The 72,089-nt window shown below is 35.9% G+C and overlaps 2 protein-coding genes and 1 pseudogene across 2 annotated transcripts; all 3 read right to left on the bottom strand.

The window, feature by feature from the left end:
* Positions 1-4,532: 4,532 nt before the first annotated feature.
* Positions 4,533-4,998, bottom strand: LOC149265031 (uncharacterized; annotated as a pseudogene).
* Positions 4,999-12,159: 7,161 nt separating this feature from the next.
* On the bottom strand, positions 12,160-13,747 carry LOC149265030 (uncharacterized protein At1g76070-like). The gene has a single exon (XM_089391235.1). The coding sequence runs from the start codon at positions 12,734-12,736 to the stop codon at positions 12,233-12,235; it is 504 nt and encodes a 167-aa protein (XP_089247361.1). The 5' UTR covers positions 12,737-13,747; the 3' UTR covers positions 12,160-12,232.
* Positions 13,748-45,480: 31,733 nt separating this feature from the next.
* On the bottom strand, positions 45,481-55,575 carry LOC149265029 (U-box domain-containing protein 1-like). Its single transcript, XM_089401550.1, has 6 exons — positions 54,447-55,575; positions 47,295-47,366; positions 47,005-47,067; positions 46,842-46,898; positions 46,211-46,278; positions 45,481-46,106 (listed from the first exon to the last, which is right to left on the bottom strand). Exons 1-6 carry the CDS (start codon positions 55,573-55,575, stop codon positions 45,954-45,956), a joined length of 1,542 nt encoding a protein of 513 aa, XP_089257676.1. The 3' UTR covers positions 45,481-45,953.
* Positions 55,576-72,089: the final 16,514 nt, after the last annotated feature.

The raw sequence follows: 72,089 nt of genomic DNA, 5'->3' as shown, positions 1-72,089 counted from the left end.
AATGGAGGGTGATGGAGTTTAGATATTGGTTCCTTCTTCCCTTGGGATGACTAGGATTAGGAACCTAGTTAGTGACTTCCTCCAGTATTTCAAAGTTAGAGTAAGTCTGGCAATCAACAATGGAATAGGTTTCAAGTGGACGAATTTTTGTGTGGATTTTGGGAGGAGGTGCAGAATTAAAGATGGAAATGACTTCTTGGGCTTGGGCCTAGGAACACGGTCAAATTTACTGGCCTCTATCCCCTCCACCCTTTTGGTTTCGCATGCATTTCCAAGGCATGTGATTCTAAGATGGAAAATATTGTAACAACCCAAATTTCTTATCCTCATGTACACAATATAAATACTTTTATAAATTAAAATTATGAGAGAGGGACATGGATTCCTTTGCTTGAAGAAGGAAATTTCTTGAGGGAATTGTTGATTTAAATATCAGTCCTTGGTTGGCTGAGGACGTTACTTTCTTGGGATGTTTAATGTTTCCTAACTACTGGAAAACCTAAATAGGTTATGTCAACCATTAAAGGTTGGTTGGTGTGTTTTAAATACTAGATCTTAGAATTAAATTGGTCTGCAAGAGAAGTACGCAGGCCCATGCTGCCTTGGAAAACATTACAAGGTAGGTAGGACAAAAGTTATGAAGATTTGATTGTGTTGGCAAGAAAGACAATGGGAGGAAAATCAATGCGCACGAGAAAAAAGAGAAGGTGGAGGAAAGGAGGGGGAGGGATCTCATTTGATTCTCCTATTTGACTCTCACTAAGCAAGGGAGTAGAGCATAAAAAAGGAGAAGGGATATTTACCTCATTGACTGACTTAGGCATTCACACACTTGATTAACATTCAATAGATAGAAAGAGAGTAGAGAGAGAGAAATCATAACTGGGAGCTACATTGTTGAGCTCTGAGGAGAGTAATAAACCAACTAAATGCCCTATCAAAACTTGTTGCGCATAAACATTACAAAGAGCAATGGCATGACTTGAGGACGAAGGCAGGGTGGCCTAATAATGCTCTAGTTTAGTTGTGTATTTGTTGAAGATTCGCCTCTGAAAGAACTCCACCTCAAGCTTTGGAATCTGGATCGAGAGTGACAACAGTGGTTGTATCGTGTCTATCATTGGGTAGAGAGTTAGAGTCCCACTCTCACTTGGAACATTCCTACATTTCTTAATATAAGTGTTCTTATGCTTGTTGTTCACAATAAAACATGTTTGCATTCCTGGTTTAGATGATGTTATTGGTGCAGGAGGCATGTCTACATTATTATTGTTTGCAAGAATGACAAATGTGTTGTGTTAATGCTTGAAGGTGTTGGAATAACAAGTAAAGGATATTGAATATTACAATAATGTTTAGCATGAGTATTTTATCTTCTTGTAACATGATGACTATAGGGTTTCATGCTTGCATGGATGGTGCTTATGTTGCCACATGGTAAAATTGGGGATTCCTCTTTTCTCCTTGTTCGCTTGTTAACTTGCTTGTTTTATGCACATGTTTCGCTTGTATATTTTTTCTTAGTGTCAACCCTTAGTTTGAGTCATTGTCTTCACTCTTTCCAAATCATAGAGTCAAGAGAGTCTTTGTCCCATACTCAATTGTCCAAAACATTCCAAGATGAGGGTTATCATGAATTTGTAATGTTAATGAATGTGTGTTTATATTTCTGGATTGAAATGGTGCTTATGAATGTGATGAACATGTGTTTGCATTTCTGGATTGAAATGTTGTGTTGTCTTAAATGCTTGATTGTGTTATTAATAACGCATAATAAATAACAGACTATGTAAGGTATAAAAGCATTGAAAGGATCCATGAGGATCTGAACTAAGCATGGAAACACTTGACACAAATATCTCTTTCATTACTTGTAGACTGATTACATTGGGGAGAACTTGTTTGACAAGGTATGTACATATATTTGTTACAAGCCCATGAATCAATTTATGTTGTGTTGTGCTTACGCTGCGGAATTGCTACCTCTTTTAAGTATAATAACTTGTGATCTTACATAAGGGGATCTTTAGCCTGAAAAGATAAATTCCCTGGTGTGGGGCTACATTACTTATTAACCTAAGTTTGGTCCAAAGGACCTGTATGCATTATGAGTAGCATCTTGGATGTGAGAGGATGTGGCTACTTATTGTCTGGATGGCTAATAGTAGTCATGTTGTTCGAGGAGTAGTATCTCATCGAGAAGGGAAGGTTAGTGCGTCACAACTAATAGCCAAATGCCCTTGAAACCCCTCAATGCTGCCATAGAGCTACTTCCAGGGTTGTTTTGAAGTATGGTGCATCTGGCATGTAGCAGGAGAGGTGGAGGCCCTTCAGAAGTTCATGACAAGTCCTTAGAGGTGGGTGGTTGAAAGGTTACTAGCGCAGATATGCCTGGGATTCCCTGTCCCTAAGCGAGGAATGCTCAAGGCCAAGAATTTATTCCTTATATGCCCGTTCATAATGTGTATGCCTATATTTAAATCCTAAAAAATATTTCCCCATCCCTTCGAACAATTCCAATCTTCGTGTGGAATTCATGGTGCCTTATGAATCTCGTTGGCTCAGGAAGAGCAGTTATAGCATAATCTCAAGAGGGGTAGCGTCAGTAAGCGCTTTAATAAGATGTAGCAACCACAAGGGAGCATTGGCGTAGACTAGGCGGTAGCAGGGCCATTGCAACCGAGCCATGAGTAAGTCCATGCTCAATGGCTAAGTTTGTCACAGAGTTGCACAACTGTGAGGTTAAGTGAGGACTTAGTCTTATAGCTTAATTAGATGAGCTCATGTGATATTTCTTGTGGAAGACCTAGCCGTGGCAGGCATGGATTGGTTACCGAGATTCTACCTTATCATGATTTGGCAATGGAAGGGTGACATGTCTTGGAACCTTTCATTGACAACGCTAAGAGCAAGTGGGGTGATTGGGCGTTGGGCTCACAACTTGGAGGCGAGGAGCATTCCCATTCGCTGGGATGGAGCCCACATCACAGCCCATCCCAGAGACAAAAATCCTGTAAGATTTCAAAATGGGATCTTGCAATGGAATGCGAGATGACATGGGGATAGGAAAAGGTGGCTTCCATATAGTCCTGACTGCAATGGGATTGGTGTAGGAAGGACCTACCTGACAAATTCACCAGATGGATCAATCCCAGAGAATTTGCAAGAGCACATGAGGAAGGGAGCGGGGTGAGTGAGCACTGGATGTCGTGGCAGTTCCATGTTGTGCACCAATCAGGAGCAAGGGTCGTGCAGGATGTTGCCCACCGCCGCATGTGTCCCAGAGGGTTTCCCACGGAAGACCAAGAGATGCATGATAAAGGAGTGTCAGGGTTTTGGGGTTGAGATGATGTGTCCTGGTGGTCCCAACTCTGAAGGTGTAAGATGTGTGGGCAATAGGCATTACTGGAAGGCTAGGGCGGGGCTACTTGTCTCGAAGAGTCCCACCAATAGTGGATTAAAAGGGAGAAACAAAGGAGCGCAATGGGATGGTATGCATCAAGATGATGTGGTGCCTCAACCATGTGGGCCAAGTAGAAGAGATGTTATACGGAAGGGAATGACCCACAATCTCGATGTGGCCCGAAGGTCCCATCCTTGAGATGCGCGAAAGAGAAGTGAAGAGAGCATTGAGATATTGGGATTAGGGTGACTTGGAAGACCGATGGACACCAATTGTCATTATGTGCTCGTAAGCGGGTTGGAAACCTAATATTGCCCTTCCTGACACCCCTACAATGGTTTTGGAGAAAGTGATGGAGGGTATCGGAATAGTTTCCAGTTGTCGATATGAAATGGGAAGGTTTGATAAACCACACATTCCACTGCCCCTACCCTCGTTAATAATTGGGCATGTTAACCTGTTGGAATGCATTGATTGGGGCTGAGAGCATTGTGTGACAAAAAAATTGAAAATTAAAATAGATATGAATAAGAACTAGACTATCCAAAAAAAATATTTTTCATTTTCAACCCAAAAAATTTATTTTTATACAAATAAATACCAACCATAAATCATGATCATGCTTTACATATCTTCCACTATCTTAATACATGTCATCCACATACCCAAAAAATTTAACATACAAAATATATTTCATACAAACAAATACCACCATGAATCATGGTCATGCTTTACAAGTACACTGACAAATATCTTAATGCATGCCTTTCACATTTATAATGTCCGGCATATCTTCCACATTTTTAAGGTCCTTCTTAAAATTTGACTACATGGAACCTAAACAAATCTGCTATCACTTGGAAACTAGTGCCTTCAATTCTAACGTATTTGCTTACTTTTTGAGCTTTATCAAAAGAGCTAAATATTTCTATTGAATTGGGTAGAGGGAAAACCAATATGTATTCCAAACCACTAGAGTTACTAACGCTAATACTAGAGTTACTAACCTGAATCTCAATATTTTCATTAAAAAACCACATATAGCTTTAAAAAAAATCAAACATATCCCTTGAAATTAAACGGGGGAACAAAAACTATACTTTTAACGGGAACCCAATATTCTTATTAATCAGAAAGCCATCCCGGACTGTGGACGATCAAAGATGTCACCGTGTCTAACATCATATGACCCTGAGGCGTACCGTTTAAACTGCCCCAGCGTAGGGTAGGCTCCCCTGTAGGACAAACATCACTGCCCTCCTCACAATTTCCTCCCCCAGAGCTGCCAAAGATAAATTTCCGCAAATTCGACAGCTTACCTTTTGTCTCGGGCTTCTTCTCGGTCCTGTGCTTGGACGCCTCCGCCAATTTTTGCTTCAACTTATCCTGCCCCATACAACCTACCTCGGGCGATGTTGGTTCCTGGGATTCGAACCCAGCATCATTGTCCGGGATTACAGAGCTCCAACGCGCTCTTGCAGGGCGATGCCCGGTGAAATAATCTAGTCTCTGCCGGGGCTGAAGGTAGCCACAGTCAAGACTGCAATCGGCTGTCTGATGAGAACCGAAGATTTCGCGGGCAAAATATCTTTCATATAAATAGTTACTAACTATGAATTATGGTTATGTTTTACCACTGCAATTAGGAGTGCTTTAATGTATATTTTCTACATTTATTGATTACAGGTAAGCTAAACAAATTCATTATCACTTGGAAAATGGCACCTTCAATTCTAATATTTTTGTTTACTCTTCCAAAGGGACTAAACATATCTCTTAGAATTGAATTAGGTATATAGAAAAATAGATTGTGCTTTCAACAACTTGAACTACTAACCTAAATCAAAATATTCTCATTAATCAAAAAGCCATTGGGACGATGGAGCCTTATCAAAAGGGGTCAAACATATCCCTTAGAATTGAACCAGGTAAATAGAAAAACAAATTGTCCTTCCAACCACCCAAGTTATTAACTCAAACCATATTATTCTCATTAATAAAAAAGCCACTTGGACTGTGAAGGCTTATAAAAAGGGGCCAAACATATCCTTTGGAATGGAATTGGGTAAATGGACAATCATATTAGAATATGCTCTTTACAAGCGATTTGATTTAATCTCTCACCCTTTAGAGTTGTTGTCTCTATTTTATCAATATATCCATGGCAAAGGACCACTGAGATACTAGTTGAGAGTGTTGTAGTTGGATATGGGCCATAATATCCTAGAGATTAGAGATTTTAGTGGTAAGCAATACATTGTCTTCTTCTTGACCACCTAGCCCCATGTCATCATTCCTAGTTGTATGATTCCTTGTCCCACACACCACATTAATCCAACTAACAAATTTTCTGAAGCTCGTGTTCACATAGAGGTTGTCTAGAGGATCAAGTCGAACAATAGGAGCATCTAACATAAATGGCATGGCTCGCTAAAATTTGAAGAGGGAATTGGGGCAAAGGCATCCATGAAACTTGACAGAGTGGGAAATTTAATTTGCAGAGGGATCATCATAATGGAGTGCTCACTTGAGGTTTTCTAGATACATTGTGGGTGAACCCATATTCTTGAAGTGAGCCAAAGAAGGAATTGGTGAGTCCATGTATTCTTTTGTATGTAAGAGCATCATGTTAATTGTCCATAGAGACCACTATACCATTAGGTGATGTATGCTTGTGAGTTCCAAGTGGTTCTTGTGACTACTGTTAGTCATTTCCGAGTGATGGAATCTTACTAATGTTATATGCACCATGATAAGGGGATGTGGAGCTCCCTCTTATTAATTTGAATTGTGTCTTTTCCTAATGGCTAGGTTTGCTAGAGCATCAACCTTATGGTTGTTTTGCGGTAGGACATGGAAAGCTTGAAATTACAAGATGGATTCAAGAACTAGATGGATCCTTTTAAAAGATCAAACTTAGTCTAGAGTCTAAAGGGAAGGTGCTTGAGTGTAGATGCTTGATGAGGATAAGGGTTGAATCTCCCACAATAATCAATTAGTTGATACTCAGGGCTAATACTTGTTTGATTTGTTGCAGCATTGCATACACCTTATCTTGGTTGTTTGTGGCTTTTCCTAGGCTCTTGGAGAAGGCTAATACTTCAGTTCCTCCTAGGTACACTAACACCACCACAAATCACCCCGCTCCTCCACCCTAACCCCACCAAGGCACCTACCATACATGCTTAAACGTGTTTTTAGCCTTAAATAGTCTGACAAATTGTATACGTATATACAAGATGCAAAACAATGAGAAGAAAAAACAATCATAAAAATTTCAAGACTTTTGTCTTGATTTGAATTTAGTTTTCAAGAGTGCTTTCCAAGATATCAAAAACAATATTTAAGTAGCCATGACACGGAGAAAAAATAGTGGGCATGGTTTTGAACCTCCAAAATCATATTAGGTATTTTCATCATGCTAAAAATACATAGCTAAATAGTCAAGTAAATAATAGTTTTAGTTTCATTTCATTGGTCAATATACTTGTATAACCAAACAACTAATAAGTTCAATTTTGTTCTATTTGCAAACAGGATTTGATAGTTAACTTACAATCAACCGATCTACTTTGCTCTCTTTTATAAGTTGAAGGGTGCATAATGCGACAAATTATTCAAACTATCCTATTCTTCATGTATAAAAATATGTTTATTTTATGTGGAGGTTCTTATACACATTCAATAATTTTATGTTGGCCATCACTATTTGCATTTGTATACCATATTTATATAGCTTACATTTTGAAAGTTGCCATTCATTGTGTATTTTTTTTCATGCTTTTTTTACATATGGTTTAATGATCTGATGCTTACTTGTGTCATCTTTTCAAGTTTTTTGATATGACAATTTATTTTGTAATGATTTTTTTTATTATTAAAATGTGCTCTTGTAGGCTAAGAGACTTTTGCTCCAAAAGTCATTGACAACCAATACAAATTGTTGCAAATTTCTCTTGTCAATGCAAAAATGATTATAATTTTTTGGTAATTGTTTTTCTATTTTAAGATTTAGAAACTTAGAAATACAAAAATTATATATACTTTACAAGATATTATGTTCTTGGGTTTCAATGGGTAGCTATAGGTTTAAGCATTATGCGTTTCAATTTATATTATGCAAATTCATTATTAACATTCAATGTGATGATAGTTTATTCCATGGTTGTCCATAATGCATATGTTATATAGGATATAGAAAGTTATTTTTATCAAAACAATCCAAATTAACCTTTTGTTTCCATGTTAAACTTTTTGGAAACAATTCAATATAGTTTTTAGTCTAACTAGTCTCTCTATTAGACAAGCACGTTTAGGTATTATATGCTTCCTAAATAACTTCTAGCCATCATCAACCTCTTGTAGAACAATTGGTTTCCACAAATTTAAGCAACAGGTGTAGGGACTATTAAGATGGATTGTAATATTACCACTCAGACCATTTTTCTTTAATCTATTTCTCAAGACCTTCAAGCCTATCATGCTTATATAGTCAAAGACAACAAAACTTCAAAAATGAACCTAAAGTTTGTGCCCTATGATATCAATTACAATGATTACACTTGTCCTCAAGATCTAATCTTAACCTAGTAAGTCTGATAGAACTAAATTGAAATACAATGGCAAAAGCCTCTTCCATAGCCCAAGAACATAAATAATGCTTCATTTCCTAATTAATGTCCCAGACAACTCATAATACAGAAGGTCATTTAGTCCTGAATAGAAGTCAAAGATGACAAGTCCCAATTTCTAACTAAGAGAGTCCCATATCATATGCTAGAAGTGTTTATAGTGGTGATATCAATAATTTGATTTCTCTCTAGAATGCATTTATCGAGATTGTCATTCATATAAATTATGTAGTCAATATCACACTAGTTCCCCTCCTTGTATTCACCTTGTCATGTAATCAACATCACACTAGTTCTCCTTTTACCTCAGTGTTATTCACGATCCAGTTTGCATTTTTTTTCTTATTGTTTTGGGATTGTCATGCAACAAATATCACACTAGTTCTCCTTTTGCCTTAATGTTGTCTACATTCCAACTTACAATATTTTTTCCTATTATTTTGCAATTTAGACATTTGCTAGTTGTTTGTTGTCCCAAACAAATTTCTTCAAAATCTACATTATAACTTGTCCAACTATAAACTTTATATATGTGAATCATGGATTAAACAAAGGACCTACATTGCTTAAATCTTTAGGAAAATTTGAATTGAAGTTATACATATTTGTAGCCGGAATCTGACGATTTTTTTTTGGATCAAATATTGATTTTTGTTGTTTAAATTGGTTTTTTGATTACATATATGGATTCAACACCCTTAAAAACACCCGAGGCACTTCGATTGTGAAGAGTTCACCTATCAAACTTGTGATTTCAATGGATCCCTATTAGATTCTAGACAAATTAAATTGGAAAATAAACTGGAAAACTTTTCAAAATGTCTTACTTATAAACAACTCGATTGAGAAATGAGTTGTCTATATGTGAGATTTTTGGAGTTTTTGGTCAAAATCTGACGAAAAAATTTGTGATTAAATATTGATTTCTATTGTTTAAACTAGTTTTTTGACTGCATATATGGATTCAACGCCCTCGAAAACCATTCAGGCACTTTGTTTCTGAAGAGTTCACCCATCAAACTTGTGATTTCAATGAATCCTCGCCAGATTCTAGACACATTAAATCGAAAAATAAACTAGTTTTTTTTTTTTCAAAAACTCTCACTTATAGACAACTCGATTGAGAAAGGAGATGTTATAAGTGAGACTTTTTGGAGTTTTTGGCAGATTTATGGTTGAAGTCCAACGAAAAAAGTTGTGATCAAATATTGATTTCTATTGTTTAAATTGGTTTTTTGATTGCATATATGGATACAACACCCTAAAAAACCCCTAAGGCACTTTGATTGTGAAGCGTTAACCCATCAAACTTGTGATTTCAATGAATCCCTGTCGGATTCTAGACAAATTAAATAAAATATTAAACTGGATTTTTTTTTCAAAAAGTGTCACTTATAAACAACTTGATTGAGAAAGGAGTTGTCTATAAGTGACACTTTTTGGAGTTTTTGGTCTGACGAAACAATTTGTGATCGAATATTGATTTGTTGTTTAAACTGGTCTTTTGACTCCATATATGAATTTAGCACCCTTAAAAACCCCTGAGGCCCTTCGATTGTGAAGAGTTTACCCATCAAACTTGTGATTTCAATGAATCCTTGTCGGATTCTAAACAAATTAAACCGGAAAATAAACTAGATCTTTCTTCAAAAAGTCTCACTTATAGACAATTCAATTGAGAACAGAGTTGTCTATATGTGAGATTTTTTAGAGTTTCTGGCAGATTTCTGGCTGGAATCTGGAGAAAAAACTTGTGATCAAATATTGATTTATCTTGTTTAAATTGGTTTTTTGACTGCATATATGGATTCAACACCCTCAAAAACCCTTAAGGTACTTCGATTCTGAAAAATTCGCCCATCAAACTTGTGATTTCAATGAATCCCTGCCGAATTCTATACAAATTAAATTGGAAAATAAACCGGAAAACTTTTCAAAAGGTCTCACTTATAGACAATTCGATTGAGAAAGGAGTTGCCTATAAGTGAAACTTTTTGGACTATCTAGCGGATTTCTAGGTGGAATCTGGTGAAAAAAATTGTGATCGAATATTGTTTTATGTTGTTTAAACTAGTTTTTTGACTGCATATATGGATTTGGCACCCTTAAAAACCCTTTAGGCACTTCAATTGTTAAGAGTTTACCTATTAAACTTGTGATTTCAATGAATCCCTGTCGAATTCTAGAGAAATTAAATCAAAATATAAACTAGAAAACTTTTCAAAAATCTCACTTATAGACAACTCAATTGATAAATAAGAGTTTTTTTCATAGATTTTTTTCATATTCGAAGTGTCTGAGGTGTTTTTGAGGGTGTTAAATCCATATATTTTGTCAAAAAAACCAGTTTAAATATCAAAAATCAATATTTAATCACAATTTTTTTCACCAAATTTTAACAATTTTTTTTTTTTAAATCTTATAAAAAAGTCTTTTATCAATTAAACAGAAAACATTTCCTATAAATATTGGAATTAGATTTTCAATAATTAATTAAAGAACGTAACAAAAAGGATTTCGAACGTTTTAAAAGTCATCTTTGCTTAACTCGACAATAAGCGTGATAAGATCGCTTCATCCTTAAAAGCATGTGTTAGTGTGTTGCCACGTGATTTATTAAGACATTGCGTACCACATGAACTATATAAGTGTATTGCCACGTGTTTCACTAAATCATTATGTACCACATGAATTACATAATGTTTTGCCACGCTGTTTAGAAAATCGAATTTCATACCAAGTGAATATGTACGGCATGAAATACATCAATGTATTGCCACGTGGCTTATTAAGTCATTGTATATGGACTTTTCGCATGAGGTTTGGCTTCTTTCCATACATGAAAATGATAAGCTTATTTTAATTCAAGGTCTTTAAAATAGGAATATATATATATATATATATTTTAATTATAATAAAATTAAAATTAAAATAATAAGATGATTATGATTTATGTTTGTTATTTTTAATGAGTAATTTTTAAGTGTGATTTTTTAGAATTTATAGAGGATTTCTGATTGGAATTTGGGATAAAATTTGTGATTAAATGTTTTTTTTTAATTGGGGATAAAATTTGTGGTTAATGTTTGTTTGTTTGTTTTTTTTTTTTTTTTTTTATTCGGGGGAAGTGCATCCCGGCTGAAGAAGCATCATACAACACATATCGCCGAAGCGAGCAGATATACATCATCACTGATACAAATATCGGTGAAGCGGTATCGCCGAAGCGAGCAGATATACGTCATTACCGATACAAATATGCTGCAGCATCGCGCAGCTCCCACAGGATTCGAACGCGGCCGGGGGGTGTGCAAACCAACCGCCCCGACCGACACATCATGCACTCACGTGGTTAAATGTTGATTTGTGTTGTTTACACTGGTTTTTTGACTACATGTATGGATTCAACACTCAAAAACCTTTGGGGCACTTTAAACTGGTTTTTTCACTGCATACATGGATTCAACACTCTCAAAAATCTTTGGGGCACTTCAATTGTGAAAAGTTCACCTATCAAACTTGTGATTTCAATGAATCCCCGGAGATTCTACACAAATTAGTTCGGAAAATAAACCATAAAACTTTTTAAAAAGTAACATTTATGGTCCATCAGGCCTTAAGAAAGTAAAGGAAATAAAAGTTCATAAACCACCATAGTTTTGTTGACTTACCCAATCAAAAAAACTGATAATGTAGCAAAAACTAAAATATATGAATAAAAAATAAACAATCCCAAAAAAAATCTTTTCTTCTTCAACCCAAAAAATTTAACATACAAAATATTTTTCATACAAATAAATACCAACCATGAATCATAATCATGCTTTACAAGTACAGTGACAAGTATCTTAATACATGTCTTCCACATTTATAATGTCCAGCATGTCTTCCACATTTATAAGGTCTTGATTAGGTAACCTAAACAAATCTGCTATCACTTTGAAATTGGGTCCTTCAATTCTAACATTTTTTGTTTACTTATTGAGCTTTATCAAAAGAGTTAAATATTTCTCTTAGAATTAGATGGGTAAATGGAAAACCAAACTGTACTCCAAAGTACTACAATTATTAATCCGAATTCACTAGAATTACTAATCCAAATCTTACTTCTTATAAAAAAAAAGATCATACATATCTTTGAAATTAAACCAGCAAAAACAAACTATACTCTCAACTACTCAGAACCTCAATATTCTCATTAGTCAGAAAGCCATCCAGACTGTGGACGACCAAAGATGTCGCCGTATCTAACATCATATGACCCTGAGGCATATCGTTTAAACTGCCCCAGCGTAGGGCAGGCGGCCCTACATCCTTCCCCTGTAGGACAAACATCACTGCCCTCCTCACAATTTCCTCCCCCAGGGCTGCCAAAGATAAATTTCCGCAACTTCGACAGCTTACCCTTCGCCGGGGGCTTCTTCTCGGTCCTGTGCTTGGACACCTCCGCCAATTTTTGCTTCAACTTAACCTGCCCCATACAACCTACCTCGGGCGACGTCGGTTCCTGGGATTCGAACCCAGCGCCATTGTCCGGGATTACAGAGCTCCAACGCGCTCTTGCAGGGCGATGCCTGGTGGAATAATCTAGTCTCTTCAAGTCTCTGCCGGGGCTGAAGGTAGTCACAGTCAAGACTGCAATCGGCGGTCTGATGAGAACCGAAGATTTCGCCGGCATCTGCTGTCCGGGACTCGCGGCCATTTCACCGGATTGATTGATTGTTTGATTTTAATGAAGTTCGCTAGGCTGAACGGCAGGGATCAAGAAAATAAGCCCTAACTTATTTTCATATTCTTTTTGATGCCGAATCTTCTGCTATGGATCTTGAATCTTGATTCTGCTATGGATTTTGGATCTTGATGCCGAATCTTCTGCTATGGATCTTGGATCTTGATTTTGCTAAAGATTTTGGATCTTGACTATAAGGCTAGCAATCTTGTTTATCTTATCCTCGTAAAACAGATCGTGCATATTGTCAATCTTTAAAACTGTTTGATATCTTGTAAGCTGCAGATTCAATAACAAAGTGCCGTGATCACCAAATCCTTATTGCAGGATATGCAAATTCTCTCCTCCATGAGTAGAGTGATAAGCTTCTCAGCGTCAACAATCCAAGATTTTCTGAAGACTGGCTTTCTTGCTTTCTCCCACCTGAGTTTTTCTTATATGGACTTGGAAGGGGTTCACACGCAAAGTATGATTGCAAAAATTATTTCTACAAACGAACTGTTGGAGATAGCGTGATGTGATTTAAAGGTGGAAATTTACCAGTGCACGGTACAGATTAAACAGCCTTACCAGTAAATCCAAGTAACTTTCTTGTCGCTTAATGCAAGTGTCCGCTGACAATATGCATTTTTCCCTTTATCGGCATGCACAGATCTTGAACCATTTGTATGATCCTCCATTTTTAAGGCAGGGCAAATAAGAAGAGCACATGGTTCAGGACCTCAGGTTATTTCACTATTTCTCAAATTTGTCTATATCTGATAGATTCACTTCACGGGCGCCTGTAGGTTTAGTCTTCTCACATGTGCGGAACGAGACGAGAGTTCAAACCAGGACTGGCCACTTTCAACCATCATAATCAAATTTAGAATGAGATTTAACACTTCATCTCACCGCACCTGTGTACAATTTAGGGATCGGGGATTCGGGGATAGTCTGTGGGAAGCGTGTTTGAGCAGTATTTTTCACAGACGTCAGCTGTGGTCTAAAAAAATTGAAGTGATAGGTGATAGATGGCAGCAACGCTCAGAGGCCATAGATTCCTTGTTTGGAATCTTGTACATTGCAAAGTTTCCTGCAGTTACCTATCACTTCAAAATTATGTTTAAGACATGTTCAAAACTGTCTAAAGCTGGTTGTTATTTCTATATCTGTTTAACATCTTAAAATAATAAATTTTATATTTAAAATATTAAAAGAATATATATATTTTAATTTAAAATATTAAAAATAAAAAATTTTGTCAATTTAATAACATTAATTTCAAAAATATTTAAATGGTTAAAATTTCAAAAATATTTAAATGGTTAAAATTATTATAGCATTGCATTAAATTTAAATTACACTAACTACTCACTCTTAACATGATTGAAGTGTTTTTTGGTATCTCATACACACTCTTAATATGAATAGAATTTTTTTATTTCCATATTTATAACTTTAACTATATCACAAATACAATTCTAAAAATCCAATCACACTAACAAAACTTCACATTTTAAAGGTTTTAGATAAAATTTATTATTTAAAAAATTTAAAGATATCATAAATTTAAGCTGGTAAAATCCTTTATGTTAATCTAATATAATATATTTATTATGTTAATCTAATATAATATATTATATAAATATATTTAGCTATAATAAATTTATGAAAATTAAATAATAATTATTTATCTATATTTACGTATATAAATTTATATTATAAATTAAATTGACTAATTATTGAATTACAAAATAATATTTTTTGGTTATATTTTTTTTAATTAATTTATATGTTATTTCAATTTAAAATTTTAATAATAATAAATAAAATGTAGCTAATTAATAATTATTCACAAATATTTATATAAAAATGACATAAGATTTTCATTTACTTTAAAAAAATGATGTTGGGAGATGCTTTAGGAAGGTGTGGGGTTTCGAATAGTTTAGAGTTTGTGTGATATTTCTTGGTTAATAATTTCGTATTGGGGAAGGGACTTTAATATCCCTTAGTTAATCTTTTTCTCATTGTAAATAATTGGAATTATTAAATGCATGAGAGAGTGACAAAGATTCCATTTCTTGAGGAGTTGGTTGTTTTAAATATTGGTCATGGGTTCACTGAGTGGCTTTTAATGACTGTGTATTAGCTTAGCTGCAAAACAAGGATGTGCCCATGTTCTCTTTGGAAAACAGTTACAAGCAACAAAGGACAAAAAAGAAGAAGGAATGGGTGGTGGTGTCCTCGCAGGTTGACATGCATGCAATCATGGAGAATGATGGACAATCAGTCTGTTCGAAAAGGAGGGCATTCATTCCTGTGTACTCTCAGGGAAGTATAGAGGATATGCATAGAAACTATCTCTTGGGGGGTGCACAAAAGTAGTGGAAGAAAAACTAGCTGAGGGAACCCACTGGGAAGGGGGGCTAGGTTGATCAATATAACTATTGGGAGCAAAGGGCATCTTGGTGCTTGTGGGGCTGGTGAACCACCATGTGTTGCCTCTGGGTATGAACAACACTGATGCTTACTTCTACCGGTGAACAACCAATGGAAGGATGCCCCTTGTAATCCTTGGTAGCTTAGCTAGTTGAGGAACCTTCTGATTTAAGTAGGAAATATTCTCATGAAAGGGGTTGCACTCACAGTGTTGGGATCTCTGCTATGACGTTGCAATGTTGTAATCTGCTTAGATAACTGGTGGGCGAAAGTGGTGTTGCCTTGGGACACCCTGTTTCAGCTGTGATACTAGTTAAAATGTGTCATTGGCATTCGTTGTGTACAAATGAAAGTTCATTGGTTCATTGACTGTTTGAACAACTGGTAGGTGAAGGCAACGCGCCTTTAGATACCATGTTTTAGCTGAAGATTTAGTTGTTCCTCTGAAAGAACTCATCCTCAAGAACTGGAATTTGGCTCAAGGGTGACAACTACAAGTGATAGTGGTTGTAACGTGTCTATGGTTGGGTGGAGAGTTGGAGTCCCAATCTCAGCTGCTAAGTACATTTAACCAAATAAGTATACTCAAGCTTTGCACCTCGAATTTCAAGTATATGTTAAATGTGTAGGCTTAAGGCCTGTATTGGTATGGGTTCAATGTGCTGGTACAATACATGTAATGTGTTATGGAAGCTGATTTCCTACATGCTTAAGAAATGTTGGTTTCTTGTGTAATTCCTAAGTAAATGAATGGATTCACGCGTGTATTCATGAGTTTGTTTTGCTTCTTATCATTAGCTCAAGAGCCTTGTAGATCTCTGAACTATTATTAGTTTGAAATTGGCCCAATGGGATTAAGTGTGATTGAATGGAAAAATATTTGTCAAGTTTCTTTTTATGCACTTGAAAGGTTAGCAATCAAGCCTTGTTTTATTAGTTCCAAGCTCAGGCAAGATAACGTTCACATGAATGTAAAACACAGGGAATTCTAATACTAATGGTTGTGTGCGGGAGGGATAATAAGCACACAAATTATAGAAGTGCACACACACACACACACAAATAAATATAAACACATACATACCCATAAGATAGCATAGACCATATGGAATGTGGTGTAATTAAGTTAATTTATGACCAAACCAATCCTTCTGCAAATCCCTTCGCTCCATTCTTGAACACACGCGCACACACACACACACACATATTACAGTGTTGTAGAAGCATTGTGTCATGGAAGCTTCTTTAATTCCCATAACCAAAGTCAGAGGCACCATGCTTATAAAATAGCCATCATAAAGCTCATGCATTGAATTTTTTAATGGAGTCGGGGTCAAAGTACATTGGCAGAGTTATGCTTGTTTTATTTAGCCTCAACAGAAGCCTGTCACTTAACCAGAGTCGGGAATCAGAAGCAGTGAAAGGAGGAGCATGTGAAGGGAGTGTCGAGATGACAGGGACCATGATGACATGGAGGATCTGTGATATGGAAAAGGTCAAGGTTAGTTGGAGCCTACACTTTGGATGGCGAGAGGACATAGAAACCACTTGGAAAGAGCAAGCCTATGCATCATTCAAAAGACGGAAGTGGGGCCATAGAGACAAAAAATTGATACTATAGTTAGCGTGAAAATTTGCTTCCCAGAGTCTGTTACCTAAAGGCATCACTTGTGCATCGATTGTGGAGCACTAGGATGACTCAAAATCTAGGATGATGTGTAGAGGTCGAAGAACGAATGCCGCAAAGAATTAAACTATTGGGAGCAAATTCTTGAGGTTGGTCGCATTGCGTAGAACTTAAGTGTCGGGGCTAATCGAGTGGGATTGCACTATATATATATATATATATATATATATGAGATGGTCTAGGTGGATATTAAAGAAAGGTTTGAGCCTATTCCTTTGATTGCATATATATATATATATATATATATATATATATATATATATATATATATATATAACACTGTCACATAGGTTGGGACTGGCCTATTCGAAACTTGGTTCCAAGCCTTGCTATAGTGGTTCTGTGGGATTTTTGAGGGTTTGTTTCTAAGTTGACTGGGTATATATATAGATATAAAGAATAAGAAAACCAAGCATGCCACATGGCAAGGGAAAAAAAAGGATGATAATTTCAAACTAATAAAGATCTTGAAGGTCATAAATTGAAATCCTAGAGTTTAATTGGGACAAAGTTTATATTGTCGAAATCATTTCGATGAGACAAATGTGATGACATCATTTGTTTTGAGTTTCGAAAGGGTAGAAGAGAGACAAAATATTTATACCCCATTTCCTTGATGTGACTATGGGAGTGAGGTCATCATAGTAATTTCCTCCTACTAACCTTAATTGGGTGGAGAATAATAGGGGGTATGTTACAAAGTGGTATCATAGCTTCCAGGTTCAACGGTTGGATTGGATGGGATCTATCACAAAATAAGTGAAGATGCAATGGTCGTTGGCTTGGAAAAAGAAGGTTGGCTACAAAAATGATAAAAGCTAAGTTTTAAAATTTTATAATTATAGCCTCATTAAAGAGATTGGTATTCGATTGATGTTGATGGCCCTGGTAAGGAGGCTAATTGTAATTCATGGTAATGGTTTTGGTAAAACCATGATTTCTAAAACTATGTAGGAATGATTACAAATGAACTGATATGCTTATGTGCATGAAAAATTTTGATTTTGGAAATTATGCTGGGAAATAAGTATGCCTAATTATGTCCTAGATTTTTAAGATGTGACTAATGAATAAATGAGATATGTGTATAGTTGTAGGACAACATGTTGGATACAACATGGCAGGGCAACAACCAATGTGTAATTTGCATGGATGACACTAACAACTGAGTGCATGTGGCACCATAGCAAGACTCAATGGCAATGATAGAAGCCTATATTATGGCATGGTGCAACATGTATGAATGGTGGGAAAATTCTTGAACTCTTATTCATGAACCATTGGGAACATCAGAACTCATGGGGATTGAGTTTTTATAGTTGTTTAAGATTTTATGTTTTGTGTTCTTGAATGATTTATGTTTGCAATGTCCTTTGACTATTGACTTGTGCATGGGAATGTTGTTTTGTTTTGTGACTTTGTGACTGTTGTCATGAATTTATTTCTTTTTATTGTTTCCCTCTTTTTCTTTATATTTTGGCTTTCGTTTTCATGCTTTGGGGGCCTTGGGAACATTGGTCGTGTGGCGCAGGAAAGCCATGAGGCTTTGATAAGAGAGTGAAGGAGGCCCTATGCATAAATAAAGAACATGAACAAAATGAGAAAGATTTCAAATGGGCAGATGGGCAAATATGGCAACAAGTATAAATGAGAAAATATGAACGATTGGAATTTAACTTTGCAAACAATGTTGTTATAAAATAATAGCCAAAGGTTCTGGAGTAAAAAACAAGGTGCAAAAGGTAAAGGGAGGAATTATGGTAAAATAATTATTGTGACAAACACATGCTTGCATAAGGAAAGGAGTTCTCTAAACTGTTATTTTAATTGACATATGTTCATGAATAGTATGTCCATGACTAAGTGCAAAATAATATGACAATCAAGAAGGTTGGTTGGGTCTATGGAGATAATGGATGGTGAGATGACATCCATGAATGAAAATGGCTCAAAGGAGGTTCTCTTAACCCTAACTTTAATTACATATGCAAATGTGTGTTCATGATCGTGATGATATGTATGCATAAATTCCATTGTGTCTGACAGGGTCTTATCAAGAATAATTCTTGTGGAAGAATGATTTTATAAATTTAATTGATGAAAATGTAAATGGCTAAATGGAAAGACATAATAAGTTGGTCAATGAGATTCCTAATTGAAAGAGGAATCGATTGGGCAGGGAAGCCCTGGATGACCAATGATTTTAGTGTCATAAGAATATGATTTTTACATGCTCATGTTGTGTCATGTAGATGACAAGAAAATTTTGATGGTTATGGAAACAAGTGCATTAACTATTAATCAAAATACTTGATTTCAGAATTGGGCATGGATTGATGCCAGCTGATATTTTGGTGGAGTAGAGAAACTTTGATGATAATACAACTGAGAAACACATAGGGCTTGTTGGTTGATAATCACATAGTACACTCATATGAAAGTCCGGCTAAGAAACCTAGAAGGATTTCTGGTTGATAATCATTGTGTAGTGGTTGTGCCTTACAAGGCTAATAAACCCACTTAATATTATGTTGATTGATAACATTGAGAGATGGAGGCACCCAGGGCTAGTGGGATGATGACACTTGATGGTAGTTCCATGCAATTGGGATGAGAAGACAGGTGTAAGTTTCACTAAGTTGTTGGAAAGTGCACTCTTGTTCCTTCAAGTTAACATAGCTGATAAACCCTCCATGTTATTAACTATATCTCTCTCTCCAAGGATGAAGATATTCTCTATGTTTTGCATGAACTTCTGCACTGATTTGTAGCCACTATGGTGTAACAACGAGGAGTTGTTGAGAACATATGATAAATGGGCTTATTAATGATTGATTTGTGGCCATTGTGGTGTAACAACAAAGAGATATTGAAAACACTTGATAAATGGGCTTGTTAATGACTAATTTGTAGCCAATATGGTGTAACGATGAGGAGATGTTGAGAACACCTGATAAATGAGCTTGTTAATTACTGATTCAAGGTCACTATGTTGTAGCATCGAGGAGTTGTTGAGAACACCTAATAAATGGGCTTGTTAATGATTGATTTGTGGCGATAGTGGTGTAACGATGAAGAGATGTTGAGAAAACCTTATAAATGGGCTTTTTAATGACTAATCTGTAGCCATTGTGGTGTAACAACGAGGAGCTATTGATAACTCCAAATAAATGGGATTGTTAATGAATAATTTGTGGTCATTGTGGTGTAACAACGAGGAACTGTTGAGAACACCTAGTAAATGGGCTTTATTAAAGAAATGTATGTGAATGGTTGAGAAACCATTCAGAGGACAAGACATGAATTATAATTTAAATTATTGCAATTCCTTATGATTGTTCTCATAAACAATTGTGTTCCTAGATGTAAAAAAACATGGAAATTACCTGGTTGGGTGAATGGAATTGGAAACAAGGTGGGTAGAAATAGCTTGAAGATATCAGAGTGCGCAATGGAATATTGATTATAATATTTTAGGAACAAGGCCATTGTGGGGCACTCACACCTAATGGTGCCAACTAATTGCCATGAAGCATGCTATGACCGGTATGAAAGCATTGAGGCTGGGGCTTGCCTTGGTTATGAGACTCTTCCGATGAGACTCTTGCCAAGGAAGAATAACTAGCTAAGGGAACCCACTAGGAAGGGGGGTTGGATTGATGAATATACTTGTTGGGAGCAGAGGGCATCTTGGTGCTTATGGGGCTCGTGGGGCTCATGAATCACCATTTGTTTCCTTGGAGGCTAAATAGCACTAGTGTTTGCTTCCACTGGTGAATCACCAACGGAAGGGTTCCCCCTATACTCCTTGCTAGCTTAGCCAGCTGAGGAACCTTTCAATTTAAGTGGGAAATCTTCTCTTGAAGGGGATTGCACTCTCGGTGTGGGGATCTATGCTATGATGCTACAATGTTGTGATATTCTTAGATAGCTGGTGGGAAAAGGTGGTGTTTCCTTGGGATGCCCTGTTTCAGCTATGATACTAGTTAAAAGGTACCATTAGCATTGGATGTGTACAAGTGAAGGTTCACTAGTTAATTGACTATTCGAATAACTGGTGCGTGAAGGCAACATGGATTTGAACACCCTATTCACTTGGAGATTTTTTACTCCTCTGAGAGCACTCATCCTCAAGTACAAGAATCTGGCTCGGGGGCGACAACTACAAATGATCATCGTTGCAGCTTGTCTATGGTTGTGTGGAGAGTTAGAGTCCCAATCTCTTTTGTTGAGCACGTTTAATCAAACAAGTATACTAAAGGTTTACACCTCGAATGTAAAGTATATGTTAAACATGTAGGATTAAGGCTTGTATTGGTATGGGTTCAATGTTTTGGTCCAATACTTGTAATGTTTCGTGGAAGGTGATTTCCTACATGCTTAAGAAATGTTGGTTTCTTGTGTAATTCATGAGTAAATGAATGGATTCCTATGTGTATTCATGAGCTTATTTTGCTCCTTATCATTAGTTCAAGAGGCCTGTAGATTCTCAAACTATTATTTGTTTGAAATTGGCCCAATGTTTATATCGTCGGAATCTTATTGACAAGACGCATGTGATGCCATTATTTGTTTTGATTTTCGAAAGAGTAGAAGAAAGAAAAATATTTAGACCCCATTTCCATGACATGACTACGGGAGTCAGGTCATCATAGTAACTCTTGCTAACCTTAATTAGGCAGGGATTAGTAGATGTATGTTACAGTTTGAAACAAAGGAGGTAAATTACATTCTTGAATTGACTAAAGAACACTCGATCTTCCCTAGTGGAGGCTGATCAAAGGTTTTGCAAGATGATAATATCAAGAGGAGTAGTTTAGGGGTAAACACGTGCATGAAAACAACGATTAAAGAATGTGTTTCATGGATCCCAAGAGGATACAAAGAAACTTATAATGAAAATATTTGGATCAAAGGTGATAGGAATCATTGTTAGATGTCAAAGATATCATCCTTCTAACTATTTTGAGGATGAGTCTCTAACGTTTCACTCTTAGATAATGCACTAGTTAACAAGGTGAGTTCAATTTAAGGATTAAAGGAAGAAAAGGGGATCATAGTTTGAGAAAAAACTTTGTGGCTCTATATGACATAGAGGAGGTTGAAAATGGGGATAATTGTGCTCAAGCAACAAGGATTTCATTAGGGGAGGCGGGTTTTACAATGTTGGTGGCTATAAAAAAAGATTTTACACTTAGGACTAGTAAGAAATATAAAGGGAGGAGTAATAAAATAAACATGTAATACCTTGGAAAGAGATTTTAAGGTGGGAAATAATTATGAGGTTACCACAAGAAGAAGAAGAATAAATAAATGCATAAAATTGGTAGACAAAACTGAAGCTTGTGATACATGAAGATGTAACAATAAATGAAGCTCTAAAAATATCTTCTAAACATTTGATAGGGAGATGTATGCATTGGACAAAGGTGGATATATTTTTAAAGGTATATTCCATGGTACCATACCTTGGTAAAAGGATGGGCGGCCTTCCATTCCATATCTAAAGAAGATATGTTAAAAATCTTAAGGAATTGTTGGTTCCAAGGCAATGAGGCATTAAATACTAAAAAATGGTTGTCATGCCTTAACTTTAGGTTAGAGAAGCTAACCATGCATAGATTGTGGGTAAAACTAATTCGTTAACTCTTTAGAAATGGCTTTTATGCTTTAACCATAGGTCAAAGAAGCTAACCATACATGCATTATGACTAAAACTTCTTGGCTTGACACTAGATCTTTAGACAATGGATACTTTTAGGGCCAATGCGAATAACATTGAGGCCTTCCTACAGGTGGATAAGTAGTGTAAATTGGAAACCTCATGTTTAGCAGCTCAAACATTAGTCGAACTAGAGCTAAGGGATGGGTTTGTAAAGGTTTTAGATATAAGCCCCATGTTAACCCTAAAACACCTTATTAATCCCTAGATATTGACTGATTGCATTTCTATTATTATATTGTTATGCAGGATAGAACCCCACATGGTCCCATTTTATTATAATTGTACCCCTTGTCTCGTATATATATACTAAGGAGACCTCCCCCTTATCTCTTATATATATAGTATTAGAATCATCAAATATTGTCTTATACATTGTATTCATTGTAAGAGGATGTGTCCCTCTGTAAGAGAAGTGTAATTATTGGTTTCTTATCATTTTCGAGGTGCAAGGTTCATAGAATTTGGTATCAGAGCTGATGATCCTAATTTTTTGTTGCTTCGAACGGGTCATCATGACATTTTAGCTATAACTTCTTCTTCTTCTTGAGAAGTTTTAGATGACGAAACTTGGAGAATATTGAAAATACATCTTGGGTAATATTTGGTTCAAATTTTAGATCTTGGTTCGCCATATTTTCGGAGATATGTTCCAATGAAGTTAGGGTTTTTGAATGCTCCTAAAATCAAACTCAAATTGAAGTTAGTTTGGATTTTTTGCTATAACTTTTTTTTTGAGGTTTTAGTCCATGTAACTTGGACCGTATTGAGGGGTAATCAAGGTGAAAATATACTTCAAATTTCATATCTTGGTTCACTATACTTTTGGATATATGCTTTAAGGAATTCTAGAACCCCTTTTTTCTTTGTAATGGAGCTTCATTAACTATTACCATTCCCATGGAGGAAATCCATATATTTTTGTCTTCCGCTCTAGCCTTTGAGGGGGAAGTTGATTCCATAGTCAGTGCTTCTAGACAAGAATCATTAACCTTATATGAAATTATTTTGATTGATTTTAATTATTTTGATCAACTTCCCCAAAGATTTTTTTTTCTCTTATGTGGTTCACGGTTCGTGAAGATTAGTGACCGCTACGTCCACAAAATATTTGTACTAGGAAGATCCACCTGAATGGATCACTTCCTATGGGTTCAACCATGGATCCTGACCTCGAAAGTGTCGAGAGAATTGAACTTGTGACCTATCAATAACAAAGGTGCTTTAATGATGTGGATTCAACCAATTGAGCTAATAGTTGGGGCTCTCCACCAAAAATGCTTGCTCACGAGATTTCTAGCATTTTGGTTTTGGTTTGTGCCCTTTTTCTTTATTGGATGAGCTCAAGTGGGGGGACGAGAATACTAAGGATTATAGTATTTGTAAGTAGATTTGACATTGAAAAGATGTATTCCCGTAAGCCAAAACCTCAATCCATCTTTTCCATTTAAGAATCATTTTATTCGGTAAAACCTTACTGTGTTGATCTCAAAACATATTTTAGTGTGTGAATGTGTGTGTATTTTATTTTCCCAAAGTAATTATGATATCTTCAAACATTGATAAACACCAATAAGTAATGAAGCATTTGGGAAGTGAACCCAATATGGAATTTGAGTGAATGATACAATGTTAGAGTTGAAATTTAGGAACCATGGCATGATAAAATGCCCTACTCTTCTTGAGAACCAAGAACCCTCCTAAAAAAATTATAATAACCAACACAATATAAAAATAAGACATTAAAAGGGCCTTTAAACCACATACATACCTTACAAGATTTTTTATTTTTTTTTAATCCATTGGCATGAATTTGATGTAGGAGGCTAGAACCCATTAATCATGCATATGACCACATCTAAATTATAGAGTGAGTAGGTTACCTCTAACAATGGAACCTCTTCTAATTTCTCCATCATATACGCTCTAGGAATAGGAGGTTTTGAAACAAATATATTGGATGGATTAAATTTTTGATCACATCCTTGAATGAAACATACCTGGAGAAGGAAATGACACAATCTTGCCATTGCTCCTCCATGCAAGTGTAAAGTCATACTAATTCATAATTCTTTGCATACATTGTAGTTTGACAACACAAAAATAGAAAGTTGTTTCTAGTCCACTGGGATCCAGCTTGTAATTTAGTTTGTGCTTCATATTTTTCCCAACATTCTCCAAAGTTCATCAATAGGATCAAGGTTTTCTTTATGAGCAATTTGAACATGATTTGAAATCAGGCTTTTTATGCAGGCATTTCTTTAAACACTTGTCATGCATACATTTTTTTAAACACTTTCCATGCATCATCAGATTGAGGGGATGTGAGAACAATGACCTAACACTTTGTAAATGACATTTCATAGCACCAAGGCCTATCTTAACCTTCACATCCTAAAGCCTAGTAATTTGGATTCCATAAAAAATCAAAATAAAAAAATGACATTAATATGAGCCCTCCATAACTTTGTTATAGAAACATATATTTCCTATTTATAAGAAAAAAGAGAAAAAACTATCATGGATTAAAATGACTAACAAACCATTCCTCCTCTAAAAATACAAGCACATGACTAGCACCACTTATTATGGTAGAGGATACTACCATTTTAGGAATAGAAACATTATTAACTTCCAACATTAAAACTCTATGACCATCTCGTCCTTTGGATATCATACTACACATATAAACCCTCCCTCTTGTATACTCTAAAGTGGAGGGACACAAGCCTAAAATCACTAATAACAACCATGTAGAATGGTCTTACAACAATAGTAAAATATATAAATGATCTTACAAAAATAGTAAATATATAAAAATACATTATAAAGAATGTAAGTGTGATGATCTAACAATAAATTAGTAAATAAAAGATTATGACAACTCCAATCACACACATTACTCAAAGTGTATTATTTTAAAATATGTTTCACACTGTGGTTTTATAGGAGTAATTGATCCATGCATTGAAGAGCTAATTGGGATGATGGGAATTAGTCATTGTGCCATCTTCTTGCTCAGGTCACCCACATATTTGTTAGTAAGAGCATTAATGATCATAATTAACTTTTTTTTTTAAATTTAAATTGATATTACCTCAAAATATCAAGATACCTCATGCCATACATCACATTTTAAATTATTATTAGTCTTAATCTGCCACGAGGGAAACTATATCTGTTGACTAATAATTTAATAGCTAGTATTAGAATTAAGTGTGTACCGCTGAAAATAATAAGTTCTAACATAAAATGAGTTACATAGATAAAAAAATATCTCAATCACAACATATCATAAGATCAAGATCCTAAGGAGGTTATATATATATATATATATATATATATATAAACTTTCTCAAATCTAGTCTTATTTTAATCATTTTCTAATTTCTTTATCTTTTTTACTTATCTAGGTCTTTGTGATGTTTCCCTTTTAGTTTTTATTTATATTTTGTTATTATGGTTTGTTAATAGAAATATGGGATTTAGTTTCCTTTTTTTTTGGTTAGACTTTTTATGTTCCTTTTCCTAACTTTTATATATATATATATATATATATATATTTCTTTTTTCTTTGATTTTTATTTTAATAATACTATTTATATTAATTTATATATATATATATATATATATTTTTCCTTTTTCTTTGATTTTTATTTTAATAATACTATTTATATTCATTTTTATTAATATATTCATTTAACTAGAAACTACTTTCAATATTATTTTGACTTGCTCCTCTCTAATGTTCATCTTATAACTTTAATTAAAAAATTTAGTTTATTTTCCAATGGCTATTTCTGGGACATGATGCATCTCCGCTATTTATACCTAATGATAGATCTAGTTTTTCATCCTTGTCCTAAGTATGAACCACAGTAGATGGTTCGAAACATTGACTCAAATCCGATGATGTGATTAATCCGAAATACATTTAGAATAATGATATGGATCATAGAAGTCTGAAATCAATAATGGAATAGGTTTCAACCTAACAAGTTTTTGTGCGGATTTTGGGAGGAGTTGTAGAATTAAAGATGGCAATGACTTCCTGGTCTTGGGGCTAGGAACATGGTTGAATTTACTTGCTTTTATCCCCTCCACCCTTTTGTTGGCGCGTGAATTTCTAAGGCATGCGATGCTAAGATGGAAAAATGTTGTAACAACCCAAATTTCCTATCCTATGTACACAATGTATATACTTTTATAAATTAAAAGAATGAGAGAGGGGCATGGATTTCATTGCTTGAGGTAGGATATTGCTTGAGGGAATTATTAATTTAAATATAAGTCCTTGGTTGGATGAGGACGTTACTTTCTTATGAAGTTCAAGGTTTCCTTCCTGCAAGAAAACCTGAATGGGTTATGTCATCCATTAAAGGTTGGTTGGTGTGTTTTAAATACTATATCTTAGAATTAAATTTGTTTGCAAGGGAAGTACGCAGGCCCATGCTACCTTGGAAAACATTACAAGTCAAGGAGGACAAAAGTTATGAATGTTTGTCTGTGTTGGCAACAAAGATAGTAGGAGGAAAATCACTACGCAGGAGAAAAAAGAGAAGGTGGAGGAAAGGAGGGGGGGGGGGATCTCATTCGATTCTCCTATTTGACACTCACTGAGTAAGGGAGTAGAGTAGAAAAAAGGAGAAGGGAGTTCTACTTCATTCACTGACTTAGGTATTCACACACTCGATTAACATTCAACAAATAGTAAGAGAGAAAATGGAGAGAAAGTGGGACTGGGAGCTGCGTTTTTGAGCTATGAGGAGAGTAATAAACTAACTAATGGCCCTATCGAAACTTTTTGGGCATACAAATTACAAAGAGCAGTGGCTTTCCTTGAGGACGAAGGTAGGGTGGCATGGTGATGTTCTAGTTCAGTTGTGTATTTGTTGAAGGTTCACCTCTAAAAGCATTTCACCTCAATATTTGGAATCCGGCTCAAGAGTGACAACTACAAGTAATAGTGGTTGTAGTGTGTCTATCATTGGGTAGAGAGTTAGAGTCCTACTCTTAGTTGGAACATTCTTGCATTGCTTAAGCTAAGTGTTCTTATTCTTTTTGTTCACAATAAAACATGTTTTCTTTCCTAGTTTAGAGGATGTTATTGCTGTAGGAGGCATGTTTACATTATTATTGTTTGCAGGAATGACAAATGTGTTTTGTTAATGCTTGAAGGTGCTGGAATAACATGTAAAGGAAATTGACTATTACAAAAATGTTTAGCATGAGTATTTTACCTTATTGTAACATGATGACTATAGGGTTTCATGCTTGCATGGGTGGTGCTTATGTTTCCACATGGTAAAATTGGGGATTCCTCCTCTTTTATCCTTGTTGGCTTGTTAACTTGCTTGTTTTATGCGCATGTTTCCCTAAGATATTTTTTCTTAATGCTAACTCTCAGTTTGGGTCAGTGCCTTCACTCTTTCCAAATCATAGAGTCAAGAGAGTCTTTGTCCCATACTCAGTTGTCCAAACCATTCCAAGATGAGGATTCTTATGCATTTGCAATGCTAATGAATGTGTGTTTATATTTATGGATTGAAACAATGCTTATGAATGTGATGAACATGTGTTTGCATTTATGGATTGAAATGGTGTGTTGTGTGAAATGTGTGACTGTGTTATTAATAACACATAATAAATAATAAACTGTGTAAAGTATAAAAACATTGAAAGGATCCATGAGGATCTGAACTAAGCATGTCAACACTTGACACAAAGATCTCTTTAATTACTTGTAGAATGATTACATTGGGGACAACCTTTTTGACAGGGTCTGTACATATATTGGTTACAAGCTCGTGAATCAATTTATGTTACGTTGTGCTAATGCTGAGGAATTTCTTCCTCTTCAAAGTTTAATAACTTGTGATCTTACATAAGGGGATCTTTATCATGTAGCTATAAATTCCCTAGTGTGGGGCTACATTACTCATTGACCTGGGTTTTGTCCAAAGGACATGTGTGCATTATAAGTAGCATCTCGGATGTGAGAGGATGTGGCTACTTATTGCCTGAATGGCTAATAGTAGCCATGGTGTTTGAGAAGTATCTCATCCAGAAGGGCATGTTAGTGCATCAAAACTAATAGCCAAATTCCCTTAAAACCCTTAAATTGTGCCATAGAGTTGCTTGCAGGGTTTTTTTGAAGTATGGTGCTCCTGGTATGTAGCACGAGAGGTGGAGGCCCTTCAGAAGTTCATGAAAGTTCCTTAGAGGTGGGTGGCCAAAATGTTACTAGCCCATACATGCCTGGAATACCTTGTCTCTAAGCAGGGAATTATCAAGGGCCAATAATTTATTCCTTGTATGCATGTCCATAATGCATATGTCTATATTTAAACCATAAAAATATTTCTCCATCCCTTCGAATAATGCCAATCTTCGTGTGGCCTTCATAGCGCCTTATGAATCTCATGGGCTCAGGAAGAGAAGTTTTAGCATAAGCTTAGGAGGGGTAGCATCGGTAAGCACTTTAATAAGTTGTAGTAGCCACAAGGGAATGATGGAGTAGACCAGGCAGTAGCAGGACCATTGCAACTGAGCCATGAGTAAATCCATGCTCAAATGGCTAAGTTCAGAAAAGAATTGTGTTGCGACGAGGTTAGGTGAGGCCTTAGTCTTATAGCTTAATTGGATGAGCTCATGTGATAGCTCTGGTGGAAGACCTAGTAGTGGAAACCATAGATTGGTTACCGAGATTCTTCCTTATCATGATTTGGCAATGAAAGGGTGACATGGCCTGGAGGCCACATCCCGGAACCTTTGGTCAGCAACGCTAAGAGCAGGTGAGGTGATTGGGCATCGAGCAAGCTGGGATCACAACTTGGAGGTGGGGAATGTTCCCATTGGATGGGATGGAGCCCACATGACATCCCATCCTAGAGAACAAAAATTTTGTAAGTTTCAAAAGGGGAGGTTGCAATGGAGTGCAAGATGATGTGGGTCAAGGAAAAGGTGGCCTCCACATAGCCCCAACTACAATGAGATTGGTGTACGAAGGACCTACTTGACAAGTCTGCCAGATGGATCAACCCCAAAGAATTTGTAAGAGAGGATGATGAAGGGAGCATGGTGAGTCAGCATAGGATGTCATGGCAGTGCCATGTTATGCACCAATCAGGAGCAAGGGTCGTGCAGGGTGTGGCCCACCAACGCATGTGTCCCAAACGGTTGCCCCCAGAAGACCAAGAGATGCATGACAGAAGAGTGTCAAGGTTATTGGGTTGGGATGATGTGTCCCGGTAGTCCCCACTCCGAAGGTGTAATATGTACAAGTAGTAGGAATTACTGGGAGGCTATGACCAAGGTGACTTGTCTCGGAGGGTCCCACCATGGTCGATTAAAATGGAGTAATGAAGGATCACACTGGGATGCTATGCATAAGTATGATGAGGCACCTCAACCATGGGCTAATTAGAAGTGATGGTATGTGGAATGGAACGACCCACAATCTCCACGTGGCCCAGAGGTCCCATCATGGCGGTGCACGAAAGAGCAGTTAAGAGAGCATTGAGGTATTGGGACCGGGGTGACTTGGGAAACTGATGGACCCCAATTATAATTATGTTCTCATAAGCGGGTTGAAAACCTAATATCACCCTTCCTGACACCCCTGCAGTGGTTTTGGAGAAAGGTGATTAAGGGTGTCAAAATATTTTCTAGCTGTCGATATGGAGATGGGCATGTTTGATAAATTGCCCATTTCGCTGCCCAAACCCTCGTTAACAATTGGGAAAGTTGACTATTGGAATGCATTGATTGGGGTCAAAAACATTGTGGACCATTGAATTTTTTAGTGGGATGTGGGATCCATCTGTTGTGAGAGCACAACATAATAACACACACACACACACATATATATTTACATCTGTGTGTATTTAAATATCAAAATGGTTATGGTCTATGTATATTGTAATATTTATAGACGTTCAAGGATGGGTACACACACACACACACACACACATATAGATATATATATATGAAAAGGAAGGAGACTCTGGTTATGAGGCTCAAAAGTAGAGTTGAGAATCCTAGTCGATCAACTCAAACCCTAGAATGCGAATTAGGAATTAGAAAAGGACAAAGGAAAAAAATTATTATCCCATTCATCTAACTTTAATTGAGGAGTGTGGTAAGTGGGTAGTTACCCCACTGGTAAGCAAGTGGTTTGGTTTCATTACAAGTGGTATTAGAGAATCTAGGTTCGACACTTGGACTAGATGGGCTCTATCATGGGTAAGTGATGGAAGAGTTCCTGAAAAGAGGTTTCATGATGATATTTAGTGAATTTGATAAGCTAATGTTTAGGTGTTAAATGTTGGTCTAAAATTGATTTACTACTTGCATGGTAATAATACATGTATCCCTAGTTTTGGGATGGAGTTCAAATGCCTTACTTGTTTAAGGAATGAGGCTGATACGTGCATGTACATGTAGCAATTTTGGTTTTCTGAAAAATTATGATAAATATGCTTATTTATGTCAATGGACTTCGAGATATGGTGCTAGTATGTAAATTGAGATGTGTGTACAGTTGCAAGGAAGCTTGTTGGGTACAACATGGTAAGGAAACTAGTGTACTATTTTATTTCATTGTGCACTAATAGTTGAGTGAATGTGGTAGCACATAGCAAGATTCAGTGGCGAAAAAAGGAAACATGTATCTTGGCATGGTGCAGCAGAATATGGACCAAGTCCATAAAGGAAGAAAAGGAGGGACATTTCCTGACAGGAAAATAACCTTAAGAAATTTTGAGGTCTAGAAGATGAGCAAAAATCTATAGAGTATAACTTAGAAAACTCACCAGGAAACAAAAAAAAATGGTTGAGTGGAATGATGAGTTGCAAAAGAAGTTGTGGGAAATGAAATACCAACTAATGAATCCTCAAAAAGGAAGATTGGTAATAACACGAAGAGGCCTCGTGAAGCTGAAAAGGAGAAGGTAAAAATATCCTGTTGGTCTTATGGAGAAGAGCGTTGGCAAAAGGGACTGTCCCCATGGGAAGAAAAATAAATAAAATAGTCCCTACGATCTAGAGGGACACACAACAAGAATGCAAGACATTGAGAAGGAGGAGGGGAGCACTTCCCCAAGCTCCTTGACATACACATATATGTGTTGGGGGATTCCATGTGAAATATTGGGGAACATAAGACTTCAAGGTTGTTTCTATTCTTGTAAAGAAGCATTTAGCTAATGTGGTGAATGAATATACACGTGTATGCATACATATGCACACTTGTATGATGGTTGAGAGTGCTATGAATGATGGACCCATGGATATGGAGTTGATTTTTGGGTACTGGCTTATTTAATGCTTATGTGTTGTGGCTCTTGACTTTATGGATTGATATCATTTTGATTTTAGACTAGTGCATGGCCATGTTGGTTTTTTGTCTTGTTTATGATGTTGTTTTACTTGCAGTTTTTGTGAATGGATGTTGTTGTGAATTTCTTGTCCTTTTGCAGTAATTTCCTTTTTTTCCCTCTTGTACTAGTTTTCGATTTTTAAATTTTGAATTGCATGCTTTTGGATCTTGGAACAAGGAGGTTGGAGTGACAAGAAGGTCACAGAATCCTGAAAAGTGTAGTGCTTAATAGACATGAAGGAAAACATGCAAAGTAAAGTTCCAGGAAAAAAGGAACTCTATCGGTTTATGGACATGAATAAAATAACAAGTAAAAATGAAAGCAATATTAGTGTGAAAAGGTTATATAATGCATGCTTGACCACAATCAAAGGGTCATCTAAACCATATATTTATTTGGCACAAGCTAATGGTTGTTGTGTCCATGGTTAAGTAATGAAAAAGCCTAATCAGCTAGTTGATTCGATGAGAATAATGGACAGAGATATATGTAGCCAGGAAAATGGAAAGAAGGGAGTTCTATTAACCCTTGACTATACTTGCATGTGTACTAATATATTACATACATAATTATGATAATGGATATTGGTATATTTGCATACATGAGCATGTTGACTAATATATATGTGTGTGTGTGTGTGTGTTCCTATGAAAATTCCATTGTGTTTGATAGGGTTGTCAGAGGTCACTCAAATGAAAAGATGGTTGCTCAAAATTTAAGTGATGACATAGATGGCATGGAAATATTCCCACTATGATGAGGAATATATTTGGTAGAAAGAAAATTCTGCTAATTTATAATTATGTAAACATAACTCTTACATTGTGCCCATGGCAATGCTAAGAACACATGAAAAACAAATGAGGCAGTATGGCCTAGTTCACATGCATGGAGACAAGGTGGTCTTTGGATTAATGGAAACATGGTGATGTATCATGAGAGATAAGGTGGTCTCTAGATTATTGTGATATTTTGTAACATGATATGTTATGTTTATATGTGTTTCTGTTGTACATGGGAATAGGGTAAAGCTATATTACATGTGTGGTGCAGTACCATGTGTCTAAGTGTGCGTTGTGAAATGTGTTCAGGATAAGAAGGTATGGGATTGTCTCGACCTCTGTGTTGTGTATGTGTAAAGTGTTTATGTGGGGGCTAGGTATATATGGGACTGTCTATGCCTGTTTAGGTGGAAAGGAACCTGTGATCGGTAACGAGTACACCTCATGTCAAAAGGATACTACCTGGATGTAGTTCTCATACTCACAAGGTAGTGAAAGAGATTATATATATATATATATCTATATATATATATATATATATATATATATATATATATATATATGTATATATATATATATATATATATATATATATCCCATTTCCACCTTGGAGTGGAAGTCAAAGAGAAGAGAAGAGAAGAGACAGAACTAGACAAGTTTAGTGTGTGTACGTGGTCAAAGTGAAGAGAAGGCATTGTGTGCTTTCCAGATTGGCAACTGATCCGTTGTGTGTATGTGTTTAAAGTGAAGAGAAGGCACTAGGTGCTTACCATATTAGCAACCAATCCAATGTGTATACGTAGCCAAAGTGAAGAGAAGGCATTGGGTGCTTTCCAGATTGGCAACCAATTCGGTGTGTGTACGTGGTCAAAGTGAAGAGAAGGCACCAAGTGCTTTCCAAATAGGGAACCAATCAAGTGTGTGTACATGGTCAAAGTGGAGAGAAGGCACTGGGTTCTTGCCAGATTGGCAACCAATCTAGGGTGTGTATGTGGTCAAAGTGAAGTGAATGCACTAGGTGCTTGCCAAATGGGCTACTAATCCAGTGTGTGTAAATGAAGTAGCAAGGAGAAGAATTAAGATAAGTATCAATATTTCATTGATTTTTGAACCTTTAAATTACAATCAAAATACAATACTCTGATTTATGATGGTTTAGGTTATGAGCTAACCTAGTTTGCTATGATAGGAATTGAAGGAGAATTTTGAGTCACCTCATGAATAGACTATTGATGAGGTATGATTCAAATTTATTGCAATCCATTATGATTATTCTGATGGAATTTATGTGTTATGATGTAGGAAAGCATAGAATTTTCCCTGGTTGGAGTTGGCTGCAAGATTGATGGAAGCAACAACAAAACAATTGAAGCATGTAGCAGTACGCTAGTGAAGTATTTTGAGAACAAAGCCATTGTGGTACACCAACACTCAATGGTGCCCATTGATTACCATGAAGCATTCTATGATCGTATAATAATTTTAAAGGCAAGGATGTGCCTTGGATTTGAACTCCTTTCGATGCAAGGAATCCTTGCAAAGGGATGGATTTCCCAAGGGATTGAAAAGTAGAGAAGGGGATGCCTGAACTTGGAATGTGAGTGGCTGCATGGAACGAGAAAAACCAAATTACTTGAGGGACTAAAAATCAGAGAAGGGAAGACCAAAATATAAAATTTTGGTTTCTTGGTCATGAGCATGGTTGATTGGGGTTAGGAGCACATTGGGAGTGTGCCTAGAAACAATGAACTACAAACTGTTTATTGAAAGAGTGAAGTACTAAATATAGTAGTAAAGAAAAAAATCCATTGGAAAAATGGTTGAATTATGACTTAAATTTTGTTATACTTTTATTTGACAGTTAAATTCTAACTGGATGATTATCATAATTTCTTTGTTGGTTGAAGAAAATGCATAAAGCAATGTAATTTTTTTAAAAAGTTGAGTCTATAAAGCTCCATGAAATAACATCTCTATTTTGCAAATATGTTCATTATATATATGTCATTGAACACCAAGGACAGTGCTCCCCAAGGGGGAGGGGTTTGTGACAACCCAAATTGCTTATCCTCATGTATGTAATGTAAATACTTTTATAAATTAGAAGGTTGAGAGAGGGACACATATTCCATTGCTTAAAGTATGAGATTGCTTGAGGGAATTGCATTTTTAAATATCAGTCCTTGGTTGGTTGAGGAGGTTACTTGCTTGGGATGTTCAAGGTTTCCTTGATGCAGGAAAACCTGAACTGGTTATGTCAACCATTAAAGGTTGTTTGGTGTGTTTTAATGGACTGGTTCTTAGAATTAAATTGGGCTACAAGAGAAGTACACATGACCATGCTGTCTTGGAAAACATTAGAAGGTAGGTAGGACAAAAGTTATGAATATTTTACTACGTTGGAAACAAGGATAGTGGGAGGAAATTCACTGCACGGGAGAGAAAAGAGAAGGTGGAGGAAAGGAGGGGGAGGGATCTCATTCAATTTTGCTATTTTACTTTCACTTTGCAAGGGAGAAAATAAGAGGAAAGGAGAAGGGATTTCTACCTCATTCAATGACGTAGGTATCCACACACTTTATCAACATTCAACAAATAGAAAGAGAGAAGAGGGACATAAAGTAGGATTGAGTGCTACATCGCTGAGTTTTAAGGAGAGTAATAAACTAGCTAAAGGCCCTATTGAAACTTGTTGGGCATAAACATTACAAAGATCAGTGGCTTACCTTGAGGATGAAGGGAGGGTGGCCTGGTGATTCTATGGTTCAACTATGTATTTTTTGAAGATTCACCTCTGAAAACACTCCACCTTTCCATTAGAATCTAGCTTGGGGGTGATAACTACAGGTAATAGTGGTTGTAGCGTGTCTATGGTTGGGTGGAGAGTTAGATTCCCACTCTTAGTTGGAACATTCCTGCACTGCTTAAGATAAGTGTCCTTATGCTTCTTGTTCATAATAAAATATGTTTGCATTCATACTTTAAATGATGATATTGTTGCGGGAGATATGTCTACATTATTACTTTTTGCAGAAATGACAAATGTGTTGTGTTAATGCTTGAAGGTGTTGAAATAAAATGTAAAGGATATTGGTTGTTACAACAATGTTTAGCATGATTATTTTACCTCATTGTAACATGACGACTATAGGGTTTCATGCTTGCATGGGTGATGCTTATGTTGCCACATGGTAAAATTGGGGATTCCTCCTCTTTTCTCCTCGTTGGCCTGTTAACTTGCTTGTTTTATGTGCATGTTGCCCTTGGATAGTTCTCCTTAGTGCTAACACTCTGTTTGGTTTAGTGTATTCACTCTTTCCAAATCATAGGGCCGAGAGAATCCTTGTCCCAGACTCAGTTTCCCAAAACATTCCAAGATGAGGGTTCTTATGCATTTGGAATGCTAATGAATATGTGTTTATATTTCTGGATTGAAATGTTGTGTTGTGTGAAATGCTTGACTATGTTATTAATTACACATAATAAATAACAAAATGTGTAAGGTATAAAAGCATTGAATGGATCCATGAGGATATGAACTAAGCATGGCAACACTCGACACAAATATCTCTTTCATTAATTGTAGAATAATTACATTGGGGACAACCTATTTGATAGGGTATATAAATATATTGGTTACAAGCCTCTGAATAAATTTATGTGGCATTGTGCTAACACTGAGGAATTGTTTCCTCTTTTAAGTATAATAACCTATTATCTTACATAAGGGGCTCCTTAGCTTGCAGAGATAAATTCCTTGGTGTGGGGCTACATTACTCATTGACCCGAGTTTGATCCAAAGGACCTATGTGCATTATGAGTGGCATCTCGGATGTGAGAGGATGTGGCTACTTATTTCCTAGATGGATAATAGTAGCCATGGTGTTCGACAAGAAATATCTCATCCAAAAGGGAAGGTTAATGCGTCACATCTAATAGCAAAATTCCCTTGAAACCCCTGAATTGTGCCATAGAGTTGCTTGCAGGGTTGCTTTGAAGTATGGTGCTCCTGGCATGTAGCAGAAGAGGTGGATGCCCTTCAGAAGCTCACAACAAGTACTTAGAGGTGGGTGGTCAAAAGGTTACCAATGCAGACATGCTTGGAATTCCCTGTCCCTAAGCAAGGAATGCTTAAGGGCCAATAATTTATTCCTTATATGCTTCTCCGTAATGTGTATGCCTATATTTGAACACTCAAAAATATTTCCCCATCCCTTCAAAGAATGTCACTCTTTGTATGGCCTTCATGGTGCCTTTTGGATTTTGTGGGCATGGGAAGAGTGATTCTAGTGTAAGCTCAGGAGGGATAGCATTGATAAGCACTTTAATAAGCCATAGTAGCCATGGGGGAATGTTGGCGTAGATCTCGGCGGTAGCAAGGCCATTGTAGCCAACCCATGAGTAAATCCATACCCGAATGGCTAAGTTTGGCACAGAGTTGCGCTGTAGTGAAGTTAGGCGAGGCCTTAGTCATATAACTTAATTGGATGAGCTCATACGATAGGTCTGGTGGAATACCTAACCTTGGCGACCATGTATTGGCTACTGAGATTCCACCTTATCATGATTGGAAAATGGAAGACTGACATGGCTCGAAGGCCACATCCCAAAACCTTTGATCGACAACGCTAAGAGAAGGTGGGGTGACTAGGTGTTGGGCTAGCTGGGATCACAACTCAGAGGTGGGGAGCATTCCCATTGGCTGGGATAGATCCCACATGACAACCCATTCGGAGACCAAAAATACCATAAGTTTCAAAAGGGGAGCTTGCAGTGGAGCACAGGATGACGTGAGGTGGGAATAAGGTGGCCTCCACATAGCCCCAGTTGCAATGGGATTGGTGCAGGAAGGACCTACCTTATAAGTTCGCCTGATGGATCAACCCCAAAGAATTCACAAGAGTGGATGAGGAAGTGAGCGGGGCAAGTCAACATAGGATATCGTGGAAGTACCACACTGTGCACTAATCAGGAGCAAGGGTCGTGCGGGATGTGGCCCATGACCCACGTGTCCTGAAGGGTCGCCCCCGAAGCATAAGAGATGCATGATAGAGGAGAACTAGGATGTTGGGGTTGGGGTCAAGATGATGTATCCCGGTGGTCCCCGCTCTAGAGGTGTAAGATGTGCGGGCGATAGGTATTACTGGGAGGCCATGACCGGGGTGACTTGTCCTGAAGTGTCCTACCCCGAGTGATTAAAATGGGTTTGGTATATGTATATTTCAATATGTATAGACATACAAGGATGCGTATATGTGTGTGTGTGTGTGACTCTGGCTACGAGGCTTAAATGAAGAGGTGAGAATCCTAGTCAATCAACTCAAAACCTAGAATGCAAATCGGGAATTAGAAATGGACAAAGGTCAAATAGTTTTTTTATCATCCCATTCCTCTAACTTTACTTGAGGAGTTGGGTAAGAGGGTAGCCATCCCAGTGGTAAGCAAGTGGAATGGTGTCATTATAGAGATCGAGCCAAATACATAATCCATTGAAGACTCAAATTGAGAAGAGTAAAGATTAAAAGACCTAACCAAAAGAAAAGGTAAGGGAAACAAAGATAATGGGGAAACCTAAACCATAAGAAAAGAACAACCACAACACTAGGGCCACAGGAAGATTACTCCAGTTAGAGTCACCTTCACACAAGGAATTTCCATGGAACAGATCATAGGGAAACCCAACCAAATTTAAAGGAACACCACCCACATGAAACCATAAGAGCTTAGAATCATAACTATGAAAAAAAAGATAAGTCAAGAACCTGTTACCACTGCCACGCTTTTCCAGAGCCGCAAAATTATCAGATTATATGTGTAGGGTGACACTGCCCGGTGCTACCACCTTCTCCTCCATTGTTTTCCACTTCTCTCATAATATGAAATATATGTATTCCTAGGTTCTGTCTCGGGTTCTAAATATATCTTCATCCATAAGCAATTGATCCTTCTAGATACTGAAAACAAAGAAGTTACCATGCTGACCTAGGTTGTTGCAATGTTAATTCCAAGGGAAAGCAACCCAATGTCTAGAAAACGATGAGGGTCACACCATGGTCCTACGATCTATCTCCCAAACTAAAGTCCAAAACTACCAGACGATCGACATAATAATCCCACCATTAGCGGGAATAGTGGCCAAGCATGTCACAAATTCTAGCAAATGAGGTCATAGTTACTAGGACAAGCATAAATGAGGGGGTTGATCATCATGGAGATTGAAGAATAAAGGTTTGCATGTGTGTGCATGGGGTGGGTTGGGTGTGCCATCCCCCCTCTTAAATGACGTGGGAGGTGATAGGGTGGAAAGCTTCCCCCAACCTCCTCTTCCATGTCATTTCTCACCCCAATTAGGGGATCATAATTAACATTTTGATGAAAATGGAGTAATCTAATTACAAATATTAAAATTAATGATCACAATAGTTGAAGAATATGATGCAATGATATTGGAAGCCACCAATTAGTGACGACCAATTTTTTACATTTTTTATAAGAATGTTTGAATTCCTTAATAATAAATAAAGAATTATCCATAATAATCACTTGCATAATGTTTACAATATTGTTTATACTGTTAAGTATTTTTGTAGAAATTGCATTTTAACATTATTATTGACATATATCAATCATATAAATTAAATAGCTGATAAACATCGATAAGCATCAATCTATGATAAACACTAAAATACTTACTTCATGATACATCTCACATTGTTAAAATAAAAAATAAAAAAAAAAATCATAAAAATTAACTAAGCTTTATAAATTTATTCTAATTTATTATTATTAATAATTATAAAAAGAATTAAGGGGTGGTAGGCGAAGGAGGGGTGCTCTATGACTATAGGAAAACTAAAGTGGTAAAGTATTCATCGAGCATCAGATATATGAAAAATAATTTCGCTGAAGCTTATGCTCTCATTCAGGGGATACATATAGCAATTGAAAATAAGGCCACCTCTCTTAATATGATTGGGGAACCTGTCCTCCTAATACAACATGTAAGAGAATCTTCTCCAAAAGATAAAGCATTTGATAATCTCATGAAAAGAATTTGGAAAACAGTGAAAGAAATAGCCTCTCCATCATTCTTTCACATGCTTCATGAGCTTAACTATGAGGCAGAAAATTGTGCCAATAGAGGGTGTAAATTAGGTCTGGGTGATCTGAATGTCAATAGATAATTCAGATTCTCCAAAACCCCCCAAGTTTTCATTCAGGGTCATAAAAACTAAAAAATAAATCTTATGGATTCTTACAATTGGAAAAAGAATAATGAAAAAATTGGGGGCCATGACTACATGGCCTCCCCATGGAAAATAATTCATGCAAATCACAACCATTATAATCCCCATTCAACGTCAGGTTATTGTACATCACTTCAAACACATTTTTATGCAAGGAATTTAATATTCGAATAGAGCACTCGGCAAAGTGAGCCTAGATCCAGTAGTTCTATGTCGAGTTGGAGGTACAAGTGTGGGATTAATGGGAAGAGGTCACCACCTTACATTGCACATGTGTGCAACAATTCAAATGAGGGAATGAAGAAAGTTCGAGTGGTTTTCGATGGCAATCAAGAAAGTTCCCTTAATCAACATAATTTTGTAATTAGTCCAAATCATTTCCCTTTTGATTTGAGCATGAATTGGCATGTCAAACCACGAATTAAGTGCACTGAATTGGGGTGTAAATCTTATCTCGGAGTTGGTGCAAGCAATTTTCCTATGTGTTTGAAGGAAGACCTCAAATGCATGGTTTACAAGTAACAAGGGAGGGAACAACCCCTATGTCAATAGGATGAGGGTGTCACCTTGCATGGTAAGTCCTACTTTGTTGATTTTACATTGCAGAGTCATCACAAATTGCATAAAGGAAATAGGGCCAATACTATGTGTTTGACAATTATCATCTCTTGTAAGGAGTTTGGGACTCGATGTTTAAATTATAGATGGACTATTGCCCTTCTCAGTTAGTACACTAGATGGGGAGTGGAGGGATTCGTATGGGTGGAATTTAGTTTAATGATGTGTTTAGGTGAGATGAGTGAAGGAATTCCATGGAAGGGAGCTCTTTATCCTCTCCATTTCAAAGATTCCATGTTGTCAATTCTATTTTTTTAGGCAAGAAAATTATATAGGGATGTGAGGAATAAATTATGAGAGGAGGCTATGAGAACTGGCCTCATGGGGCACAATTGATTGTGGATATCTATGGTGAATGGAAAGGGGTGAAATCAAGGATAAGGGTAGAAAAAGTATGGGGCTTACTCACTAGAACCGTGAAGAAATGAAGGAAAACTCTTACAAGTTGGTTGAGTGAATGGATGTTCTCCAAATTAATTTTCTAACCTTAAACTTGATGAGTGAGAATATGGAAACAATTTCAAATCTTATGGAGAAGCAATTTAAGCTAAAGGTTTGAATAGCCAAACAAGATGATGAATTAGATGTGATGTGTCAAGAAAAGGACGAATTGAAAATGATAATCGAGACGCTCAAGATACAAGTGAACAACTTGGAAGACTGTCAACATGTTTCAGCGAGTTCAAGTGCTCCTTTGCCACCTATATGTTTTGATTTGAATGAGCCTGCTCAGGATATGAGTAGACTCAATTTTATCTGAGATTAAGCAAATAATGAAATGTAAATTTTGTTTTTCAGTGGCAAGTTTTATAAGGTCTATACCTCCAAAACTCCATTTTTCTAAGTTATGTATGGAGTCGTTGTAGAAAATGTGGTAGTATGGATAGATTAGGGTCTAAAAACAAAAGTGAAAGTAAGGAAATGTACTTCAGTGTGAAACTCATTTGATACAGACAAATACAAATATATATTCTTATTCAGGTAATTTTTTTTATAAAATGAATTATACAAGTTAAACTTATATACATTTAAAAAGACATGTAACAAAATTCTTAACCATGAAATTTCACCCTCACTTTACATGGAGATTCTTAATTTGTAAGTATGGCCAATATCATGCCTTATTAATACCATATGCTCAAAAAACCATAACTCATTTCATATGACACTTGCTTATATGGCCTTTTTTAATTAATCAATTTAAACATAGTTACCAATCAAACGAGAACTATTACTTCAAAACGATTACTCTAGCCCAAAAATCCAAAAAAAACATGAAAAAACAGTCTGAAAATGAAAAGTGTTGATGTTGGAATAACCTCCTCCTCCTCCTCCTCCTCCTCCTTCTTCTTCTTCTTCTTCTTCTTCTTTTTTAATTTCCGGGATAAATTTTCAACATTTTTTAAAAATGGAAGTAAAAGCCTATTTTTTTTGTGCAAAAAAATCCTAAAAAACGTAAAGTGTTGATGTTAAATAATGTCTTTTCGGGGTAAATTGTCAACATCTTTTAATAATGACATTCAAGATAAAATATCATGACTCTAAAAAATCTTAAAATTCCAACGATAGACATGACGTTAAAGATAAAATATTACCTCTATGAAAATCCTTAAAATTCCAACAATTTTCAGCCATGGTGTTAATATTATTTTAAAAAATTATTACCATTTAATTTATATTAATTTATTTTTATTTTAAGTTTATCATATTAATAACAATTTATTAAATATAATGTATTTTTTATATAATGTATTGAAGTCGCTGATAGGAAACACTTCAGTTATGATGAATGAACAACTTTACAAAACAAATGAATTTATATTTGATTTTGGAGTTTTTGATAATCTTTGCATTAAAACATTTGTTTTTTTGGAAATTTATGTCAATATTTTATTTTAAAATAATTTTAAGACTTTCAAATTCACAAATTGTGTTAAAAAACTATAATGATTTAATATTATTATTATTATTTTTGAATTTAATAAATCGAAACTAATAAACATATTGAATATTATGCAATTTTTTTTGTCATTTCTAGAATCCTATCCACAGTTAAGGAAGTACACCATCAACAAAAAAATTGTACACCATTAACAAAAAATTGTTCTCATAGACTTATTACTTCTACCTATTTTTTATTTTGACATACATATCTAATAAAAATATGTTGAGAGTATGAAAACATTGGAAGAAAAACTAAAACAACATAAAAACACAAAATAATAATAATAATAATAATAATAAGTATATATATATATATATATATATATATATAGAATATGAGAAACAATAAAAATTAAAACAAAAAATTCACAAAAAAAAATAAAAATAATAATAAGAAGTAAATAAAAATATATATTTTAACATAAAAAATTAAAAACATAACAAAAAAAATTAAACATAAAGAAGTAAAAAAATAGACAAAAAAAAATAAGAAAGAAAGAAACATCTAAAATAGATAACCAATATTGAGATTAAAAAAAAAAAACATACTAAACTTTAAAATAAAATTTAAAAAAGAAAACATAAAAAAAAAAACCAATAAAAATAATTGGAAAAAAGAAAATTAAAAAAACTTTAAAAGAAATAATTAATATATATATATATCTATATATATATATATATATAAATTAAACCTATAATAAATAGCATTAAAAAAATAAAAAATAAAATATTTAAAAACATTAAAACATTTTTTTTAACAACAAAAAAAACAAAATGTGAAAACAAACACATTAAAAAAATAAAAATTAAGATTAAAATAAAATTTTAAAATTAATTTTTTTTTTTTTTTAATATTTAAATTTTAATTATTTTAATTTTAATAATTTTATTTCATTGATGATGATGATTAACGTTCACTAAGAGCAATGCATAATTTTTTTTAATTATTATTATTATTATTATTATTTAATTTTAAAAAATTGGTTTTGATGTTTTTTTGGTTAAATTTTATTTATTTTTCTTTAAATTATGTGTTTTTTTGAAATTATTTTCTCATTTATTTATTTTTTGATATAGTTTTTTATTTGATTTTTTGTTATATTTGATTTGTATGTTTTATTACCAACATTAAAATCACCAACGTTTAAAAAAAAACATCCACACTTGATACATTAGAAAATTTAAAGTGTAAAAAATAAGCTCTCTAAACAAAAAGGTTGGTGTTGCATCAACACTTTTCAGAATCAAGATGAAAATGACTAACACTTAAAAAAAATGTTCATACTTGATACACAAAAATAAGTCTTAAAAAAATGTTCATACTTGATACAAAAAAATAAGCCTTAAAAAAACGTTCATACTTGATACACAACAAATAAGCCTTAAAAAAATGTGTTGATGATGCATCAACACTTGTCAAAATTAACATGAAAATCGCTAACATTTAAAAAAAAAAATTCATATTTGATACATAAGAAAATTTAAAGTTCCAAAAATATGCTCCAAAAAAAAGTGTATTCTAAATCACCACTTTTCAAAATCGGCTGATTTTTTGCTACCTCAAAAAAACAGGTACTAGGTAATTTTCTCGTTTGATTTGTAACTATGTTTCTAATTAAAAAGGAAAAAAAAAACAATTTTCTCGTTTGATTTGTAACTATGTTTTTAATTAAAAAGGAAAAAAAAAACATAATTACTTTAGACATAAATCTTAGCCTTTAATTTATGAATACTATTATGAATATTCTAAAATATTCCATCGAGATTATTGATACTAGCTACATCCACAAAAAACTCATCTGAGTCTAGGTGAGCCAGTTATCTTTCATGTAGAAATCTAGGTGAACTAGTTTACATGGAGATTCTTAATTTGTAAGTATGGCCAATGCCATGTCTTATCAACACCAAGTGCCCAAAAAACCATAACTCATTTCATATGACACTTGTTTATATGACAATTTTGTAAGTAATCAATTTAATTAAAAGGAAAAAAATCGCATAATTACTTTGGACATAGATCTTAGCCTTTAATTTATGAATACTACTATGAATATTCTAAAATATTCCATGGAGATTATTGATACTAGCCACATTCAGGGAAAACCCAAAAACCCACCAGTGTCTAGGCGAGCCAATTATCTATCATGTAAAAATCTAGGTGAGCTAGTTATCTTTCATGTAGAAATTACTCCCAAGAAGTGAGCATCTCAATCTCAGTGGGACTAGAACCTGGGTGGGGAGGAAAACCCACGAGTGTCTAAGTGAGCCAGTTAGCTTTCATGTAAAAATCTAGGTGAGCTAGTTATCTTTCATATAGAAATTACTCCCAAGGAGCGAGCATCTCAATCTCACTGGGACTAGAACCTGGGTGGGAAGGAAAACCCAAAAACCCACGAGTGTATAGGTGAGCCAGTTAGCTTTCATGTAAAAATCTAGATGAGCTAGTTATCTTTCATATAGAAATTACTCCCAAGGAATGAGCATCTCAATCTCAGTGGGACTAGAACTTGGGTAAGTGGGACTAGAACCTGGATGAGGAGGAAAACCCAAAAACCCACCAAGTAAGGCAATTGTCTTTCATGTAAAGATCTAAAGTTTTGAAGTTATATAATTCATGATAAAAAGTTTTAAAAACATGTTAATTATAAGTTAATCACAAGTTTTATGCCTTCTCTGAAACGAAAAAAATAATTATCATGCTGATCACAAGTTTTATGCCTTTAGTCTCGTCTTATGACCACGGATTCATCGATATAACCATAAGATTATATATAAGTTTAAGATTATATATATATATATATATATATATATATATATATATATATATATATATATATCTCTCTCTCTCTCTCTCTCTCTCTCTCTCTCTCTATATATATATATATATATATATACTAGCAATTGTCCCAAAAGGTACAAAGAGAGGCCGATAGGATTATTAAATTGGAAATGTTGAATTTTTGTAGCAGAGATGTTGGTTCAAGCATAAGACTATATCCAGAATACTGAAACCATGATCGAAGACACAAAAGAATGATCAAACAGAACACATGCCAACTTATAAGACAAAACACATCATAGACTCTCTAGCTCATGATGATGAATGCAGATGGAAATCAGTGCAGAAGGCCACCCCATATAGTCATGATCGAAGCCAAGAAGCAGAAAAACCCATTCATAGATACAACAATAACATGCACGCCAGGAGCTATGACAGTCCAATGATCTGACAGGTTTAAAGCATGGGAAAATCAACCCTCAAGAAGCCACAAATAACTTCGCAATAAAATATAAAATATAAAAGCCTGCATGCTGTCTTCTTCATTTAAGAGTCTTCAGCGCTGGAAACAAATCATTACCTATTTTCCAGATAATTCATAGTAAGATTAAAATTGGCTATACCACAGTATGAAGTCAGCCCTGCTGAGACAGATAAATGTACATTGAGAAATCTTACCTCCAAATCCTGGAATAATCGCAAATTGAAGTTCTGGAAACCCAAGCTGCGCTTTTGGGGTTGAAATACGAGCATGACAAGACTGCGTAAATTAAATACATCCATGATAACTCAAAACATGTAAGTTCCCAAAATTCCCCTTCCAAAACATAAAATTACAAGAGATGGACAATCATTGCCACATACCATTGCTAATTCTAATCCACCACCAAGTGCAAGCCCTTGAATAGCAGCTACGGAAGGTTTCTTAGCCTCTATAACAACATCAAAAAGCCAAAAAGGTCAGAGCCAGAAAAAGGTTCCATCCTAAAAACACATAGAATCCTTTTCCAAACTTTCAGGGGTGCGTAAACATCCATCGGAATCTTAATTTTTTTATGTTAACAATATCAACATATCCAGCTACGTATTAAAATACAGGAAAACATGTAGAATCCTTTACCAATACATTGATGAGTTCGTAACTATGCTATAAGAATGCTACTTTTAACTGTACCATCAAATCCAACTATACTCTACAATAAGCCTAGGTATCCATATTTTGGCACATTCCTAGAAAAGCTCAAAATGTCAAGGGTATGATAATGTTTCGATTTATAGTATTCAAATTACATATGGAAAATAACGATCCAGCAAAATGCCTTTTACAAGAATTGGTAATGTTTTTTGAAATGACAAGTCAAAGTAAAAGCAACATTCCTCTATCTTATAGATTATTTGTGGATTTGATAATACCCCCACTTTAGCCATACATATCACCGACAACTTGCAACTTCAGTGAAAACAAAAAAAAGTAACATATATAACAAACGCCTACCTTCAATAGTATTGATCATAAGATCAACAGAAACTCTACCCAAATGCGACAAGTTCCCTGCTAGATACACAGTTACAGAGAATTGAATATGAGCAAACATGGAAACCTTTGAAACAATCTGCAACAGAATTTGAATTTTGTATGAAAACTTAGTTTGGCATACCAGTCTGTTGTACTTCCTGGAGAACGTTGATGTCAAAACCACCTGAGAATTTGCCTCCATTACCTAACAATGCCAAAACAGAGACATAGACATGAAATCATCTCGATTTTTGAACAGAAGCATTTACATCTCTCTCTATATATATGAATATATATAAAGATTTATAACACCATTGAACATTTAGTACAGTTTCCATCCCTTCTGCAAACTGCATTCATATCACTATCACTATTATAATCAAACAATCCTTCAAAATTAGATTGCAACCGACAACTTCAAAACATGCATACCAGTGACAACAATGGCCTTCACATCATTTCTCCTCATTGCTTTGTCATATTTTTCTTTCAAGCCTGCAAGAACTGTAAATAAAACCAATTGAACGGTTACTACAGATATTAAGTTAAATGATAACACATATGCTAATCCATTACTTACACCAAGATATCAACACACAAATGCGTATGTCATTAAGCCTTCTCTTTCAATGAACATAAAATTATGACGTAGTCAATTACTTACTGGATAGTAATATGATGAATTTGGTAAGGTTGACCTATGATTTGGAATTGGTATGTGCAAGGTTCACCGAAAGTTTGTTCTTGAAATTTATTACAACGATGAATGGTTCTATGTTATGATGATCTTGATAATGCTGATCTACAATCTAGAATCTGCATTATGAGATTCCCTAATGGAAAGAGCTCTTTCTTGAAATTAATTATCACAATTAAGGGTTCAACCAATTAGTAATATGTATTTGTTCTAGATATCGCTCTAACTTTTACGCTATGCATTCCACATTATGTATTTCTCGTAATCAACTATGATTTTATTGCAAGACTTGAATATCCTTTCTTTCCATAGGCTTATCAGCATATTTCATTACTCATTTTCACAGCAAAGAATGTCCAAGATAGTTCTCATTTTTCTAACTATGCTCATAATTTGTAATCTCAAAATCACATCTCTGATTGCGAAGGTGTCATAAGGCTGACCTGATTTTATGTTTGTACTCCCTTTTCTCATTAACAAGACTTCAGAGTCCCATATTTTTTTTAACACCTCCTTCTAAAGATTCTTTAAAAGCAGATAGTTTGCATTAACTTGCAGCTCAATCTCAGGACTATATCAGGCAAGCATCCATAAAAATGAAGATGACTCTGACAAGAGTAGACTCCTCGATTACTTTAAGCTTTGCCCACTCTATCCATAATTTGCCAAAAAAAGTGAGAATTCGGTACAACTTCTACAATGTAATGCTAGTTTGGCCAAAAAGCAGCTTCTTCAGAAAAACAAAGAAGCATGAGAAATTTAAAGAATGTCGCCAGACTATTCTAATTCGTCTGAGTCAAATTTCCAAGTTCAACTCTGTTCTTTGAGGAAACCAAATCTAACTTGACCCCGAGTTATATATTCAGAGTCAAGGTCACAGGCAAGTCAAACTAATTCAATAAGTTCCGACTTTCAAGTGATGTTTCAGACTTTTCCATCTCTATCTAAAAGACAGAGAGAACCCAAAAAGACACTCGTTGTGTTTGTTTTTCTAACCTAATTTGACAGCAACCAACCAACAAACCTGTGTCACCTATCGAGAATCCATAGCATTTCAAGTATGTGTATGTATATAAAATCTAAAATGAGTTGTCTTTAATATTCCCGTTTTATAGCTGTCATAAATACTTGTATTAATCAAAAACACATTTTCTCCCCCAAAGGTATTTTTTCCTTTGTTGAGCTATGGTCTAGAGGTCGAGACAGGGAAGTCACCACAATAACAACCCAGGTTCAAACCGCAGCTGGAATAGAGCCCCACTCATGTATGAATCGGCGAAGATTTATAGCACCCGCATTAATAGAGGCTTTATGGGATGAAGTTGGGATTTATTGCTCCCAACAGACCATAAAAAAGTGTTTACCCCTGCCCAGAAAAAGTAAAATTAGTGTATATTTTACATTCCCAAATCAATTTACAAGTTTTTCCAGAGAGTTCGAATTAACTCTTGATATTGGGCCTTTACAATTTGTACTCGAAGTTGAGATTGATCACTTTGACAATTTAATTTCCAAACTGTTGGGCTTTGGCCAAGCCATTCTCAGAGTCAAGTCTGGTAACTTCAACAATATTGTGCCAAATTTCCACAATTATCATTTTATAGAGTTGTAAAAACTTCTAAACAAAATTTGAATAAAATAAGTTAATTTTCTTTCCTTAAAATTATCACTCCCCGGATCGTGCTAGGATTTTCAAAATGAAGTTTTCAGAATCTGCAGACCTCTTTATACCAATCTGAATTCAACACCAAATAATTTATCTTTTCTATCAGAAAATCAATATTTTATCTCACAAACAGGTTTCCAGTAGATTTGACGATTAACCCTAGCTTTTACTAGAATGAAAACGAAAATAGCATAAAACATGTAATAATTAATACTAAAAAAACAACAATTAAAACCCTTTTAAACCTAAAAACATCATGAAAACAAACATCTGATCCTTAAATCAAGCATCATTAAAACCCTCAAATACATAAAAATTTCAGTTTCAGCTCAGATTTTATGATTTCTATTTTCAATTTTGTAAAAAATCATTTCCAGCCCTTACGTGTTACTGCCAGAGCATTGACCGACGGATTGGTCAGCTTGATTATGGAAAATCCATCGGCTCCAACCTCCATGGTCACTTCCACCTTCACCATGATTCATATCTGTGCAAAGATTCTCAGACCTGTGACTTAGATCAAACCTGCGCCTAAAATTTCAGAATTGTCCCTAAATTTTCAGACATGTAAAAATACCAACAGTCCTGAAGATATACAGAGCCATGTCAAAGAATTCAGAGAAACATTGCAGTTGTTTGAGGGGATGCATCCTTTTCAGTATTCCAATTTTAATCTTACTATGAATTATCTGGAAAATAAGTAATGATTTGTTTCCAGCGCTGAGACAGCCTTGCTGAGACAGATAAATGTACATTGAGAAATCTTACCTCCAAATCCTAGAATAATCCCAAATTGAAATTCTGGAAACCCAAGCTACGCTTTTGGGGTTGAAATACGAGCATGACAAGACTTCATAAATTAAATACATCCATGATAACTCAAAACATGTAAGTTCCCAAAATTCCCCTTCCAAAACATAAAATTACAAGAGATGGACAATCATTGCCACATACCATTGCTAATTCTAATCCACCACCAAGTGCAAGCCCTTGAATAGCAGCTACGGAAGGTTTCTTAGCCTCTATAACAACACCAAAAGGCCAAAAAGGTCAGAGCCAAAAAAAGGTTCCATCCTAAAAACACATAGAATCCTTTTCCAAACTTTGAGGGGTGCCTAAACATCCATCAGAATCTTAATTTTTTTATGTTAACAATATCAACATATCCAGCTACGTATTACAATACAGGAAATACATTGATGAGTTCCTAACTATGCTATAAGAATGCTACTTTTAACTGTACCATCAAATCCAACTATACTCTACAATAAGCCTAGGTATCCATATTTTGGCACATTCCTAGAAAAGCTCAAAATGTCAAGGGTATGATAATGTTTCGCTTTATAGTATTCAAATAACATATGGAAAATAACGATCCAGCAAAATGTATTTTACAAGATTTGATAATGTTTTTTGAAATGACAAGTCAAAGTAAAAGCAACATTCCTCTATCTTATACATTATTTGTGGATTTGATAATAGCTAACATTCCCGAGATACAGTACCCCCACTTCAGCCATACATATCACCGACAACTTGCAACTTTAGTGAAAACAAAAAAAAGCAACATATATAACAAACGCCTACCTTCAATAGTATTGATCATAAGATCAACAGAAACTCTACCCAAATGCGACAAGTTCCCTGCTAGATACACAGTTACAGAGAATTGAATATGAGCAAACATGGAAACCTTTGAAACAATCTACAACAGAATTTGAATTTTGTATGAAAACTTAGTTTGGCATACCAGTCTGTTGTACTTCCTGGAGAACGTTGATGTCAAAACCACCTGAGAATTTGCCTCCATTACCTAACAATGCCAAAACAGAAACATAGACATGAAATCATCTCGATTTTTGAACATAAGCATTTACATCTCTCTCTATATATATGAATATATATAAAGATTTATAACACCATTGAACATTTAGTACAGTTTCCATCCCTTCTGCAAACTGCATTCATATCACTATCACTATTATAATCAAACAATCCTTCAAAATTAGATTGCAACCGACAACTTCAAAACATGCATACCAGTGACAACAATGGCCTTCACATCATTTCTCCTCATTGGTTTGTCATATTTTTCTTTCAAGCCTGCAAGAACTGTAAATAAAACCAATTGAATGGTTACTACAGATATTAAGTTAAATGATAACACATATGCTAATCCATTACTTACACCAAGATATCAACACACAAATGTGTATGTCATTAAGCCTTCTCTTTCAATGAACATAAAATTATGACGTAGTCAATTATTTACTGGACAGTAATATGATGAATTTGGTAAGGTTTACCTATGATTTGGAATTGGTATGTGCAAGGTTCACCGAAAGTTTGTTCTTGAAATTTATTACAACGATGAATGGTTCTACGTTATGATGATCTTGATAATGCTGATCTACAATCTAGAATCTGCATTATGAGATTCCCTAATGGAAAGAGCTCTTTCTTGAAATTAATTATCACAATTATTTGTTCTAGATATCGCTCTAACTTTTACACTATGCATTCCACATTATGTATTTCTCGTAATCAACCATGCTTTTATTGCAAGGCTTGAATATCCTTTCTTTCCATAGGCTTATCAGCATATTTCATTACTCATTTTCACAACAAAGAATGTCCAAGATAATTCTCATTTTTCTAACTATGCTCATAATCTTTAATCTCAAAATCACATCTCTGATTGCGAAGGTGTCATCAGGCTGACCTGATTTTATGTTTGTACTCTCTTTTCTCATTAACAAGACTTCAGAGTCCCATATTTTTTTTAACACCTCCTTCTAAAGATTCTTTAAAAGCTGATAGTTTGCATTAACTTGCAGCTCAATCTCAGGATTAGATCAAGCAAGCATCCATAAAAATGAAGATGACTCTGACAAGAGTAGACTCCTCGATTACTTTAAGCTTTGCCCACTCTATCCAAAATTTGCCAAAAAAAGTGAGAATTCAGTACAACTTCTACAATGTAATGCTTGTTTGGCCAAAAAGCAGCTTCTTCAGAAAAACAAAGAAGCATGAGAAATTTAAAGAATGTCGCCAGACTATTCTAATTCGTCTGAGTCAAATTTCCAAGTTCAACTCTGTTCTTTGAGGAAACCAAATCTAACTTGACCCCGAGTTATATATTCAGAGTCAAGGTCACAGGCGAGTCAAACTGATTCAATAAGTTCCGACTTTCAAGTGATGTTTCAGACTTTGCCATCTCTATCTAAAAGACAGAGAGAACCCAAAAAGACACTCGTTGTGTTTGTTTTTCTAACCTAATTTGACAGCAGCCAACCAACAAACCTGTGTCACCTATCGAGAATCCATAGCATTTCAAGTATGTGTATGTATATAAAATCTAAAATGAGTTGTCTTTAATATTCCCATTTTATAGCTGTCATAAATACTTGTATTAATCAAAAACACATTTTCTCCCCCAAAGGTATTTTTTCCTTTGTTGAGCTATGGTCTAGAGGTCGAGACAAGGAAGTCACCACAATAACAACCCAGGTTCAAACCGCAGCTGGAATAGAGCCCCACTCGTGTATGAATCGGCAAAGATTTATAGCACCCGCATTAATAGAGGATTTATGGGATGAAGTTGGGATTTATTGCTCCTAACAGACCATAAAAAAGTGTTTACCCCTGCCCAGGAAAAGTAAATTTAGTGTATCTTTTACATTCCCAAATCAATTTACTTGTTTTTCCAGAGTTCAAATTAACTCTTGATATTGGGCCTTTACAATTCGTACTCGAAGTCGAGATTGATCACTTTGACAATTTAATTTCCAAACTGTTGGGCTTTGGCCAATCCATTCTCAGAGTCAAGTCTGGTAACTTCAACAATATTGTGCCAAATTTCCACAATTGTCATTTTATAGAGTTGTAAAAACTTCTAAACAAAATTTAAATAAAATAAGTTAATTTTCTTTCCTTAAAATTATCACTCCCCGGATCGTGCTAGGATTTTCAAAATGAAGTTTTCAGAATCTGCAGACCTCTTTATACCAATCTGAATTCGACACCAAATAATTTATCTTTTCTATCAGAAAATCAACATTTTATCTCACAAACAGGTTTCCAGTAGATTTGACGATTAACCCTAGCTTTTACTAGAATGTAAACGAAAATAGCATAAAACATGTAATAATTAATACTAAAAAAACAGCAATTAAAACCCTTTTAAACCTAAAAACATCATGAAAACAAACATCTGATCCTTAAATCAAGCATCGTTAAAACCCTCAAATACATAAAAATTTCAGTTTCAGCTCAGATTCTATGATTTCTATTTTCAATTTTGTAAAAAATCATTTCCAGCCCTTACGTGTTACTGCCAGAGCATTGACCGGCGGATTGGTCAGCTTGATTATGGCAACTCCATCGGCTCCAACCTCCATGGTCACTTCCACCTTCACCATGATTCATATCTGTGCAAAGATTCTCAGACCTGTGACTTAGATCAAACCTGTGCCTAAAATTTCAGAATTGTCCCTAAATTTTCAGACATGTAAAAATGCCAACAGTCCTGAAGATATACAGAGCCATGTCAAAGAATTCAGAGAAACATTGCAGTTGTTTGAGGGGATGCATCCTTTTCAGTATTACACTATCCATGCTCAGTACTGAAAGCGTTCACCTAAAGTCTTATTAAAATATCCAAGCCAAATTCTTTGGTTGAGAAAGGATCCAACCAGAAATCAAAGGAAGTTCAAATAAAGGGTGGATCTATGGAAAATGACAGCAGGAAGGATTCAGATTATACTATCACGGGATTCAGATTATACTGTCACGAATTGTTATTGTCTCCTTGTTGAACCGATTGAGTTAAGAAATATGGAAATTGAATCAATGACTCTTGAACGAATTGCCATAGGATATAATCTATTGGCTTCCTCTGCAATTTGTGTATATCGAATTTTGTGCCAGCAATGGAACAACCTGCTTCCGGCAAACTATTTCATAACTTGGTTTTGTGAGGCGTCTATCACGAAGACGCCATAGTTGGCAGTGTAAGTCAGAGATGTCCTCTTATCAAAACGGATTTTGTTTTGAAGGATAATCATGATGAATGAAGGAAAAAGGAGAAAGCAGAGGACAATCATGTAAAAAAAATTCATAAACCTATCATTAATGAAGTCCAGCAAATCCCTAGGAAGCAAAACAACACTGAGAGAGATGATATGGCAAGGAAAGGGAAACAAAGTAGTTGAAGACGGACCTGACCTGGAAGAAATGATGTTGTGCAGATGTATTCTAAACACAGCTCCAGCGCACGATTTCCGAGAAGGAGACTCCCATCTCTGTAGAATCTTCAATAATGAGGTGGCTTTTCGCTTAGCGCTGTGAGTGCCTGTCGTGAGAAGAATGTACAAGGAAGGCACCAACGATGGAACCATAGTCACGATGTTCAGAACATTGTCGCCTCCTTGACGGCACAGAGGCAACAGAACCGCCACGGCGTTTTCTTTACCCTTTGGAGAAGCCGAGCGGAGAAGGCCAACCAGAATGGGAATCGTCGATGTCTGGCTAACCGCAGGCAGACCCGGGCGCTGACCGGACAGAACGGCAAGCACAACCAGAGCATCGTCGGCCAGGCCTGGTCGTTCACGGTCCTCTTTCGTCAGAAGATTCACCAGCAGAGGCACCGCGCTCACTTCCACAACCCTGGCCGCGTTGCTGCGGTTAATGGAGAGATTGAACAGGGTAGACACGGCGTCCCGTTTGCCGCAAGGGGTTCCATCGCGGAGAAGCTCGACGAGCGCCGGAATGGCGTCCAGCATCTCTCCAATGAGTTTCTTGTATTCGTTCACAGCAGAAAGGCTGAAGAGCGTAGCGGCCGCATTCTCCTTCGCTTCAACGCTACGACCGGACTTGAGGACTTGGATTATTGAGTCTAGAGAATCGGCCGCTTCGACGATCACAGCTTTGTTGTTCTCGTAGATGGAAAGATTCAACAGAGCCGTAACCGCGTTTTCCTGTGTCTTAGGGTCTTCAGATGAGAGCAGCGGCACCAGCTGCGATATAGCGCCGGCTTCGGCGATACAGGCACGGTTATCCATCCCGCACTTTGCAAGCAAACGGAGCTCATATGCGACTTGTTTCTGGACTTCTGGCGTGCCAGTGGAGAGCTTCCCTACCAGAAAGGCGGCCGTCATTTTAGTCGCCTCGAGCGCCGCTTTGGTGCTGGCGACGCTCTCCAGCGAAATGTTTCTGCTCCCTTTTTCCGGCTTCTCAAACAGGACGCCACGTTCTTGGCACCATTGATGGATGACGCCGCGTTCTTGGCACCATTGATGGATAAGGAAGTTATCGGAAATCGCCGAGAATAAAGAGAAATTGCACAACATTGCACGACAGATGCCCGCCTAATGTGGACGCCAGGTGTCAACCAGAGAATAAAAAGGACGACAAAACTTTGTTTCAAAGGAAAGCCTATCGGCCTAATTAATGAAAAATAACCATCACGAGGATGATCACAAGTTTAATGCCTTAATTCTCGTATTATGAAAACGAAACGGTGTGATGTGCTGTCCCTAAAACCTGCATCTTCCATTTCGAAAAACGACGAATTAAAGAATGGTATATATAAGACAACAAACTCCCATGTGGAGGTACAAGAACAAAAGGCCATGGAAGTTGTAAATTCCATGGTTTTTCTTAACATTTTCGATCACGTGTTGTTTTGCAAATCATCAAATTTACAGCGAAGATAAATATTGTTGGTCACATCAATTAAATTATATTATTATAATTAAATTTTAACATTATAAATATTGTGGATAATAATATCAATTTGACTAGTTTCAATGTCATAGTGCACAATTTTAACAAAATTTCATTACCCTATATACTTCATTCCCCATGATACTCAAGTTTATATAAAGGCACCATAAGTGTTGTGTCATTGTTATATAGGTGAACCATAAAAGGTTGCACTATTTAGTATTAAATGCACTAGTTTTAAGGGTACCACTGAATCACTAAATAAATCAAGCTATAATAATTAAATCAATAATATTCATGAAGAAGATAATACACAATTATCAAAAACTATTTTTTAGGTTTTATCTTAATTACATAAAGATGAAAGGAGCTCTTGAAACCCTTACGGCAGCTCGGGTTTTATTTCTAGCCATTCAATCTTTTACAATGTTTGTGTCGATTTTTTTTTAGATTTTTTCTATAAATCATTCTATGGTGAATACATTTGATTTGGCGAATAATTTTTTTTTCTTTTGTAGGTATGGCTATCGGTCAAGCTCACTCCTCTTTAGTTGCATATAACGCCATGCTGAAGTTTGGATTTGGTCTTTCAGTGGTGCAAGAAATTGTTTCTCTTAATGTACTTGTGGATGAGGAAGCTTTAGACTGTGAAAAGTATTGAATGGTTTGGTGTACAGGTTTAATGGATTTTGGTTGCGGTTGGCCGATCTGCATAAATGGATCTTCAAGACATAGACACCCCTTTTGATGGATGAGCTAAATATTTATCCTATGGCACAAGGTTTTTTCACTGTGGTTTTTGAAAATATTGAAGACGAGAAGACAATTTGTGAAGTTGGGCCGTGGTTTTGGGGGAGTGTTGGCCTCTGCTTGCAGCCTAGGTCTCCCACTTTTGATCTAGTGTCGACATCAATTTCTTCAACCCCAGTTTGGATAAGACTACTGAATCTTCCCTTGCATTTTTGGAATCACATATCGCTTTCCTCTATTGGGAATGCTCTAGGAAAATTTTAGTGTAGTTGTCGTGAAACAAAATAAAAAATAAAAAATAAAAAATTCAAGACTACTTATGCCCAGATCTGTGTGGAGATGGACTTCGGTAAGGGTTTTCTTGCAAAGATTAATTTGATGACTCTAAACTTTGTTTGGGTCAAAATGCTCGAATACGAGAATATCTCATTTCGGTGTAAAGCATGCTATGAAATAGGGCATGTAATTAAAAACTGCCCCAAGCATCTTCATAATAGAAAAAAATAAAAAAAAAAACCATGAAGGCCCAAATGGTGGGAAGGTGCACAAGGTGACCACTATACGGTATACAAAGAAGAAGAAATTCAATTAAAAAATATCTAGAACACAAGGAAGAAGCATATTCAGTCAAAGAATGTGCAATTTTGGCAACAGAATCTGAGCAGGAAAATTCGCTTGCCAATGTGGATCCTCTAGTTGCCAAAAAAGATTCCCTAGATGTAGCATTAGGAGAAAATCAACGAAATGAAAAGGAAACTTCTTGGGAAGATTAGGTAGATGGGGAAGATTTCAAGAAAAATACTGCGCAGTTGCCAAAAAACGTTTCGTCGGAATTTGCAGAAAATGTAGGTTGGATTCAAGTTGGGAAGAAAGGAAAACAAGAAGTCATTCTAGACCAAAATAAAAATATAGTTAAAAATGGAATGTAAATGTGTTTACACTTTGAGGTTTTTATGGAAAATATTTAATTGGAAGAGGTCTGAAACATTTGTGTCATGGGAACCCTTATGAGGATTTGGATTGAACATATGTGTTCAATCTCAAATCCCAAAAAAAAATTAGAATATGTAAAATTTTTAACCTTGTAATCTAAATTTTTATAATACAAAATCTCTATCCATTTAATTTAAAATAAATAAATTAAATCGATAATAAAATTATATATACCATTAAATATAAACATTTAATATAAAATAAAATTTAATATAAAAGTTTTGAAATAATTAAATTTAATATAAAATAAAGTCATAAATAAATATATTTATCATATTATTTAAAACCTGAAAAGCATTTTTAAAAATAAAATAAAATTAAATTTGTGAAAGGGTAATGAGATAAGAATTAAGATATACGCATAGAAAATTTCAATTAAATAAAGAGTTTTTTAAAGCCAACCACAATGAATAGGAGAATTCAAAAAAATTAGAGAGCCCACAATCTTATATGATGATGATGGTTAACGTCCACTGAGACCAAATTGGTCTATCGGACCTACAATTTTCTTAATTTTTACTTGTCTGGCTCCTCGTCTTTCTTGGCAAGATTGGTGTTGTAGCTTTCTTTCTTTTCTCTACAGTCTTCCAACTTCCTTTGTCTTGCATCTCCTTCATCTCTTCTGGTTCTTGGGACATTGGTGTCTTAGCTTCGCGATCTATAGTCGGAGAAGTTTGGTTTAGGAGATCTGCTTTGCTGTTAAATGAAGATTTATTTTCTGCGGTATTCAAATCTTCATAACTGTTGATTTGTTGGGGCAGGCTTTCTCCTTGCTTGCTTTGAGAGTTGTTTCCTTCTTCCTTGATTTCTTGTGACTCAGAGTTTTCTCTAGAATAGTCTTCTTTGATGACAGTGTAGTGTTCTTTTTGTGCTCCTTCCCACCATGTAGATCTGTGGTGGTTTTTTCTAGCAAAATTTTTCTCAGAGGCTTTTGGGCAATTTTTGGCTAGATGCCCCGTCTCAAAGCACGATCGACATCTGAAGAGGACACTTTCATAATCAAGCTTCTGGTTCCACACATAGTCTTTACTTGTTAGGTTTATTTCAGCTGGGAATCCGGCGCTGAAATCCATTTCCACACAGATGCGTGCATAGGTGGTTCTGGCATATTCCTCTGTTTCTGGGCACCTGCAGTAAAATTTCCCAATTGCATTTCCGATGGCTTTTAGCGATGAGAGATTCCAGAGATGCAAGGGTAGGCTTGGCAATCTCACCCAAACTGGTGCTGAGGTTATCACTGCTGTAGAGGGATCGAATGATTTGAAATTAAAATTAAAACACGGAAATATAATAAAAAAGCTCCAAAAATATGTATTTAAAATATTTATTGTTACACGTGATCTTACTATTTTTTTTGAAAATCCAAAGCGGTCATTTAGGGGTTTTAGCTGGTGATCTGGGCTGTTCCTTTCTCCACGATGAAGCTTATCCCCCATCGTTTTACTGGTTGACCCTTACCTCTTTTTATTGGGGTAATCTAGTATTCAGAGTTTGCTTATCTATAAATTTAGTTTTACATAAAACACTTAATGAAAATTTTTTTCCGGAGATATTTTAATTGCAAATATATAATTAAATATTTTTTATCAACATAAATAAGTCTTAAGAATTAGTTTAATTGGTTGAGTCTTTGATGTTAAGTATTTTGCCAATTAAAAAGTCACAAGGTTAATTTTCTTCAATGCCCTTAAATTAAGCCCTTGCTAATCTAACCGACAAACTTTAAAAAAATCTCTTTGGAACAGAGTTGAACTGGCCAAATATTTTTTCCGTGGATATGTGAACCGCCTCTTAAAAAATGTCTTTATTAATGTAAATAGACCAATTTAGAAACTTTTATATGCCTCCAACTTTGATTGTTATATGCCATCCACCTAAAACAAACGCTTTTGGATTAGAGAAAGTAGATGCGATATTTGTTATTCTCAATGATCACTCGTACTATAGGGAAGTACAAAATATTAGTACCCTTTCCCTAATCCTCCCAACATAGGACTAATAATTTGATTAAATTGATTTGATTTCTTTGGATATTTTCTTATTTTAATGGATCATGAAGTTTTTTGAATATTCAATGCTCTTTTTTTTAATATTCAATGTTGTTAGTGATTTTTCTTCGATGAATTATTATTTTTGTTTGATTATAATTCGATTTTGCCATTTTTTTTAATTATATATATAATAAAATAAATATTTATTTATTTAAAAATCGTATAATTTTTTTTAATATAGCATTTTTTAAAATTAATTTAATTTAATTTATTTTATTTTCGAGAGGGAAATATTTATAATTTTATTCATTTTGAAAATTAGGAACAAAGTTATGTTTTACATATACTGAATGCATTCCGTGAGATAAGTGTTTCGATTAATGAGCCAAGGAGAAAAAACAAAGAAAAATTACATGTCAACATACAAAGTTAAGTGTGATAATAATCATTTAACTTTTCTTTCTTGTCTTTATTTTTTTGCATTTTTTGCCATCCCACTAAGTTTCGATCAACTAAAACTAGTGGTTGGTGTTAAACACACATGGATAGCAAAGACAATGTGAAAGATAAATCATGCAGTACATTTTTATTAACAATAGATATACATTTATAGTACAAATATGTGACTCTTGGGTTTCAGATCCCAAGGTCTCTTGGACTCCTTTTGTCCATTCGACTTCCACACTAACCCACTTAGGATTAGGTGTCCAACATTCCCCCCCTTAATCCGAAGGGTTATGTATGAGTCCAAGAAGAGAGTTGTAATACAAAATGTGCAAAAAATGCATGGCAGCACTAGGCTGAATGTGCTCTCTGAAATGTTGGTATAAAGGGCGGTGGTTTAAGGATGACCACCAACACTGGAACGCTTAGTGCAGTTCCCGGAACTCTTCCAAAACTGGCAAGAAACTGAAGTTTTCTGCTAGAGGAAGTGATCCTATTGTTTTAAAGAGGGAAACCTTCAACCATAAAAGGGAGGTCTCACCCCGCATAAAAGGTAAAACTTCAACCTGAAAAGGGAAGTCTCAACCTGTGATGGTTTAAGGATAACCAACAACTCTAGAATGCTTAATACAATTCCTGAAACTCTTCCAAAACTGGCAAGAAGCTGATGTCTTCTGCTAGAGGAAGTGTTCTCAATCTGTGATGGTTTAAGGATGACCAACAACTCTGGAATGCTTAATGCAATTCCTGGAACTCTTCCAAAACTGGCAAGAAGCTGGTGTCTTCTGCTAGAGGAAGTGTTCTCAATCTGTTCACGGGCATCTTTGTCTCTGGCTGCAACTCTGAAACTGGTGTGGCAGGTTGTGGCTCAGGCTTGCTTGATGTGACTTTGAAGCTTGTAGATGACCATCATTTCCCCCCCTGTCAGATACAAGGTGAGATGATGGAGAAAACTCAACTGCAAGACTGTTCAATATTTTGGAACAAGTTCTGACATGTGTTTGGAATATCTTCTTGGCTGTTGATGCCCATTGCCAAGAAGCGATCCATCCAAGATGAATCTTTGTTCTTTCAGGACGTTTGTTTCTGAAGCATCTGTGTGAAGAATGACTGGTTTTATGACAGTGCTTACATGGATGAAGATCAAAACAATGATCTTTCAGATGGCCAACTCGGTCACAGTGTTGGCATTTCACGATCTGTTGTTGTTGTGGAAGAGGGGAAGAGTCTGGAACAGCTGGAGGTGAACTGTCATGAGGAGCAGCTGAACTGTCATGAATGAATCCAGCACTCTGAAACTGAATGGGCTTTGAGTAGTCTGGAATATGAAAGGACAAGTCCTTGTCATATCCAAGACCAGTTCTGTGCTTGTTGTGGACAAGCTGGTCCCAAGGTCTGATGATGGGCTTGGGAAGTGCAGACTGAGTTTCTGCATCTGCATGTAAATCTGTTGTTGTATTAGGCACTGAATTTGCAACATTAGTGTCTTGCTGTTTATGGGAGTCTGTTTCAATTTTCTGAACAGAAACAGGTTCAGAATGATGACTCCACTGCTGTAATTCTTCTTGCTGTAGCTTTGTCTCAAGCTGCAAAAAATCAATCTTTTCCTGTGCATATTGTAAAGATTTTTGAATATCTCTAAGAGTGTTTTTGTTGACTTTAACTGTACTTCCATCAGTAGATAAGATTAGAGTGCTTAATAACTCTAATAATCCATGATTTTTCTCCATTATTCAGACAATCAAATCAACAATGTATTTGTAAAAACAATCAAATGACCAAAAATGCACTCCCCCCCCTTTTTGTTGTTGTTGTTGTTTTAGCCTCCAATGCACGTTCCTTTAGATATCTCGGTAGAAGTTTCAACTGTTTAAGATGAAGATTTCTCACTTCTGAGATGCCATTCTGAAAAACCACCGTATCAATCCTCTTCCCACAGAGAACTATAAGCCCAACCTGATTACACACAACAGACTGTAATTTCCTTCCCTAAACCTCCTAAACCTGTGCAATAATCTGCTTCCCTAAACCTCCCAAACCTCAAAAATTTCAACCAATATCGATCAATTCAAGCACAGAACTACCAAATATAATGCCGAATCCCGATCATAACCGTGCCCCTGATATTTATATATTCCTCACCGTTGACAAACACATGGGCAAGATTATCACTATCCACAAATCAGAGACAGCAAACGAATGAAAGTGAGACAACAAATCAGAGGCAGAATGAAAGTGAGACAGCAAATCAGAGGCAGCAACGAATGAAAGTGAGACAACAAATCGTTGCAGAAGTGTGACTGGAGGCAGAATAAATCGTAGCTGGCGAGTGGACGCAGCCCGGATTCTTTTGGAGAGCGCAATCTGTTCTGGAGCACACCTTCGATGGGGATCGTTGCCACTATGCGGCGTTAGTGCGACCGAAGGATGAGGAAGTCCGGTTTCTACCCAACTGCGAGCATATTTTTCATGTACACTGTATTGACAGATGGATTCTTTCGCAATCCACTTGTCCTCTTTGCAAAAACACATTCAAATATCTACAAACTGGTCAATATATATATCATTACAGCATTAAACAGCGTCCAAAACGCATTCGAAACATATGCTGGTCGATATATATATATGCAGCGTTCAATCCTTCAAAACGTTCAACACACAGATTCGATGTATCAATTCAACACGCTTAATTTCACTCTGTCATAACTAGCACATTGTTTTGTCGGAGTAATGCACAACAAAACATCCATGGAGAAGGCTCAACGCACCATGGGCTCACCATACTAAATATATTGAAAAGTATTCATACAATTGCTCTCCCTTTAGTTGAAGTTTAGAAAGTGTCACGTCGGTTAGTGGGCATCCGTGGAGACCTCGTCTAAACCTTATCCAAATCGTCAGAAAATTTCCAAGTCATTAAAACTGGAAATTTCCGTCTCTCCACAAACAGAAAGGGATGTTCTGCAGGAGTGCTTAACGTGGTGATCTCAATTTCCCAGAAAGTGTTGGCATGGTTGTCACCCGAAAGCTTGGAAATTACCGTCTCTCCACAAACAGAAAGGGATGTTCCGCAGGAGTGCTCAACATCGCGGTCTCAATTCCCCAGCAATGAAAGGGATGTAGACACCCATGTGATATATGAAAATCTCTTCATGTACATTTGACAGTGAAAGATGGGTAGCGTGGGCCCTCTACTCAATTCAACATCTGACAGTTTGTGGTCCCCACTCATAAAAGTCTCTTCTTTGTATTAATAAAGTCCTAGCTACGTCCAGTCATAAACAACAGAGTTATCCTTAGTCCAAATAACATTCACGGCCCCAAAACTCAATTTTCTTGGCATCTACGCACAATAACAGAGGTTTGCAGCATTACGATCAGCAGAGAGGAGAATACGACCATGGTTTGACAGAGAATGAGTCCCCCACAAATAATACGCTCAGCCTAACCAACTGTATGTAGTCCAATAAGTGAGGATAGCCTTTCCAACAGTGAATGGAACTCAGTGCTTTGACTAGATGCTCAAGATGCCTCTTCTAAGAAGAATTTCGAGCCACCTTTTTTTTTTACAATCTATGACCACAATGGGAATGATAACTTCCAGATTTAAACTCAGCCTCAGTTTGGTCCTGTAGCTCAATTTCTCATGCCCAGAATTTCATGTACATCCTCAATCTGAAAAAATGATATTGAAAATACCCAATAAGCTTTTAAAATCAACTGATAGCACATGAATACCTCATTATTTTCGAAAACCTTGTTCTCCATTGAAGCTCATCGGTGAAAGAGTGATTTCACTCTCATGTCCAGACTAGCGGGTCTACAGACTCATGTTTGTGGTGCTTTCCATTAAAACTAAATACCAGAAATCATGAAGAAGGTCAAGCGACACCGTGCTTTTGATGAGATTTCACGTCGGGTTCACCAAATGAAAAACAGGTGAACGAGCCCGTAGTCTGCAAATTAGAGCGGCTAGAGAAGTTTTTGACAACTATAGAAGACAAGATGCTGGCTTGACAGGTCTGGAGAAATGCAAAGGCGTTATGCTAGAGTAGTCTCGGCGGTTTCCGGAGTTGCAGAGTTGCGTGAGCGAGAACGGTGGAACAAAATCCGCTGAGGGGAGTGCGACAACAATAAATGAGGACAATGGTAGCATATGGCAGAGGTGAGCAGCGACTGTGGAGGGTCAGGTCGGAATGTAACGAATAGCTCTGAGCAGGTAAGGGGCGTTACAAACGCTCAATGCACCAGGGTTTGCCCGAATATCAAAACAGTCAAAAACTAATAGCCATGGCAAATACGTTCGTTCAATACGCCGGTGTTCTACAGAACAATTTATCAAGATATACGACCGTGTTCAACATTTACTTAAAAACACATATGTCAGAGTGCGCAGTCTAGAAAAAACGCACAGTCTTGGCAGAAAAACGCATATATGTGCATGAATTTCGATTAGGCACAACAGAGAGATAATCCAAGGAATCGACAGAGTAAAAGCATCAAATTTCTGACTGTCAGTGAATTAATGGAGTGTTATGGACAGTGAACAGAAATGTCATAACTGATATGCACATAGAGGCCACAAAACAAATGGCTCAAATTGGAGCAGGACCAGCAATCGCCTGCTCTGATACCATGTTAAACACACATGGATAGCAAAGACAATGTGAAAGATAAATCATGCAGTACATTTTTATTAACAATAGATATACATTTATAGTACCAATATGTGACTCTTGGGTTTCAGATCCAAAGGTCTCTTGGACTCCTTTTGTCCATTCGACTTCCACACTAACCCACTTAGGATTAGGTGTCCAATAGCCAGTTGCTTCTTGCTATCCTTGTCGGGGATTCTTTACCTGAATCCGAGCTCTTAGAAACACGAGCTCTCTTTGTATCCCCCATCCCATTTTCTATGTGTGTCAAATTTTCCTGCAACTATGATGTCTAGATCTCTTTATATTCTATGTCATTCTGTGTATGGGATACGGGTCCATTTTGGACCTATGCTTCCACTTTTTCATGGTTTGGGTTCTCCTTGAGTTCTTCTTCTTCTAAGAGATGGGGATTAGAGGCCTGCCAACCTTTTGATTTATGGGTCTGCCGCTTTTTCTTCTTCTGGGATTTTTTGCTTATGGGTATGTGTTCTGCAAGTGACATGTTTGGTAGCATATTCTGCATCTAAAAGTCGTGTTCTCATAATCTAAAACTTGGATCTACTAAACGTTTTTGTCATTCAGTTGAATATGATCAGGTAAACCTTTGTTGATGTATTCTCAATGATCACTCATAACTATAGGGAAGTACAAAGTATTAGTACCCTTTCCCTAATCCTCACAACATAGGACTAATAATTTGATTAAATTGATTTGATTTCTTTGGATATTTTCTTATTTTAATGGATCATGAAGTTTTTTGAATATCCAATGCTGTTTTTTTTAATATTCAATGTTGTTAGTGATTTTTCTTCGATGAATTATTATTTTTGTTTGATTATAATTCGATTTTGCCATATTTTTTTTAATTATATATATATAATAAAATAAATATTTATTTATTTAAAAATCGTATAATTTTTTTTAATATAGCATTTTTTAAAATTAATTTAATTTAATTTAATTTATTTTCGAGAGGGAAATATTTATAATTTTATTCATTTTGAAAATTAGGAACAAAGTTATGTTTTACATATACTGAATGCATTCCGTGAGATAAGTGTCTCGATTAATGAGCCAAGGAGAAAAAACAAAGAAAAATTACATGTCAACATACAAAGTTAAGTGTGATAATAATCATTTAACTTTTCTTTCTTGTCTTTATTTTTTTGCATTTTTTGCCATCCCACTAAGTTTCGATAAACTAAAACTAGTGGCTGGTTGCTTCTTGCTGTCCTTGTCGGGGATTCTTTACCTGAATCCGAGCTCTTAGAAACACGAGCTCTCTATGTATCCCCCATCCCATTTTCTATGTGTGTCAAATTTTCCTGCAACTATGATGTCTAGATCTCTTTATATTCTATGTCATTCTGTGTATGGGATACGGGTCCATTTTGGACCTATGCTTCCACTTTTTCATGGTTTGGGTTCTCCTTGAGTTCTTCTTCTTCTAAGAGATGGGGATTAGAGGCCTGCCAACCTTTTGATTTATGGGTCTGCCGCTTTTTCTTCTTCTGGGATTTTTTGCTTATGGGTATGTGTTCTGCAAGTGACATGTTTGGTAGCATATTCTGCATCTAAAAGTCGTGTTCTCATAATCTAAAACTTGGATCTACTAAACGTTTTTGTCATTCAGTTGAATATGATCGGGTAAACCTTTGTTGATGTATTCTCAATGATCACTCGTAACTATAGGGAAGTACAAAGTATTAGTACCCTTTCCCTAATCCTCACAACATAGGACTAATAATTTGATTAAATTGATTTGATTTCTTTGGATATTTTCTTATTTTAATGGAACATGAAGTTTTTTGAATATTCAATGCTGTTTTTTTTAATATTCAATGTTGTTAGTGATTTTTCTTCGATGAATTATTATTTTTGTTTGATTATAATTCGATTTTGCCATATTTTTTTAATTATATATATAATAAAATAAATATTTATTTATTTAAAAATCGTATAATTTTTTTTAATATAGCATTTTTTAAAATTAATTTAATTTATTTTATTTTATTTTCGAGAGGGAAATATTTATAATTTTATTCATTTTGAAAATTAGGAACAAAGTTATGTTTTACATATACTGAATGCATTCCGTGAGATAAGTGTCTCGATTAATGAGCCAAGGAGAAAAAACAAAGAAAAATTACATGTCAACATACAAAGTTAAGTGTGATAATAATCATTTAACTTTTCTTTCTTGTCTTTATTTTTTTGCGTTTTTTGCCATCCCACTAAGTTTCGATCAACTAAAACTAGTGGCCGGTTGCTTCTTGCTGTCCTTGTCGGGGATTCTTTACCTGAATCCGAGCTCTTAGAAACACGAGCTCTCTTTGTATCCCCCATCCCATTTTCTATGTGTGTCAAATTTTCCTGCAACTATGATGTCTAGATCTCTTTATATTTTATGTCATTCTGTGTATGGGATACGGGTCCATTTTGTACCTATGCTTCCACTTTTTCATGGTTTGGGTTCTCCTTGAGTTCTTCTTCTTCTAAGAGATGGGGATTAGAGGCCTGCCAACCTTTTGATTTATGGGTCTGCCGCTTTTTCTTCTTCTGGGATTTTTTGCTTATGGGTATGTGTTCTGCAAGTGACATGTTTGGTAGCATATTCTGCATCTAAAAGTCGTGTTCTCATAATCTAAAACTTGGATCTACTAAACGTTTTTGTCATTCAGTTGAATATGATCAGGTAAACCTTTGTTGATGTATATTTCTACAAACATTTTGGCAAATGTAAATAGACCTTTCTTTATTCTTTCAAGATCCATCTTTTTGAATTTTCTCGAAGTGTTTCTAATTTCCTTTAGGATCTCGTGGTGCTAGAAAGGGAGGGAGAGAATTGGTAATCTCATTGATACCAACATTGTTGAGACCACCATTTTTGTGGTATCAAAATTTGGGAACTAAGGGGTTAGGAAGAGCCCAACTCTTCAAAAAAAAACTAGGGCCCATCATTCAATACTTTCTCCAGGTCTTCCTGTGTATCGAATTGAACAATAAAAAAACCCTTGGAGCATAAATAAATGTCACAATTGGGATTTTAGGATGAAAAGACCCACTAGCATTTGATTTAGGCCATAGTCCATTAAACCCACAAATCACATCCTTAGATTGGAGAGCAGAAAAAAGGTAGCTTACCTTTAGAATATTACTTATTTTGCATGCACTTGTTTCATTTTTTCTACAATAAAAAAACCCTTGGAGCATAAATAGATGTCACAATTGGGAGTCCAAGATGTAAAGACCCACTAGCATTTGATTTAGGCCATAATCCATTAAATCCAAAAATCACATCCTTAGATTGGAGAGCAGAAAAAAGTAGTTTACCTTTAGAATATTACTTCTTTTGCATGCACTTGTTTCATTTGTTCTACAATGTAGGGTCCTAGGATGTATTGAGGCTGATCTACTTAGTAAGAGCCTTTTCTTGCGGTGCATCCTTATTGGAGGATAACCCACTAGAATTTCTAGATCCCAGAGCTCCATCCGCAACCTTAGGTTCAAGATAATGGTAGAGTTCCTTGTTATGTAATAATTCTTCATCTGGGACAAATACTGAAGGAAATTCCCTTCAAAAAGTAGGCTCAAAGTATAAGCATGGAAGCCAAACCTTTTCTCGATGCACTGCTTCAGGATTTCCACCGTGTCTGAATCTCGAATCCAGAATAGGAAGGATTTCCCATTTATATCTTTAATAAAATATGGAATATTTCCTACTTCGGCTCTGCCTATCTTTCATCCAGCACATAACAAAAAGAGTGAGGGAGATATTTTTGTGAATTCGTAACAAACATGTGTGTGGGTGGGTGATCCTTCGCAGTCGACATATCCATCAAGGTTGTGCAAGCAAAAAAGCCCATAGCTAAAGGAGGAGGGTATTCAGTCAACATCCCAGTTGCGCTTTCTTGTTGCAACCTTCTCGGGAAAGTGAAACCTCTGCCATTGGTGCATTCTTTGAAACCCTTGTTTGATATTTGTTTCTTATCTTTAGTCTCAACTCAAGCCTAGTATTTGGTGGGTTTGACAGGTTTGAGCCTACACTTGTCCTCTAAGTCATAGACACTCTTTAATGGAGAAGTGAACAAAAATAAACTAATAGGACTGTAGGCATCACTCGTCCATATCCGTTGAGAGTACATAGCCCTTCGACTCCATTCTGTGGCATGCCATTGCTGCATGTCTCGGTCTCATGGTCAATGACGATGCTTGGTGTAACTTCACAAATGAACCAATCCCTAATTCTCCACACGAAACACAGTTTCATCTCCTCTCTCCCAGTGTCCTCCTTCATCCAATTCATTTAATCTGCAATGTCCAATTAATTTTATTATTATACAAAATTTATAGTTTTAAATATATAAAAGATATAACCTTTATACTTTTGAACTCTATATACTTACAACGCTCTTGTCATGGTAATTTTTTTTTTAATGTAAGATTTGACATTTCTTTTAGAAGAATATTACATAGAAAATTGGGATGCAATTGGTCAGCCCAAAGGAGAACCAAACCAATAGCACAAATTCAAAGTTTTGAGGTTTTAGAGACCTTGCCTGACTAGAATGTTAGGATTACAAGACAAAGAATAGAATATACAAATAAAGTTATCTTCTAGAAGAAAAAGAGGAGTAGAATTATGATCTAGCTGCATAAAGATTATTGGGGAGTGGAGTTTTCTGAAGAGATTCACACATTTGCACTTGTGGTGGTGGAGAGGTACCGTTGGGTGTGGAGATGACATATTGATTGAAGTAGGGGTAGGGATATTGTGATCCCAAGTTAAGTACAAAGATGTATCCCCAATGTTGAGACCAAAGTTTGAAAGCTTGTCTGTGATTTTATTACCCTTGTGGTGGACATAATTTAGGAAGGATGAATGGATGTGAGATAGAAGGGATGCAAATTTGACAATTGTGGTTTCCATGCACTAGTTATGAGAGACTTTGGAGGGATTGGTGCCACATTGTATTTTCTAGAAAATATATATGATGAGCTGCAAATATCCCTCAATGATGAGATTTTGATACTTGTTTCGAATGACTATTAGTAGCCCTTGCTGCAACGCCTAGAGCTCTGCCAAGTCATTCGTATTATGCTTTATTTCTCCTGCGTACTTGTGCAGAAATTGACCCTTGGAATTTCTAAAAATGCCCCCATAACTTGCTAGTTTGGGGTTGCCTTTTGAGGCACCATTAAAATTTAATTTGATGAAGCTTGTAGGAGGAGGGAGCCAGGTTGTGGAACAAGAAGGAGAGGATTGAGGAATGGAAATAAACAAGGGAGAAATTCCCATACCTATCATGATATATTATTCTTATGGGATGCATTTCTAGTCCCGAGTAGACCAAAAATGGAGGTGGATAGTTTCTTTCAACTTGTTGAAGGTGGCCTGCCATATGAAGTCAATTGTGAGGGAAATATTATTGAAGATGTGCATATTCCTCTCTTTCCATATGTATTATAGAATGAAGCCAAGGAGAAGCTGCCAGGACCTAATGAGGATGACATTCTAGAATGGTGCCCACTTACAATTCTCAAATTTGAAAATGATGTTGTTAATAGTTGTATCAAATTTCCTGAAGACTACAGTTAGCCGATGCCAAAGGGTTGAGGAATAGTTGCAATTAATGAAGAGGTGTGTGTCATCCTCTACGTTGAAGAGATAGAGCTAGTAGATGAAGGGGCTATGGGAGCCTCTCTTTTGAAGTTCATCATAGGTGAGATTTTTATTCCATCGAAGTAGCCATAGGAACAAAGTAATTTTGGGCTAGTGTTTGAGGGTCCATAGTCAATGCCATTTGTTGTGGATTGTCAGTTATTGGTTATGTGAAAAGCCCATGCAAGCCTATTCTATGTTAAAGTTTCCAGTAGGGAGATATCCCTCGTGTAGGACATCCTCTTCATTCTGAATTCTGATTGTTTGTTTTCTTAACTCCTGTGAAATCAAGCCAGCCTCTTACTGTATGAGAATGTTGTGCTAGGCGAGGCCGCATTTCCATTTTCACCATTGAGAATGAGGAGCACGTTGTTCCCAATAATGGGTTACATGAGTGTAGCCTTGATGGATGAGTATATCTATGACATTGTGGATAGGCTTGATATGAGAGGGATTGGGCCATTATTTCTAGAAATCGTCCACAAAAAAGGTTTAGGAGCCATCTCATACCTCCCAAAAACTATGTTCTTGCACAAGCTACCTTTTTTGCTTAACAATGTTCCAAATTTGGGATCCATTTATGTGCCCATCCAAATGAACGAGTTGGATGATAGGTGTGTTAAGAGCATATTTATGTTTCCACATTTGAAACCATTGCAAATCTAGGTGCTTGATCCAATGCCACCATGTTTTGGCATTAAGAGCTTCGCTAACAACATTGGGATCTTGAAGCCCGAGTCCTCCACTGCCTTTGGGTTGGCGTAGTTTTTCCTAGGTAGTTAGAGGCCATTTTCTTTCTTTGTTATGCGGCCACCCCCACCAAAAGAAAGGAGAGGTGATGATTTAGATTTTTTGATGATGGATTTAGGAGTAACCATGGCTAAGAGTAGGTAAGTTGGAAGGCATTTCTAAATAGATTCAAGAAGAGTTAAATGATAAGAAAAGTTAAGGGTTTGAAAGGTCCAACTAGAGAGTTTGGATTCAAATTAGAGGACCAAGTCCTCCCATACTTTAACTCTTTGAGGATTGACTATGATGGGAGCCCCCATATATATGGATGGAAGGGAGCATGATTCAATACTAGTAATACTGGAGATGTGGGCTTGAATGGAAAGTTTCAGGTTGAAGATGAACAATGGTGATTTGGTTAAGTTGATGGACATTCTGGAGATTTCTGAGAAATAAATTAGGATTATAATGAAAGTGGAAGTTTTTTCTGTTGTAGGAGTGCCCATTAGGAGGGTGTCATAAAAAAATCATTGATGGGGGGAGCATTGTTGCGAGGTGCCCATAGGGAGTCCATGGAGTTGTCCTTGTGACTGAGCGTTCCTAATACTTCTACCTAGGTCATCTTGCCATTAGTAGAAATATATACTGAGACATTGGATCTCCTTGCTTGATACCACAAGTTAGCCCGAAGGTGGTGGATGGAGATCCATTAATGAGGAGGGAAAAGAAGAATTTGGAGATGAGAGCCATCACCCAATGAATCCACTTCTCATTAAAGTTGAAAGTTTTTAGAGTGTGAAATATGAATTTCCAGCTTATCTTGTCAAAGGCCTTGGATATATAAAGCTTGATAATTATGCTAGGCATCTTAGGGGATTGAAGAGAATGAATATGATAGTGAGCCAATATGA

This window comes from Pinus tabuliformis, chromosome 6 (assembly GCF_031772625.1).
Source record: "Pinus tabuliformis cultivar Carrire ecotype Pingquan chromosome 6, CPIR1, whole genome shotgun sequence".
NCBI classification, from domain to species: domain Eukaryota; kingdom Viridiplantae; phylum Streptophyta; class Pinopsida; order Pinales; family Pinaceae; genus Pinus; species Pinus tabuliformis.
The sequence above is the reverse complement of the archived record's forward strand: the minus strand, read 5'-3'. Positions and strand labels throughout refer to the sequence as shown.

What these genes read in the sequence shown, in the direction of transcription:
- LOC149265030 (XM_089391235.1), bottom strand. Translation starts at nt 12,736, where the DNA reads ATGGCCGCGAGTCCCGGACAGCAGATGCCGGCGAAATCTTCGGTTCTC.
- LOC149265029 (XM_089401550.1), bottom strand. Translation starts at nt 55,575, where the DNA reads ATGTTGTGCAATTTCTCTTTATTCTCGGCGATTTCCGATAACTTCCTT. An exon ending in GAAGGCCATTGTTGTCACTG is followed by an intron (nt 47,068 to 47,294) that starts GTATGCATGTTT and finishes TGGCATTGTTAG; the next exon opens with GTAATGGAGGCAAATTCTCA. An exon ending in CCAGGAAGTACAACAGACTG is followed by an intron (nt 46,899 to 47,004) that starts GTATGCCAAACT and finishes TGTATCTAGCAG; the next exon opens with GGAACTTGTCGCATTTGGGT.